General features: G+C 38.9%; 1 long non-coding RNA gene and 3 pseudogenes across 1 annotated transcript; all 4 read left to right on the top strand.

Moving 5' to 3' along the window:
- The first annotated feature begins 3,282 nt into the window (after positions 1-3,282).
- On the top strand, positions 3,283-4,933 carry LOC120560910 (annotated as a pseudogene).
- An 18,567-nt stretch (positions 4,934-23,500) lies between these two features.
- Positions 23,501-25,135, top strand: LOC120566877 (annotated as a pseudogene).
- Positions 25,136-25,375: 240 nt separating this feature from the next.
- On the top strand, positions 25,376-46,988 carry LOC120566920. The gene is made up of 3 exons (XR_005640491.1): positions 25,376-25,741; positions 36,003-36,019; positions 46,825-46,988. It is a non-coding gene; the product is annotated as an uncharacterized LOC120566920 (long non-coding RNA).
- Positions 46,989-60,993: 14,005 nt separating this feature from the next.
- On the top strand, positions 60,994-62,043 carry LOC120560880 (annotated as a pseudogene).
- The last annotated feature ends 10,046 nt before the right edge of the window (positions 62,044-72,089 follow it).

Genomic DNA, 72,089 nt, shown 5'->3' with positions numbered 1-72,089 from the left:
TGTGTGTGTGTGTGTGTGTGTGTGTGTGTGTGTGTGTGTGTGTGTGTGTGTGTGTGTGTGTGTGTGTGTGTGTGTGTGTGTGTGTGTGTGTGTGTGTGTGTGTGTGTGTGTGTGTGTGTGTGTGTGTGTGTGTGTGTGTGTGTGTGTGTGTGAGTTTGCGTGAACCTGTAAGCAAGCAATGATCATTTTGGGGCTTAAAAAGGCATCTTTTAAGGATGCATTTCATGTGTCTTTGAAGACGTGCTTGAATAAAAACATTGTCTCCTGCATGTGCTGTAAACTGGCGCTTATTATTTCAAATGGTTTGTGGGACATGGTGGCCCTGAAGACTGGTCTCCCACTATGGACATTCCCCTTTGGACCGGTACACACCAGCCAAGTGTGAAGTCCCATGTATGTTCGACTCTCTTGAGCATCCACATCACTCCATCCTGAGATTGAACACCTCCCGTGTAGGTTTGTCATTTCCTGAATCAGCTGGATCAAGTCAAGAGTGAAGAAAAGGTTGAAGGGGATGCCACATCATGGATTCTTGATATGGCATATCTCGTGGGCTCTGGCATCATGCCGTCGGTGCTTGAATATATTAGGCGTCTCAGTATTAGATGGAGACCAGACTTGCCAAATTCTTCACTGTCCATTCAATGTTAGGATGGACAGGATCTTCAGTGTCCTCTCCACTTTCAGAGGAAGGGTTAGAGGCACTCACAGAGTTGGAGGACACCAGTGACCATTTTGTCAGACTCCAGAAACTTGTGTCATCTTCAGATATATATAACTGATGACCTGTCTGATGATAGGGACATTCATAGACAATATTGCATGTTGTATGCACAAGCTAATATGCTGAATCGCAAATTTAGCATGTGTTCACTGTCTGTAAGAAGAGACCACCCAGCTTTTAAAGGCTTTTTGTACTCCAATGTATACTGCCCATTTGTGGCGCGTATAAAAAAGCAGTATGCAGAAACTCAATGTGGCATATAATGATGGCATGAGGCTGCTGCGTAAAATGCCACGATGGAGCAGTGCAAGCCAAATGTTTGTAAGTGTTAATGTATTCACCTGTCCTGCTGTACTCCGGGAATCTCATGTTCAGATGTATTTGTAGACTAACGGAGTCATACAACAGCATCATTGCAACACTAGTGAACCCTGCATTGAGTGCAGTTAGGTTCACTTCAAGATTGTGGAACCACTGGCGTTTTTAATCTATATGCTAATATCTGAACACTTTTTGTGTATTGTGGAATTTTGACTGTTGTAGACATTTCTTATTGTATGTGTTTTATCTTGTATCTGTTTGTATTTTGCTATGTTTTTGTATTGTGCTATGGACCATTTTGTGTGTGTCCTGAATAAAGAATATGATGATGATGATGAGTCCTGCAGTTGGCTGGAAGATAAAGGCTCCTTCTCTTTGCTCCAGGTCTTTCTCCTTCTCTAGAGCCAGGTGCATAAACACACTAATAGTTGTTTCTGTTTACAACAAATGCAGGAGGCAATGTTTTTATTCAAGCACGTCTTCAAAGACACATGAAATGCATCCTTCAAAAGAAGCCCTTTTTCACCCAGATTTACACAAACACACAGACACGCATGCATGCACACAGACACACACACACACACACACACTCACATGGCTCCATAATATAACTGGCAAAAGTAAGGTGCGCTTTTTTGACCACTAAAATTATCATTGTTTGTTTACAGATTTTCACAAACTCTCTCTCACACACAGACATGCATACATGCATGCACACACACACACACACACACACACACACACACACACATGCATACATACACACACACCACGCATTCATAAAACACACACACACACACACACACACACACACAAACAAATATACACATATACACAGACACACATACACACACACATATACACACACACACACACACACCGCACCGCGTATCACACACACACACACTCACACACAAACACACAGAGCTCCATAATATAACTATAATTTCATGCAAAATGGTTGAATCTGGTGAAATATTGTAAAAATGTCAAATATGACTAGTTTTCTTCCAAATGAAATGCTGACATTACAGAATGCATGGTTTTATACTGTAAAGGCAGTGAGATCAAAACATGTGGTTATAATGGAAGTCAATGGGGCCATTTTTGCCTCAAAGGTGTCCAGAGGGAGTATCTGGAATTACATAAAAAATACTAATGCAATCAAATCAGTTTTGTTGCTTATCTTTGACATATCAAAGCCTCTAATCCCCACCAAAGCCCCATCTACATATTATTCATTATATGGGAAAAAAAATAATTTTTGTGTTTTTTTGTAATAAAAAATGAAATACTTCAAATACATAAACTGGCATTTAAAGGGTTAAAATCCTGAAAATGATTGAATGTTTGGTGGTTTTGATTAGGTTAGAAGTTGTGTAAGTTATTCATGAAAAAAGCAGAAAGAAATATTGATATATGATGATTTAATAACAGTTTTTGTTGTGCGTGGACATTTTTGCCTCGAAGGTGTCCAGAGGGTACAAAATGAATCATTTAAGTATAAAAGACATGTAAGAGTAAAAAACACTGGATTTAAAAAATTTGACTGAAAAGAAGGATTCCTTCAAAATGTCATGCCATAAGAAGTAACACAGCAAAAATGATCACAAAATGAAAAAAAACCTTAGGAGAAAATGTACAAAAATGACTGAAGAGGGCATGAGGGTCTATTTACATGTATACATAGAGTCTATTTATTTCTATTTCTCACCGTTAATCACCGCTAGCATCAACAAGGGTCACCACTGTTGTTTATGTGTGTGTGACGTTAAAACCTGTAACTGGGAGTACAACGATCTGCCACGAGGTCCACGGGTAGTAACTTATGGGTTTACGGGTAACGGTTTGACAGCCGTTCAGGGCACTTTCGCGAGTAGAAGGTTATGTAAACACGGGTTACGGGTTGCCTGGAACACAGCATATGTTTGAACTTACACATACGTCTTGCAACTACCACGCACCACCAACCACAACAACAACCCAGTGCAGATAGTTAGGCATTGTATTATCTCAAATGTCTTAAAATATATAGTGTGTTTAGCCGCTGTAAACCGGGCCGAGCCCCAAATTTGTACAATGTCTGGCTCTGCCCCGTGTGTGGATATATTCAGTGCTGTTTTGTCAGAGTAGCGAGCTTCACTGTGTTCCTTGTTGCTCACATTTTGGTGCAAGTCAAAACACCTTTTTAAATAATTAAAACTCTATTTTAATATGTTTTTCTTTTTATTCACACTATGTGTAGATATGGCGCTGCAAACTATCTGCCATCTGAAGATCAGTTTCTGTGCTCCATCTGTCTGGATGTGTTCACTGATCCTGTCAGCACACCATGTGGACACAACTTCTGCAAGAACTGCATCAATGAACACTGGAATACTAATGACCAGTACCTGTGTCCGATGTGTAAAAAGGTTTTCAACACAAAACCTGAGCTGCACGTCAACACTTTCATCTCTGAGATGGTTGCTCAGTTCAGACAGTCAGCTCAACAGAAAGCCAGCAGCAGCAGCTCAGAGCAACAAGTGTCCAAACCAGGAGAAGTTCCCTGTGACGTCTGCACTGGAACCAAACTGAAGGCCCTGAAGTCCTGCCTGGTGTGTCTGGTCTCCTACTGTGAGACTCACCTGGAGCCTCATCTGACCATGTCAGGTCTGAAAAGACATCAGCTGATCGACCCTGTGGAGAACCTGGAAGACAGGATGTGTAGGCAGCACGATAAACCTCTGGAGCTGTTCTGTAAGACCGACCAGACATGTGTCTGCATGCTCTGCACTGTTTTTAGATCACAAGATGCATGATGTTGTTCCTCTGAAGGAAGGATATGAAGGAAAGAAGGTAGAGCTGGGGAAGACAGAGGCTGAAATTCAGCAGATGATCCAGAAGAGACGACTGAAGATTCAGGAGATCAAACACTCAGTCGACCTCAGTGAGGAAGATGCAGACAGAGAGATAGCAGAAGGTGTTCAGGTCTTCACTTCTCTGAAGGAGTCTGTTGAGAGAGGCCTGAATGAGCTCATCGACACGATCAAAGAGAAGCAGAAAACAACAGAAAAACAGGCCAAGCTTTCATCAAAGAGCTGGAACAGGAAATCTCTGAGCTGATGAAGAGAAGCACTGAGGTGGAGCAGGTGTTACGCTCTGAAGACCACCTCCATCTTCTCCAGAGTGTCCAGTCCCTAAACATCCAACAACCTCCACCCACCAAGGACTGGACAGAGGTCTGTGTCCATCCATCATCATATGAGGGGACTGTGGTGAAAGCTGTGGTTCAGCTGGAGGAGACACTCAGTAAAGAGATGAAGAAGCTGCTTGAGTCTGAGCTGAAGAGGGTCCAGCAGTATGCAGTGGATGTGACTCTTGATCCTGATACAGCACATCCTAATCTCATCTTGTCTGATGATGGCAAACAAGTGAATCACGGTGGTGTGAGGAAGAATCTCCCAGACAACCCAGAGAGATTTTCTTATTGTGTTTGTGTTTTAGGAAAGCAGAGTTTTTCTTCAGGCAGATTTTACTTTGAGGTTCAAGTGAAAGAAAAGACTGAATGGACTTTAGGGGTGGCCAGAGAGTCGATCAACAGGAAGGCAGACATCACAGCGAGCCCTCAGAATGGTTACTGGATTATAGTGTTGAGAAATGGAAATGGTTAAAGCTAAGCTGCTGGCCCTTCAGTCCTTCTCTCTACGAAGTCTCCTCCTCAGAAGGTGGGGGTGTTTGTGGATTATGAGGAGGGTCTGGTCTCCTTTTTATGACGTAGATGCTGCAGCTCTTATCTACTCCTTTACTGGCTGCTCCTTCACTGAGAAACTCTTCCCAGTCTTCAGTCCCAGTCTTAATTATGGTGGTAAAAACTCTGCCCCTCTGATCATCTCTCCTGTCAGAGTAACTAATCACTTAACTTTGATTTATTTATTTTCATTCAGGGAAAGAAATGTTAATAATTAGTTTAGATATTATTTTCTATCTTTTTAATGCGGTGATGGATTTATACTTAATTGTTAAGACTTGTTTAATTATATGTATTCCATTTCATAGTCAACAAATTAATTTAATGCATTCATCTCTTCAACACTGCATCAGAATATCTATTTTTAAAAAACCTCTGTTAAATCCACAGACATTTATTTTAACTTCCAGAAGAAATCAGTTTTAAAAAACACTTCATTTAAGAGTAAGTCTGCATCCACAATAAATGCAGGTCTTTCCATACATATTAATTGGGGGTAGTGGTTGCGGTTGCCACGGGGGAAGATGGAAAAAACACAGCGGTGAAAATTTTGATAGAGCAGACACCTTGTCTTGCTGCAGTGGCCAATCATGTAACAGAGATCAGAGTTGTCAGAGTGTTTTGAGGCGGTGTGAGAGTCCCGTACAGGAAACAGGAAACATCACTGCCTCTATCTCTGCCACGAGAACGTTTTAAAACTCCAAACACAGGCTCTATCAGCCCGGGAGTTTGGGGAACAGCTGACTGTTTCCTCAGTCCCTCCATCAGTCCCGCTGAATGTTTCCTGTAACAACAAAGCACTCGCTATATCTCACTCATCTCTTTTCTTTCTCTCTTTCTCCGGGAAATAAAGCTGCCTTCAAGTTCAGTCAGAAATGTGGAGATCTATAGACCATCTGACAGATAACAGTAAGTGTGAAATATAAAGTGTACTTGTGCTACATTGAGAAGTCACAAAAACAGGCTGTTTCAGTGACACTCCCCCGCGCGCACAACTCTACCAAAAATCTGTGGATCACTTTCTTTGGTCTGAACTCAGCTTAAGGTCTATTACATGTCTATAGTGTCTACAGAACACAATATGTGTCATTATTATACCAGGTATAAAAGGTTAATGAATGTTTCTATTTTGTCTGAAAAGTGTTTTGGTTCATTATTAGTCACTTTGGTTATTTTTGGTTTGTTTTGTGGGTGAGATGGTTTATAAGTCAAAGAAATCTGTAAATATGTGATTGTAGAATAAAAACTGTAAAATAAAGCAGTTGTTGAACACAAGGCCTGAGTAAACAGTGACTTGAACACCAAACACTGAACAGAAAAGCTGGTTTACACAGAAGTTGTATTTCATTACGAGTACATTGTGTTTCCTGTGGCTGCTTCACAATAAAAGCTCCCTGTGTGTTTCACCTGTTGGATGCTTTTAATGTGAAGGAGCGGCAGGAGGAAATGTTGGTTTCACCAGCAGTGATTGTGGAGGATGAATCGGTTTTCACCCTTTTTTTTTAGCTCCCGTTTTCAAAATTTCTTTATATATCATACAGAAATCTGGGTTTTTTTTATTTAATTTTTTAATTTTAACGTGAAACAATTCAAGAAACCACAAGTGATACAAGACAAACAGTCACATAAAGAAATAAAAATATAATAAATAAATAAGAGTAAAGTGGTTTCTTTTAAACTACATAATTGTATTTACCCAAAAATAACACGGATGGATGATTCAATACAACGCGCGCCTCGCGAGAACGACAGAAGATCGGATCTCTACTTTCATAGAATTTGGGGTGTTTTATTAAATATTTTAGCATTTGAGAAAAAAACTTTAAATGTTTCTAAACAGTATCCTCGCTTGAACGTTGACATATACCAGTGTGTGATTATCCTTCCTTTTATATTTAGTCTAAATAATTCATAATTTTTCACTTTTTTTTAACTCAAGGATTAGGTATAGTTTCCTATAAATGAGGTTTATTGACCATGCAATTCAAAAATAAGTGTAAAACTAGTGGTGATAAGTTGGTGTTAGTGGTGTTTATACATGGTGGTGAAAAGACAAGCGTAAAACGAAAAAAACAAATTGTGATTGTGGAGGATTTTCAAACTGGACACAAACCCTGTTCTCTTGGGTGAAAGTCCTGTTTGACCCATCCACCCCCCAAACCTGCCTCATTACCGGGACATTTGGCCGCTCTTTACTGCTGTTTTCCTACTACGTGTCCAACTACTACTTCCACTAGAGGATGCCGCCACTAGAAACATTAATATTATTATTATTATTTTTTTTTTGTAGTTTATTTAAATAGGGACAGATACAAAAACATAGATTATTACATAAATAACAATCCAATGCCTGTATCAAGGTGTTTATAGCCATGGCTAATTCGCAACACCTGTCCCTAGGAGGGCTTTTAACAGTTCAAATAATAAAAGGAGTCAGATTTTTACAGTAAACAATAAAATGTCCACAAAAAAAACAATAAAAATAAGTGTAGTAAATAAACAGATTAACTTCGGACTCACAGATGCACACCTCACATACACACAGCTATACATTTCATATGGCATGATCACACTGCTGCTGCTGTATTAACCATGCTTTTACTAGTTTTTTTAAAGGTGGACAATTTAGTTAGAGTCTTTATATTTGTAGGAAGCCAATTCCACAGTTTGGCTCCTTTCACAGAAATATATAAATATATAAATATGAGTCTTAATTGCTGCTTGAACAAAGATTTGTGAGGGCCAGTCACACAGTCTCAAAGGTTCCTAGTTCCCGGGGAAAGTTCCTGCCGTTGGAAAGCATCGTATATTGTTTGGAACTATTTTCGCGCGCGGATTAATCCACATTTCGTGCTCTGGTGAGTATTTGTGTCAGATGAGGATGGTGTGTGTGTGTGTAATGTGTGTGTGTTTTTTTTTTTTTTTTTTTTTTGTTTTTTTTTTTTTTTGTGTTTTGGTTTGTGTTGTTTTGTGGGGGGGTGTGGGTGTGTGTGTGTTGTTTGGGAAAAAAAAAAACACACACACACACACACACACACACACACACACACACACACACACAAACACACACACACAAACACACACACACAAACACACTAAAAAACACAAACACACATACACACAAATACACACAGTCTTACACACAAAAACACACACACACATAAACACACACACAAACACACAAACACACACACACGCACACATACAAAACAAAAGACACACAAACACACACACAAACACATACACACACACACACACTCACATACACACGCACACAAACACACACAAAAACACCACACAAACACACACACACACACAAACACACACAACCAGGGGAAAAGCACTTATTTTTATACTATGAACATTTTTTCAATACTTTTAACAACTTTCCTAAACTCTTAACGGCACCAACACACCTACAACACACGATTGGCCAAACAGTTAATTTCATGCTCAAAATCACACATTGTAAACTAAACTCCAAAACTGATTTTCAAAAATACAATAATTCACTAACACAATACACTATGTTTACCAAAACAATGCAATCATGTCTCAAAATCAAATACTTCTTCCACAACACTAACACATGTTCTCTCCCAACAGGAACATTTAGTCAATCATAGAACAATGTCATAAAAACACTAACATCAGATGGAATTACAGAAACTGCATTATTTTATATGTGTCAGTCAGGTCTGCTCCCTTATACAACAGACAACAGTGATTGTATTGATCATATTGCACTGCAGTTTCTGTTGAAGCCTCTCTACATTTTTGTTTTGTTGTTTTTAGTACTTTTTTTTGAAGATTCTTTTTGGGCTTTTCCGCTTTTATTTGACAGGACAGCTAGTTGAGAAAGGGGAGAGGGGGAGACATGCAGGAAATCGTCACAAGTCAGATTTGAACCCTGGACCGGCGGCCAGAGGTCGGGCACAAAACCTCCAAGTATATGCGCCTGCTCTACCCGCCCACCAATTTGTTTCTTTTGCTGCAGAGATTCAATACAAAAAATGATTGACCCATCTCAGAGTAGCTTTATAGATTTCAACGGTTTATGAAAAAAAGGAGACAGAGACAGAATTGTCCTGGTACTCCTCTTCCTCTCCCCCATGAAGGCATTTTTCTTATTTTCTGTGTTCATCTACAGTATATTGTTCAAATAGGTCCTCTTTTACTGTACTACCATATGATCATGTGATTGGAAGAACCTCAACACCTGAGTGTGTTTCCTAGAAGGGAATCAGCTGTGATTGATCTATAACTTCAATCAGCTGTTTCTTAATAAATGCATGTATAAAATGCAGGGGATATATTTGTGTTTCAATTTACAATATGATCAGCTGTTCACTTTGACTTTAGCCTATAAGTTAGGTTTAGAACATGATGTTATCTGTTCTGACATACAGTGTGAAAGCATTTGTAAATTTGGCAGTAAAGATCCATTGTTTTGGTTTTGGTGGAGCTTGTGTGAAAAAGAAGTTCAAGCATTTTAAATTTGTGTTAACTGTATGCATTTTGTGTCAAAGCAACAACAAATGTGTTAATTGTATAGCCTACACAGACGGATGTTGTGCTAACTGTGTTAAGAGTTTAGGAAAGTTGTTAAAAGTATTGAAAAAAGTGTCATAGTGATCGGAAAAACTGTAAAACTTTTCATAGAACAAAAAATCATGATGATTTTATTTTATATAAGCAAGCAAGAAATAATACTCAGGATCTTATTAGAGATGCAAAATCAACTCACTCTAAGAATTATGTATTGAATAATAGGGATAACCCAAAAAGTTGTGGAAGACCTTAAAAGAATTGGGGGCCGCTAAGACAAATGCGCAAGAATCCAGGAAACACAGGACTAAAAATTAAGGGCTCCCTTAATTTTAATAAGAAAGAGGTTGCTAATTATTTTAATATTTATTTGCTATAGCAGAAAAGCTGGTTTCAAATCTTCATCCTTCCTCTGGGTTATTTAACATAGATAGGGTGAAATCTTTCTATAATAAACTTGGAGCACTGCCCAATTCATGTGTGTGTGTGTGTGTGTGTATGTGTTTTTCCTTACAGAAGGTTGAGGTAGGGGAGATGGAAAAAAAGCTCTTACAGCTAGACTGCTCTAAGGGCCCTTGTTTTTACGTGATGCTACTGCCCAAATATCTCCTTGCATCTCCCATATTGTTAACCTGTCTGTTGAATTCGGTGTTTTTTCCAATGACCTCAAGAGGGCTACAGGGTAGTTCCCCTTTTTAAAGGGAAACAGCCATGATCCTGGTAACTACAGACCAGTATCTATTTTGTGCACAGTGTCAAACATTTTTGAAAAGTTGGTTAATGAGCAATTTAATGAATACATGAATAAAAACAACTTCATGTTTAAATTCCAATCCGATTTAGGAAGTCACATTCCGCTGAATCATGACTATTGTATTTAACGGACATCATACAGCATGGAAGTAGACAATGGAAATCTCTGCGGAATGGTGTTATTGGATCTTCAAAAGCATTTGATATGGTCAATCATGACAGACTGATTGCCAAACTGGAGGCGTTGGGCGCGCAGACAGCTCCACCTGTAGGTGGTTTAGGTCTTACCTATCAGGGAGGGAACAATTGGTGTACTGTCTGACCCTAGTATAGTTGAATGTGGCCTTCCACAAAGGAAGCATCCTCGGGCCATCCTTATTTTTAACATACATTAATGATATGGCAGACTCCTGTTCATGTGAACTATTTTTGTTTACGTGACTCGGCACTTTTAATGTCTCGGCACTTTTAATGTCTCATAAACAACAATCCACACTAGAGAGTACCCTGAGCTCAGAGCTATCTTCTGTAAACAACTGGCTGATTGACAATATGCTGTCATTACATTTTCGTAGGACAGAGGCCATCTTGTTCGGTTCAAAATACAGATTGAACAGATGCCGGAATTTAGGGTCATTTTGAATAATGTTGTGGTCAGTGCAAAAATGTCAGTAAAATACCAGGTTGCGGCATCCTAGAAAAAAACTTGGATGGCAGGAATATGGCCAACAAGGTTTTGAGTAAAGTCATGGGGCTCACAAAGTTTTTAGCCAGAAATTCAAAATTTTTAGAACGGTCAACAATGATCATCTTAGCTAATGCCTTAATTTTAAATCACTTTGAATTTGCATGTACCTCCTGGTTTGAAGGCCTAACAAATAGACTCAAGGGGAGGCTGCAAACAGCACAGAATAAATTAATAAGAGTAATTCTGAATTTGGGCCATAGGTCTCACATTACGAAGGTCACAATTTGTTGAGCTCAACTGGCTCCCTGTGGAGTCTCGTGTTACTATGTTAAGACTGACCATGATTCAGAAAATATTGTTTGGTAGTGTCCCAATTTTTTGTTGTGTCTTATAAGGTAAAGGACACACACAATATTAATACTCGTGGCAGCATATCTGACCTGTTTCCTTATAAATTTAAGATAGTGTTAGGGAAAGGAACAATTGCCTAAATGGGGGCAGTTCAGTGGAACAAGTTAGATCGTCATATTAAAGTCATTTCCAGCCTGAACTCTTTTAAAAAGAGCATCAAGGTCTGGTTACTAGAGAAGGTTGGGGAATAGATTAAAGGGCAAGTTACTATTTTTATTTATTTGAAAAAATTTTTTTATGATATGTCATTGAGTATCTTGTCTTGTCTTGATGTGTTAAGGACCACAATGGAAATAAGTCTTGGACTTTATTGTGTTTTTATCCTCGATTGTATTTGATGTCCTTTTATCATGTGTAAAGGCACTCACTTACAATTAAATAAATCAAATCAAATCAAATCAAAAATCATACACATACACACACAAAAACACACATACACAAACACACATACACAAACACACATACACACACATGCAAACACACACACACACACAGACACACAAACACACACACATACACATATACACACTAACACATACACATACACACAAACACACATACACAAACACAAACACACATACACACACACACACACACACATCAGTGACACTCCCACCGCTGCACAACTCTGCCAAAATTCTGCAGATCTCTTTCTCTGGTCTGACTGCAGCTGAAGGTTATTACATGTTTATAGTGTCTACAGAACATAATATGAGTCATTATTACACCGGGTATAAAAGGTTATTACATGTCTATAGTGTCTACAGAACACAATATGAGTCATTATTACACCGGGTATAAAAGGTTATTACATGTTTATAGTGTCTACAGAACACAATATGAGTCATTATTACACCGGGTATAAAAGGTTATTACATGTCTATAGTGTCTACAGAACACAATATGAGTCGTTATTACACCGGGTATAAAAGGTTATTACATGTCTATAGTGTCTACAGAACATAATATGAGTCATTATTACACCGGGTATAACATTTTCATTTATTTTTTTATTTTTTTATTTAGAATCTAATAGGTACAACAAATTAAGAATTACAAAGACAAAACAAGCTTCAAACCCCCCACCCACCCCTACCAATCCCTCTTGCATTCATACCACAATCAACCCCACATTCATAGTGTTTTAACAAGAAAGCAAACTATAAATAAAAGAAGCACAAAGCAAACAAAATTAATAACAAAGAGAGTGACAAATTAACATAAATCAATCCTCTAATTCAAGTAAACAGACATTCCATTTCTTTTCATGCTCAGTTATTCTGTTATTTGTTGCTACAATTGTTTCTAGCATATGCTGATGATAAACTCTATTCTTAAAGTGTTTTATACATAAATGTGATATAGTTTTAGCTTTAAAATAAACATTTTACCTATCAAAATAATCATATTCAAAAGTGTTTGCATTTACCCTCAAATACACATAACAAAATATTCTGAGGTGTGATTCGCAAAACAATATCCATAGACCTTAACCATATCTGTATATTGGCCCCAAAATTTTAGCCACATGCGGGCAAAAATAAAACAAATGCATCAGGTCTTCCTCCTCATCCCCACAGAACCTGCAGAAGGGTCTGCCATTTAATCAGAGACTTTTTGTTGCAATAATTTTATAAAAGATTTTAAGTTGAAATATTCTGGAATATGAATCAATTGTAGTTCTATAGATTGTTTTAAAGTAATCTTTCCACAAAATTGGTTCATTAAATTCGTCTTCCCAAAACAGGCAGGTTCTGTGTGGAAAAGTGCAGTGCCTGTGATACTTAATTTCCAAATATATATTATTTTATTTATCTTTGCACCAGATAACCATTTTAAACATCTTATTGGTGGGAGACAAACCATTCATTTATTCTTCTTACCATTTTGCAATTTTATTTTCCCCAAATTTGGGGAATTGCAGATATTAGCTGGTTAAATTGTAACCGATCGAGAGAAATGATAAGAATTAAAATCTCGAGATAAGTCTAAAAGGTCTTTGACAAAAATGAACCCATTTTTAACACATTCCTCCCACAACAATGGCTTGTCTCCAACCGTAATGTTTGAATTCATCCATAGCACCTGTGTCTGAATATCTTGAGTTGTATCTGGAGGGTAGTACTGGAAATTCAACCAAGCCTTCAGTGCATCCTTGAAGAATGGTGATAATTATTTTAAACTATTTTGAAATTCTTTATCAATATGTACTGTTTTTAATTGGTAAAAAATGAAATAGATTGTTCGAGAAGAAGGGAAAAGGCTGAATATAATCTCTGGCTCGTAATCCATTGTTTGTTGTGATACATTTTAGTCACCCAAGAGGCTTTCAAGGAACAGTCCATTTGAAGATTTTTTAACTTCAGTCCGCCGCTATATAAGAATTATATAAATACTGCCTTTTAATTTTATCTGGTTATCATTCCATATAAATTTGAAAAAAATTGTTCAAAATGTTTGAAGAATGTTATGCTAGGTGAAGGAAGAAGCATTAGTAAGTGGACAAATTGTGGAATTCCTAATGTATTAATCAGAGTTACTTTTCCTTGAATTGTCAGAGAGTTCCCCTCCAAGGTTGTAAAATTCTATCTGCCTTTTCCATCATTCTCTCATAATTGTATTTAACAATATCTTTAAAGTTGTCCGGTAAATAAATCCCTAATATATTAGCTTCTCCATTAATCCATTTAACAGGAGCTGAACTGTTTAAAATAAAATTTGTGTTTTTTAATGTCCCAATTCTCAAAATATTACATTTCTCAAAATTAGGTTTCAATCCAGATATTTTTGAAAAAGTATTTAATTCCTTTATTAATCCTTCCAAAGTGGATTGTCTTGGTTTTATTAAAAATGTTACATCATCAGCATACATTGTCAGCTTAATCTCTTGACTGTTTGGAAATAAACCTGGTATATCTGGATTGTTCCTAATTCTAATAGCCAGAATTTCAATACATAAAATAAAAAGATATGGCGACAAAGGACACCCCTGACAGACTCCTTGCGTAATACAAAAGTGTCTGATATATGACCGTTATTGATCACTCGACTAACAGGATGATTATGAAGAGTTTCAAACCACTGTATTAAATTATTCCCAAAATTAAAAAGCCAAGACATTGTTTTATGAACTTCCATTGTACTTTATCAAACGCCTTTTCAAAGTCAGCAACAAACAATAATCCTGGTTCCTGATGTTTCTCATAAAAATCTATAGTGTCCAGTATTTGTCTCAAGCCGTCTCCAATAAATCTTCCCTTAATAAAACTTATCTGATTGTTTTTTATAAGATCTCCAATTATTTATTCTTAAAGCAATACATTTAGTTAAAATACAAGTATCACAACAGAGCAGGGTCAATGGACGCCTATTTTTTAACCATTTGGGATCTTTAGATTTCCCATCAGGATTTTGTTTTAAGAGTATTGAGATAACTCCCTCTCTTTGTGAGTTAGATAGAATACCTTGTAGAAAAGAAAAATTGAAAGATTCTAATAGGGGATTTTTTAATATCTGTAAAGAAAATCTTATACATCTCGGTAGGGATTCCATCGATACCAGGAGATTTACCAAATGAAAATGAATTAATTGCTTCCAATAACTCCTGCTCTGTTATTTCGCTTCACAGCTTAATTGCGCGCAGTAGAAAGTACAGAGACATTGTTTAAAGGGAAATATTGCTCAGTCACACCATTTAGGGCCTCGAAATTGCATCGCTAAAGTATAGAGCTTTAAAATATTCTAATTCTTCCTGCAATATTTCTAGTGGATTTGTAACTAAGACATCATTTCTATATAAACTCATGATATTCTTTTTAACAGAGTTTCTTTGGTTTAACCGTAAAAATGTGCTGTACACTTCTCTCCCTTGTCCATCCAAGCAGCGGCGGACCTAACCATAACTCCGTTTACCCGTTCCTGATGAAGACTCTCCAATTTATCTTGTTTTCTTTTAATTAATATTTCTGTTTCAGTTGCATAACTTCTATCTAATAATTGTTGTAGTTCATTTATTTCATCAGTAAGTTCTTGTTCCTGTTTTAGGTTTCTTTTTCTCTTGATTGATCCCATCTTAATCGCATGTCCTCTAAAGGAACATTTAAAAGCCTCCCAGACAATGGCCCTCATTTATCAAAAGTGCGTACACCAAATTTCCAGCGTACACCTGGCATACACCCAAAACCACGGTGACTTTGAGATTTATCAATATGGACGTTGGCGTACGGCACGCTCAAATCCTACGCCAGTTCAGGAGGTGGTGTACATGTACGCGACTTTTTTGAGTTAGTGATGGAAGCACAGAAAAAACAATTCCTAACACCACAAAATGCACTGACAAACTAAAAGAAGACCTCTATGCGCCGGTCTGCAACATTGTTTTAGCCTGGGGGTTCTGTACAACATCGCGCGCAGGAAGACACGGTCCTCGCTTTTAAAAGGTAGCCTATAGTGTTATGTTTAGCAATGATATTCAATACAGGAAACATGACTATGCACAACATTTTTATTTATTCCTCAGGTTTTTGTTTCTCTTTCAAGTGAATGATTTATTTCTGCCATTGACCGAGTTATTTCGGCTTGTTTTTCCAGCCCCTCTGCTGTCAGGAGACAGGGTCCAGCACGGGGGCGGAGGACAAGCCTCTCCCTCAGCTGTTGCCTCGTTCCGACTCATGAAAAAAAACATGAGTAAAATAAAAGACACTGCATAAACTCTGCTACCTTGTGTTTATTTAAATATAAGACTACATGTAGGCCTAAGAGATTGCAATAGAAGCCTGTATATTACTATTAGGACTATAGAAAAATGTGTCAAGGATGTATAAATTAAATAGGCTAAACTTCAGCTGGAGTCCGATTTACCACGGCAACACTGTTGACCGCATCAGTGATCTCCTTCCATCTCACATTCTTTCTACAGTACTTTAATACCAGTTTTCAGGCTGCCAAATAGTACACACGTTAGTGCAAACCGGAGATATCAGGGTTTCAATCTCCACCTCTGAAAAGTGCCGCTTCTTAGCCGGATTACGTCTCACCATGTCGTGGAATTGTAGGGCGAGGCCTCAAAACCCGGAATATATTGGGGCGGTGTTATTCTAATGACGATTGTTTTCGCCGCGGCATTTACCAAGGGCGGGTATTGCGCGTAACACCTGGATTTCAAAGGTACGCACAGCTTAATAAATCAGGTGGTGAAAGGAGTATAAGCATAATCTTACGCCAACATATACGCCCGTTTTACGCTAAGAATGATAAATGAGGGCCACTATGTAGATTAGAGGAGTTTTCATTATCTTCAAAGAATTCCTTGATAAATCTCCTGGTAATGTCAACAAATGAATCATCATTTAAAAGCGATACATTGAACTTCCAGTAACCCCGTCCTCTGGAACATTGCAGATTATCAATCAGCAATGTAACCAGACTATGATCAGATCTCAAGCTGTCACCAATACAACAGTTTAATACTCTAGGAACCAATGCGAAGGGAATAAGAAAATAATCGATTCTACTGGCTTGTTTTCCTCTGCGCCATGTATACCTCATCGTATCTTTATTTAGTAAACGCAAGATATCAAGAAGATCTAATGATGCAACCATTTCTTGAATTTCCCTAAGTGCATGAGGATGATTGGTTTTGGTTCATTACTAGTATTATTGTTTTGTGATAAGATTCAGGGTTCGTACAGTTTTTCCAAGGTCAAAATCAAGCACTTTTTTTGGATACACCTGTGCTGTTCCTACTATGACATGTCAACATGTCTGCCGTGCGAAAGGCCTATAAAGGTACAAGCTACACCTTCTCACACACCTTCCTCCTCCCACCTGTTAGATAAGATAAAGCTCTATCTTTGCTCCATATTAACCAGACAACATCCTGGTATTTCACAATAACCGTGTAAATCAGAGTGAGGTTAAGTGAAGTTTGTCAGAGTGTCAGCCACGCTGCAGTCGAGACAAGTCTCTGTTTCTCTCTGAAAGAAAACTCAAACTGACTTCATCAGGTCTTTCTCAACAACACAGCAGAGTCTCTGCCAAACACTGGTGAGTACAGCTGATCACATTTACACTTTCTACAACCAGGATTAACACTAAACTTCAGCTCTACTCAGGCAGCAAGTTCCTCTCTTTTCATTTCTTGTGAAATTGGTAACAATATAACTATGGCTGTTTGTCCGCAGGCCCACTATACAGTAGCCCACTTTAACAGCTTTAAACAGTCTCTCTGTGTCAGGTCTCAGTACTGGAGTTTAGATTACTTCCTACTTTACTGCTATTATAGCGCGTTTACCGATCGCTTCATGAATACAGCTTCCTCTATCTTCTCTGGCTGTTTCACAATAAAAGCTTTCAAACAGAGAACCAGTGGGAGGCTTTTAATGTGAAGCAGCTGGAGGAAATGTAATGTGTTCAAGTAGCTAGTAGTAGGGGACAAAAATCAGCTCTCAAGTTGGACAGTTTCAGCCATTTCCAGCCTATATATACACTGTCTATGATTCCAGCAGCCTTCAGACTGAACAGGAAGTGACAGAAACACTGTGGTCCGATTGTGATTTAAAATAATGTTATCACACCCATATATCAGATTGTACACAGTCTCCAGTTGTTTTTATTATGACAGAGTAGCTGTCAGAATGCTTCTACATGTGATCTGTTGCTGATTTTAATTACCAACAGACTGTAGATGATCTGTAATCTGAACAGATTTAGTCTCTCTGACTTCTAAACATCACTATCAGCCTCACAACATGTGTTCTGTTCACAATAAAAGTTTTCCACAAGAAAACTAGTGGGAGGCTTTTATTGTGAAGCAGCTAGAGAATATGAACTGTTTGACAGTATATATATATATATATATATATATATATATATATATATATATATATATATATATATATTGACAATGCTTTGCTGAAGCTAAATAGTTGGTCACTCCTCTTAATTCTTCAAGTTAAAACGATACACTATGAGAACCTCTATCTTACAGAGGACTTTACATACACCAAGGTGATGTGTAAGATTTAAGTTTTAACTTGTGCCTTAGAACTTTTTCAGCTGGTGCAACCCTTAAAAGGTTAGTAGTACGTAAACTCCAACCTAATTACAGATAGTTTCAGACTAGTCTATCGTGCGTTCCAAACACAATTTTAACCCGTAGTTACTTTTCAAGTCACAACTCACTCGGTAGTGTTTCAGGCAAAGTCACAACAAACCCTTCTAGCTAGCATTAGCTAGCGGGTACGCGGATACCTAATGCTGAGGTTAGCTAGCTCTAGCTGATACTAGCGATTTCCAATCGGCGACATAATTTGTGCTTCATTTAATAAACATAACCTGTAGTAGTTCTAAGGGTGTCACGATTTCGATTGAAATTAAGTCCCAATCTTGAATATCGAATAAAAATTGAATCGTCGATACTGCCACGCCCCATGTCACGCCCGGGTCGGCTTGTCAAGCGGGAAAAAAAACGTGGTTGAAGTGCTGCGAGTCAGTCAACCTCCTGTAACTTAGTTACCAGCCAATCAGAAGACAGCACGGCAAGTGTGGAAGTATTTTGGATTTCCAGTGAGTTATGTTGACAACGTTTGCGTTGTCAACAAAACAGCCACAGTATGCAAGCTCTGCTATGTGTGTGCCATATTCTGTGTGTTTACCATTGCACATTAGCCTAGCAGTTAGCGGATATTCCTTCTGCTTATAGCTTTATCCCAACAAAACCGCGCACGGTTGAATTTTAGCCTGCATGCACGTTTTGTATCCTAAACAGAGCAGCTTATATTGGTTATATTAGAGAGAAAGACAATTTAGCGGACTGCCCGAGTCGCCCTATTTGCTATCGTTCTGCTCAGCTGCTGTGCTGGCTCGATGGTGTTTTAAGCCCCCAACCAAGCCTTCAAGGTAGCGCTACTACCGTCGTCTTCAACCATAACCATAGTCTAAAAATAGCATAGCAACCTATGCTTAAAAAAAGAAGAAGTAAAAATCGGGAATGTAATCGAATCGAGGATTTGGAGAATCGTGACACCCCTAAGTAGTACACAATCGTATGTGTATTGTTTTGATTACAATGTGCGCTGAATTACTTTACGTTGCTTATTTATCCCTCATGCCCTCCTTAAAAAACGTTACTCTCGACACCTTCGAGGCAAAAATGTCCTCGACACAAAAAACTGTTATTAAATCATCATATATCAATATGCTTTTCTGCTTTTTTTCATAAATCACTTAAACAACTTCTACCTAATCAAAACTACCAAACATTCAATCATTTTCAGGATTTTAACCCTTTAAATGCCAGTTTATGTATTTGAAGTATTTCATTTTTTATTACAAAAAAACAAAAAATATTTTTTTCCATATAATGAATAATATCCAGATGGGGCTTTGGTGGGGATTAGAGGCTTGGATATGTCAAAGATAAGCAACAAAACTGATTTGATTGCATTAGTATTTTTTATGTAATTCCAGATACTCCCTCTGGACACCTTCCAGGCAAAAATGTCCCCATTGACTTCCATTATAACCACATGTTTTGATCTCACTGCCTTTACAGTATAAAACCATGCATTCTGTAATGTCAGCATTTCATTTGGAAGAAAACTAGTCATATTTGACATTTTTACAATATTTCACCAGATTCAACCATTTTGCATGAAATTATAGTTATATTATGGAGCTGTGTGTGTGTGTGTTTGTGTGTGTGTGTGTGTGTGTGTGTGTGTGTGTGTGTGTGTGTGTGTGTGTGTGTGTGTGTGTGTGTGTTTGTGTGTGTGTGTGTGTGTGTGTGTGTGTGTGTGTGTGTGTGTGTGTGTGTGTGTGTGTGTGTGTGTGTGTGTGTGAGTTTGCGTGAACCTGTAAGCAAGCAATGATCATTTTAGGGCTTAAAAAGGCATCTTTTTAAGGATGCATTTCATGTGTCTTTGAAGACGTGCTTGAATAAAAACATTGTCTCCTGCATGTGCTGTAAACTGGCGCATTATTTCAAATGGTTTGTGGGACATGGTGGCCCTGAAGACTGGTCTCCCACTATGGACATTCCCCTTTGGACCGGTACACACCAGCCAAGTGTGAAGTCCCATGTATGTTCGACTCTCTTGAGCATCCACATCACTCCATCCTGAGATTGAACACCCCCCGCGTAGGTTTGTCATTTCCTGAATCAGCTGGATCAAGTCAAGAGTGAAGAAAAGGTCGAAAGAGGATGCCACATCATGGATTCTTGATATGGCATATCTCGTGGGCTCTGGCATCATGCCGGTCGGTGCTTGAATATTGCGCAGCGTCTCAGTATTAGATGGAGACCAGACTTGCCGAATTCTTCACTGTCCATTCAATGTTAGGATGGACAGGATCTTCAGTGTCCTCTCCACTTTCAGAGGAAGGGTTAGAGGCACTCACAGAGTTGGAGGACACCAGTGACCATTTTGTCAGACTCCAGAAACTTGTGTCATCTTCAGATATATATAACTGATGACCTGTCTGATGATAGGGACATTCATAGACAATATTGCATGTTGTATGCACAAGCTAATATGCTGAATCGCGAAATTTAGCATGTGTTCACTGTCTGTGAAGACCACGCTTTTAAAGCTTTTGTACTCCAATGTATACTGCCCATTTGTGGCGGCGCTATAAAAAAGCAGTATGCAGAAACTCAATGTGGCATATAATGATGGCATGAGGCTGCTGCGTAAAATGCCACGATGGAGCAGTGCAAGCCAAATGTTTGTAAGTGTTAATGTATTCACCTGTCCTGCTGTACTCAGGAATCTCATGTTCAGATGTATGTGTAGACTAACGGAGTCATACAACAGCATCATTGTAACACTAGTGAACCCTGCATTGAGTGCAGTTAGGTTCACTTCAAGATTGTGGAACCACTCTGCTTTTAATCTATATGCTAATATCTGAACACTTTTTGTGTATTGTGAATTTTGACTGTTGTAGACATTTCTTATTGTATGTGTTTTATCTTGTATTGTTTGTATTTTGCTATGTTTTGTATTGTGCTATGGACCATTTGTGTGTTAATAAAGAATATGATGATGTGATGAGTCCTGCAGTTGGCTGGAAGATAAAGGCTCCTTCTCTTTGCTCCAGGTCTTTCTCCTTCTCTAGAGCCAGGTGCATAAACACACTAATAGTTGTTTCTGTTTACAACAAATGCAGGAGGCAATGTTTTTATTCAAGCACGTCTTCAAAGACACATGAAATGCATCCTTCAAAAGAAGCCCTTTTTTCACCCAGATTTACACAAACACACAGACACGCATGCATGCACACAGACACACACACACACACACACACTCACAACACACACACACACACACACACACATGGCTCCATAATATAACTGGCAAAAGTAAGGTGCGCTTTTTGACCACTAAAATTATCATTGTTTGTTTACAGATTTTCACAAACTCTCTCTCACACACAGACATGCATACATGCATGCACACACACACACACACACACACACACACACACACACACATGCATACATACACACACACACACCCCCCCCGCATTCATAAAACACACACACACACACACACACCCACACACAAACAAATATACACATATACACAGACACACATACACACACACATATACACACACACACACACACGCACGCTCACACACACACACACACTCACACACAAACACACAGAGCTCCATAATATAACTATAATTTCATGCAAAATGGTTGAATCTGGTGAAATATTGTAAAAATGTCAAATATGACTAGTTTTCTTCCAAATGAAATGCTGATATTACAGAATGCATGGTTTTATACTGTAAAGGCAGTGAGATCAAAACATGTGGTTATAATGGAAGTCAATGGGGCCATTTTTGCCTCAAAGGTGTCCAGAGGGAGTATCTGGAATTACATAAAAAATACTAATGCAATCAAATCAGTTTTGTTGCTTATCTTTGACATATCCAAGCCTCTAATCCCCACCAAAGCCCCCATCTACATATTATTCATTATATGGGAAAAAAATAATTTTTGTGTTTTTTGTAAATAAAAATGAAATACTTCAAATACATAAACTGGCATTTAAAGGGTTAAAATCCTGAAAATGATTGAATGTTTGGTGGTTTTGATTAGGTTAGAAGTTGTGTAAGTGATTCATGAAAAAAGCAGAAAGAAATATTGATATATGATGATTTAATAACAGTTTTTGTGTGCGGGACATTTTTGCCTCGAAGGTGTCCAGAGGGTACAAAATGAATCATTTAAGTATAAAAGACATGTAAGAGTAAAAACACTGGATTTTAAAAATTTGACTGAAAAGAAGGATTCCTTCAAAATGTCATGCCATAAGAAGTAACACAGCAAAAATGATCACAAAATGAAAAAAAACCTTCAGAAAAATGTACAAAAATGACCGAAGAGGGCATGAGGGTCTATTTACATGTATACATAGAGTCTATTTATTTCTATTTCTCACCGTTAATCACCGCAGAGCATCAACAGGGGTCACCACTGTTGTTTATGTGTGTGTGACGTTAAAACCTGTAACTGGGAGTACAACGATCTGCCACGAGGTCACGGGTAGTAACTTATGGGTTTAACGGTAACGGTTTGACAGCCGTTCCAGGGCACTTTCGCGGAGTAGAAGGTTATGTAAACACGGTTACGGGTTGCCTGGAACACAGCATATGTTTGAACTTACACATACGTCTTGCAACTACCACGCACCACCAACCACAACAACAACCCAGTGCAGATAGTTAGGCATTGTATTATCTCAAATGTCTTAAAATATATAGTGTGTTTAGCCATTGTAAACCGGGCCGAGCCCCAAATTTGTACAATGTCTCGGGCCCCCTGTGTGGATATATTCAGTGCTGTTTTGTCAGAGTAGCGAGCTTCACTGTGTTCCTTGTTGCTCACATTTTGGTGCAAGTCAAAACACCTTTTTAAAATAATTAAAACTCTATTTTAATATGTTTTTCTTTTATTCACACTATGTGTAGATATGGCTGCTGCAAACTATCTGCCATCTGAAGATCAGTTTCTGTGCTCCATCTGTCTGGATGTGTTTTTACTGATCCTGTAACCATACTATGTGGACACAACTTCTGCAAAAACTGCATCAATGAACACTGGAATACTAATGACCAGTACCTGTGTCCGATGTAACAAGGTTTTCAACACAAAACCTGAGCTGCATGTCAACACTTTCATCTCTGAGATGGTTGCTCAGTTCAGACAGTCAGCTCAACAGAAAGCCAGCAGCAGCAGCTCAGAGCAACAAGTGTCCAAACCAGGAGAAGTTCCCTGTACGTCTGCACTGGAACCAAACTGAAGGCCCTGAAGTCCTGCCTGGTGTGTCTGGTCTCCTACTGTGAGACTCACCTGGAGCCTCATCTGACCATGTCACGCCTAAAAAAGACATCAGCTGATCGACCCTGTGGAGAACCTGGAAGGCAGGATGTGTACGAAGCACGCATAAACCTCTGGAGCTGTTCTGTAAGACCGACCAGACATGTGTCTGCATGCTCTGCACTGTTTTAGATCACAAGATGCATGATGTTGTTCCTCTGAAAGAAGGATATGAAGGAAAGAAGGTCGAGCTGGGAAGACAGAGGCTGAAATTCAGCAGATGATCCAGAAGAGACGACTGAAGATTCAGGAGATCAAACACTCAGTCGACCTCAGTGAGGAAGATGCAGACAGAGAGATAGCAGAAGGTGTTCAGGTCTTCACTTCTCTGAAGGAGTCTGTTAGAGAGGCCTGAATGAGCTCATCAACACGAACAAAGAGAAGCAGAAAACAACAGAAAAACAGGCCGAAGCTTTCATCAAAGAGCTGGAACAGGAAATCTCTGAGCTGATGAAGAGGAGCACTGAGGTGGAGCAGGTGTTACGCTCTGAAGACCACCTCCATCTTCTCCAGAGTGTCCAGTCCCTAAACATCCAACAACCTCCACCCACCAAGGACTGGACAGAGGTCTGCGTCCATCCATCATCATATGAGGGGACTGTGGTGAAAGCTGTGGTTCAGCTGGAGGAGACACTCAGTAAAGAGATGAAGAAGCTGCTTGAAGCCGAGCTGAAGAGGGTCCAGCAGTATGCAGTGGATGTGACTCTTGATCCTGATACAGCATATCCTAATCTCATCTTGTCTGATGATGGGAAACAAGTGAATCACGGTGATGTGAAGAAGAATCTCCCAGACAACCCAGAGAGATTTTCTAAGTGTGCTTGTGTTTTAGGAAAGCAGAGTTTCTCTTCAGGCAGATTTTACTTTGAGGTTCAAGTGAAAGGAAAAGACTGAATGGGATTTAGGAGTGGCCAGAGAGTCCATCAACAGGAATGACATCACACTGAGCCCTGAGGATGGTTACTGGACTATATGGTTGAGAAATGGAAATGAGTATGAAGCTCTTGATGCCCCTTCAGTCCTTCTCTCTCTGAAGTCTCCTCCTCAGAAGGTGGGGGTGTTTGTGGATTATGAGGAGGGTCTGGTCTCCTTTTATGACGTAGATGCTGCAGCTCTTATCTACTCCTTTACTGGCTGCTCCTTCACTGAGAAACTCTTCCCATTCTTCAGTCCCAGTCTTAATGCTGGTGGTAAAAACTCTGCCCCTCTGATCATCTCTCCTGTCAGAGTAAACTAATCACTTAACTTTGATTAATTTATTTTCATTCAGGGAAACAAATATTAATAATTAGTTTAGATATTATTTTCTATCTTTTTAATGCGGTGATTGATTTATACTTAATTGTTAAGACTTGTTTAATTATATGTATTCCATTACATAGTCAACAAATTCATTTAATGCATTCATCTCTTCAACACTGCATCAGAATATCTATTTTTAAAAAACCTCTGTTAGATCCCTCAGACATTTATTTTAACTTCCAGAAGAAATCAGTTTCAAAAGACACCTTCATTTAAGAGTCAGTCTGCATCCACAATAAATGCAGGTCTTTCCATACATATTAATTGGGGGTAGTGGGTTGCCACAGGGGGAAGATGGAAAAAACGCACCGGTGAAAATTTTGAGACCGATTCAACTTTTGGAGAAACGCAACCCTGCATCACGCTGCAGTGGCCAATCATGTAACAGAGATCAGAGTTGTCAGAGTGTTTTGAGGCGGTGTGAGAGTCCCGGTACAGGAAACAGGAAACATCACTGCCTCTATCTCTGCCACGACGAAAGTTTTAAAACTCCAAACACAGGCTCTATCAGCCCGGGAGTTTGGGGAACAGCCGACTGTTTTCCTGTAACAACAAAGCACTCGCTATATCTCGCTCATCTCTTTTCTTTCTCTCTTTCTCCGGGAAATAAAGCTGCCTTCAAGTTCAGTCGGAAATGTCGAGATCTATAAACCATCTGACAGAAAACAGTGAGTGTGAAATATAAAGTGTACTTGTGCTACATTGGGAAGTCACACAAACAGGCTGTTTCAGTGACACTCCCACCGCTGCACAAACTCTGCCAAAAATGTGCAGATCACTTTCTTTGGTCTGAACTCAGCTTAAGGTCTATTACATGTCTATAGTGTCTACAGAACACAATATGAGTCATTATTATACCGGGTATAAAAGGTTAATGAATGTTTCTATTTTGTCTGAAAAGTGTTTTGGTTCATTATTATTAGTCACTTTGGTTATTTTTTGGTTTGTTTTGTGGGTAAGATGGTTTATAAGTCAAAGAAATCTGTAAATATGTGATTGTAAAAATAAAAACTGTAGAATGAACAAGTTGATGAAAACAAGGCCTGAGTAAACAGTGACTTAAAGGGAAATTTCACCGCTGGAAAGCTGAATATATCTTTAAATTGGGTCACTTATGTAGTAGAAATGTGAAAAGAAAATTGAACTTGGTGCCTTCTAGGCCGAGATAAGCCAGAAAATGTGTTTTTGGCTCATATGGATGAAAGACACCAAATCCCAGAATGCACTTGCTTTGCTGCTGTATGAGGCCACCTCCCAAGCCACGCCTACCCTTTACAGACAGACAGTGAGACAATCAACTCAACAAGTGTGTTTTATTGTCATTTCAACAATATACACGAAAAACGTTTCACCGTGGCTCAAGTGGTGTTACACATTTAAAACAAGCTTTTTTGGCCACAGCTGATACATTATCCGGACTTCTTTCAGCGGATTGATTGATAGCTCCAGAGTGAACAGAACTGTGTCCATGGCAACGCTCTGCTATGCATGGCAACGGTGTGTTGTCCTTAGCAACGGTCTGTTATCAAGAAATAACAGACCGCATTCTACATTATAATTCAACCAAGCCATGTAATAAAAGAAGGCTAACACATAGCTACTAGCATTAGCTCTTGGTGGGCTGTGGTATAAACATTGAGTATAAACACAGCCCGTTACAATTGCGTGGGATGTAGCTAGAATTGTCGGCATTTTACAGTCACAAACTCCACCATCAGTTAGTTGGATACAAATCACCCCATTTCTGCAACAGGCAGTCCGTGTTAACACAGCCCACCTCCACTAGTAGTCTTACCCGGTGACCGAGCAGCAGGCTGGATTGTCCACAGCAATATTTCCACAACAACAAAAACACAGCACAGCAGTCTCTGAACTCGCGTTGGGAGTTTCGTTGAAGTTGGATGTAGTCCAGTTTGTTTAATGAGCGGACACTTGCAAGCAGGATTGGTGAACAGATGGCTGGCTAGCGTTAGCTTTCCACCGGCACACTCGTTCAACGCTCCCCGCTGATGAGGTCACTTTACCGGCCAGAGGCATCGAGCACCACCGCTGGTCTCCGTGCAGGCGAAGTTTGCGTAGTGTGTCGAAGTATTGCATCCGTAATAAAGTGTCCTGCATATTCTCCGATGTGTTCCAATGTATCCCGGTGGTACACGTGTGTGGTAGTTTGAATGCACATAATTGTTGTTCTAAAATTTCCAAGACTGTTTGGCTGTAGCCTGGGCGGTCCCATATCATGCCGTCCCATCTACTTTTCAAAATAAAAGCTCGCGTCACAAAATTTCCGTCGGGATGAACAGTTTCTGCTCCTGCTGAAAGCTAAGCGAGGATTCAAGATGGCTGACACTCGTTTTTCCTCGGCAATCTCCGAGAAAAAGCCGACAGTCCAACCCCCTTTGGGCTATGCGGAAGTGGCTCCTAATACAGGCTGTAGTCTTTTGCCTCTGGGCAAAAAAGCCGACGTAACGCGAAAAATCGTCATTTGCGTCATCTGAGGCTTTTTCCGAACCCACAATACAGAGATCTCCCCTCTCCAGGGGGACATGAGGGAGGGAAGCACGGTCATTCAAAAAATACTACCGGGTTTCTACTGATACAAAGCTTAATGCTAATCGGTGAAGTTTCCCTTTAAGGAAAGAACGACACCAGCGCGCGCAGCTGCACTTAGAGGGCATTACCGCAAAGTGTTTGCCACTGCTGAAAAGTGTTGAGAATTAAAATGACTCAGTTAAAACAAAGTGGCATAACCTGAGCTATTTGTGTCTGATTAATAAGTGAAAATAGGAAACTCATACTTTGTGTTTTTTTTCATGTATTATATCTGAAGGAATATTTTAACTTCAGTTCAAATTAGCTTGGATGAATGTACAAAATGTCCTATTATGGTGACAAATATTGATCACATAATCATATCATCCCGGATGAAATTTTTAAACACAACCAGCCAATTTGGGGTGGGTTACATCGCTAAATAAACACATTAACTCGGACTCACACTGATGCACACCTCACATACACACAGCTATACATTTCATATGGCATGATCACACTGCTGCTGCTGTATGAACCATGCTTTTAGTAGTTTTTAAAGGTGGACAATTTAGTTAGTCTTTATATTTGTAGGAAGCCAGTTCCACAGTTTGGCTCCTTTCACAGAAATATATAAATATATAAATATATACAGTACAGGCCAAAAGTTTGGACACACCTTCTCATTCAATGCGTTTCCTTTTTATTTTCATGACTATTTACATTGTAGATTCTCACTGAAGGCATCCAAAACTATGAATGAACACATATGGAATTATGAACTTAACAAAAAGTGTGAAATAACTGAAAACATGTCTTATATTTTAGATTCTTCAAAGTAGCCACCCTTTGCTTTTTGATAGCGCTGCAAACCCTTGGTGTTCTCTCAATGAGCTTCATGAGGTAGTCACCTGAAATGGTTTTACCTTCACAGGTGTGCTTTGTCAGGGTTAATTAGTGGAAGTTTTTCCCTTATTAATAAAAAATATGTGTGACAACTTCAACCTGTTCTGGGAGATGCCCAACCTGCTGAAGCGTGATGGTCTACACCCAAACCGACACGGAGCCAGGATGCTATCTGACAACATAACGACCACGCGAAAGGCAAGTATTGACATACTGTTGAAAATATCACAGATTCATGTCCCCCAGGCATTGATCCTGATAGCACTATACAAGTGGATGAATCTGAAAATGTTTTCTGCAGGATAACATGTAGTACTAGTGTTATTCCAGTAACGTGTAGTACTAGTACTATTCCAGTAACATGTAGTACTAGTACTATTCCAATTATAATCAACAACAGACCATACAAAGTGGTGAATCACCTAAGTAATAAGAAGTTGACTGCAAACATAGTCAATTTAGCATCCAGTTCACGTCAGCCACAGCCTGTCCTAAAAAATGAGACGGTGTCTGTTCCTCGACTCAGATCAGTTAGATCAAAGGTAACCAAGAGAGGGGCAATACTTAACAACCTACTTGGAATTACAACTACCACTGCAATGATAGAAAAGGATAGGAAAATTAGATGTGGACTACTAAATATCAGATCTCTGTCTTCTAAAACAGTACTAGTAAATGAATTGATATCTGATAATCAAATTGATCTATTCTGTCTTACTGAAACCTGGCTGGACCATGACGAATATATTAGTTTAATTGAAGCCACTCCTCCCAGTCATATTAATACTCAAATTCCTAGAGGCTCAGGCCGAGGAGGGGAGTTGCAGCCATATTTGATTCAAGCCTGTTAATTAACCCTAAACCTAAACTAAATTAGAACTCTTTTGAAAGCCTTGTTCTTAATCTTCAACATCCAACACGGAAATCAGTACAGCCAATTATATTTGTTGTTGTCTACCGAGCTCCAGGTCCATATTCTGAATTTTTATCTGAATTCTCAGAGTTTTTATCATGTGTAGTCCTTAAATCAGACAAAGTACTTATTGTAGGTGATTTTAATATCCATGTGGACGTTGACAGCAATAGCCTTACTAATGCTTTCAACTCACTACTAGATTCTATTGGTTTCAGTCAGAGTGTGCATGAGGCGACGCACTGTTTTAACCACACCCTTGACCTCGTGCTGGCATATGGTATCAAAATTGAAGATGTATTAGTATTCCCCGCCAAAATCCTTTATTATCAGACCACTTCTTAATTACTTTCGAATTCTTAATACCCGATTATACGAAATTAGATAAAAGCTTCTATACTAGATGCCTATCTGACAGTGTTATAGCTAAATTTAAGGAAGACATTCCAACCACTGCATGAAAAGTGGGATTTTCGTCAGTATGCGGCACTGTAGATTGTCGTGGAACTTCAGGTTACGGCTGTATACGGCAATTTACAGGCAACACCGAAAACTGCCGTGAATTGCCGGAAATTGACGTGGGCCTTGCTTGGCAGTTGTCCCCCATGACCCCCCTCCCTCTAGTTCTAGGGGAGGCTTTTACATGTAAATTAAAATGCTGTGAGCTATACAAATGCAAATCAGGGTAGCAGGGGAGTTTTACCCCAGGTGACATTTTTCTAAAAGGTATTAACTTAATTTTGAGAGATTTTCTTAAAATTAAGTTTAAGAAAATCTCTTAAAATAGATCAGATTCAGTATAGCCTAATTGTAGACTCTTTAGTAGATTTATTTGATGAAAGTATGCTAGATTAATTACTGTGTATGTCATTAGTAATGACTAATTAGATGTAAAAAAAGATACACAAAATAATTTATTTCAACAATTAGTTTTAATCAGGCTTTGCCACAAAAGGTAAAATGTGCAATCCATGATTCATTCACAGTCTCAACCCCTGTACATAGTGACATGACTACAGTGACCTTTCTTTGGTCTTGCTCATCCAACATTGTCTGGTGGAATGGAGACAGAGGCTCCACTGTACAGTTTTCTAAGAGAAGTCTTTCTGCTGACACCAGAATGTGCTTTATAAAGCATATCAGCTTTGTCATTGCATGACAAGGTCCCAACCATTTGTGTTCTTAAAATACTGGCAAATTCAGCACCATATTCACATGTCCATGACATATGAAGCTGTTGGCTCTGCTCAAATGGCCTCATAATCTAGACATCAATTGTCCTATTGTTATTAAACTTTCCCAGTATTCCATTAAATCTCACTGTAATTCACCTCCACACCAGTGTGTGCGCTGTTCGCGCCCTGCTGGTTAATCTGCTCCTCTTTGTCTCTCTCTATCACTCTACCCCCGTCCTCACTGCTACCATTTGAAAATAGCGGCGGGAGATTGCGGGAGATGAGTCCGAGAGTTACAGCAAAAGCTTCCGAAATATGGGAATATTTCAGGCCAACTGGTAAAAGAGTTATCTGTACACTCTGTCAAACTTCACTTGGAAACACACGAAGTTGTTCAAGACATTTGGGGCGATTTTTTTCTCCTCCATGTCACCTCCGCAGTCTTCACAACTCGGAGACAAACTGTAGCGCGCCTACTGGAACAAGGGTAAGATTTAAAGAATATGCTTTCATTGAATGAACTTCATTAATTTTTCTGTATAAGGACAGGGATACCGATCTTAACCGTATTTTTTTTTTTTTTAACATTTACTAACCTATATGACCTATATGCTTGCTCGAGCTGTCTGCCGGTCCAGATTTACATGATAAATACTGCAATACGCATTGTGTGTAAGTATTTTTTACTTTTCAACTTTCCTTGTTTAATTTTACTGTAACTTATGTTTTTTATTTAATACACATCCACTCTCATTTAATTGTTTTCCAGCTGCCTGTAAGACATATTACGAGACAGCACGCAGGAGCTTCAGCTAGAAACAACCAGATGTGGCATCACGGGAATTTTTTTCAGGTGCATTCATAGATGTGTTGTGTCCGTAAGCAGTGCTCGCCAGCAGTAACTGATTGTGTTTATTGATTGATTTTACAGCTGCTGGAAGCGAGACAGAGTGTGCGGCTGGGCGGGTGAGGTGGACATTTGGAAGTCGCCACCATAGACTTCCAGGACAACGCACCACAGACGTCCCTGCTAAATGGACAGAATTTAGACCGAATGCTGCCGGTTACCAACAGCTCCGGGCCGGCGCGGGTTAGATGTGGACGGTGCTGCCTCGTGAGCGAGGGATGTTTGTGTGTCTGTGTGCTGTGTGTATCCCTCTGCTTGTACATTTTTTCTGGATTGCGTTTGTGTTTTGTGTCAATAAACCTTCTTATCTTTGAATATACGCAACCCCCGCATACGTGCCGGCAAATCTTTTTCACTATGATAATCATGACATGAATATACAACATAGCATATATGAAATAAATATAATAAATATATATAATATAATACAATATAATATAATATAATATAATATAATAACCCGTGACAGACCTGCCAACCAATCACGAGAGTTTTTTTTTTTTCTTTTTTAAAAGTAGTGGTTTCAGCCAATAGTGAGTGAGGAATTTCAGCCAGGCCAGACGTTCTCTGGCCAGGCGTCTATTCTTCATATTACCCATAACCCATTAACACCTCCGGGACTATCCACATACGTCATGGTTCGTTTCCGACAATATGTGGCACAGACGAACCGTGGCGTTGCAGCCTGTAAATTGTCGATATCTGCCGAAAATTAGGGGAGTTTCGGCGCTTACAGGCATTACGACGGGACGGAAAAATCCCATTTCTTTTCATGCAGTGAACAGCACTAAACTCATTACCTTGTTTTAATAAAACAGAGGGACCTTTATGTAAACTTTAGTCCCTCTCAAACACAATTGTGTAATTGTGTGCTACGGTGCTCGCCTGCCTACGGACTACTTTAGACTCTGTTGCTCCACTCAAAAGAAGAAGATGAAGCAAAGGAAACTAGCACCTTGGTATAACTCCCAAACTCGTAAATTAAAGACCAAAACTTCGCGAAAACTTGAAAGTAAATGGCGCTCCACCAAAATGGAATCGTTGTTTGAGGGGCAAGACGTCTGAAAACCTATAGGACGGCCCTCAGACATGCCAGATCAGACTATTACTCATCATTAATAGAAGAAAACAAGAACAACCCAAGGTTTCTTTTCGCACTGTAGCCAGGCTGACAGATCGTCACAACTCTACTGAGCCATCTATTCCTCTAGCTCTGAGTAGTGATGACTTCATGAGCTTCTTCAATGATAAAATTATAACAATTAGAGATAAAATTCATCACCTTTTGCCCCTCTACTTCTGATGGTTCACCTTTCAACGCCAGGACTGCTAGAAAGAACGACTAGATCTGACATATACTTAGACTGCTTTTATCCTATAGACCTTCAACAACTAATGGCAAAGATATCTTCAGCTAAGCCATCTACCTGTCTCTTAGACCCCATCCCAACGAGGCTACTCAAAGAAGCATTACCCGTGGTTAACACCGCGCTACTAGATATGATCAATATGTCTCTATTAACAGGTTATGTACCGCAGTCATTTAAAGTAGCTGTGATAAAAACACTTCTGAAAAAACCTACCCTCGATCCTGAGGTCTTAGCAAACTATAGACCTATATCTAACCTTCCCTTTCTCTCCAAGATCCTTGAGAAAGTAGTTGCTAATCAGTTATGTGATTTTCTCGATAGCAACAGTTTATTTGAAGACTTTCAATCAGGATTTAGAAAGCACCATAGCACAGAGACGGCACTGGTGAAAATTACTAATGACGTTCTAACTGCTGCAGACAAAGGACTTGTCTCCATCCTTGCTTTATTAGATCTTAGTGCTGCATTTGACAATATTGACCATACCATCCTGTTACAGAGACTGGAACACTTAGTTGGCATTAAAGGAATCGCACTAAGCTGGTTTAAGTCTTATTTCTCTGATCGATCTCAATTTGTTAATGTTAATGATAAATCCTCTAAGTACGCGAAAGTTAAACATGGCGTTCCACAAGGCTCAGTGCTTGGACCAATTCTATTCTCCTTATATATGCTTCCTCTTGGTAATATCATTAGGAAACACTCAATTAACTATCACTGCTATGCGGACGACACCCAATTATACTTATCAATCAAACCAGACGAAACCAGTCAGTTAGCTAAACTTCAAGCATGTATTAAAGATATAAAATCCTGGATGACCTACAATTTTCTGATGCTAAACTGTAACAAAACTGAAGTTATTGTGCTGGGCCCTAAACACCTCCGAACTTCATTATCTAAAGATATAGCTACTCTGGATGGTGTTGTCCTGGCCTCCAGCACTACTGTCAGAAATCTAGGAGTTAGTTTTGATCAGGATATATCCTTTAACGCCCATCTAAAACAAACATCGAGAACAGCTTTTTTTTCATCTTCGTAAAAATTAGGAATATCCTGTCTCAAAACGATGCTGAAAAACTAGTACATGCATTCGTTACTTCTAGGCTGGACTATTGTAATTCCCTACTGTCAGGTTGCTCAAATAAGTCCCTTAAGTCTCTCCAGCTGATCCAGAATGCTGCAGCATGTGTTTGACGAGAACTAAGAACCAGAGATCATATTTCTCCTGTATTAGCTTCTCTGCATTGGCTTCCTGTAAAATTCAGGATTGACTTTAAAGTCCTTCTCCTGACCTACAAAGCCCTAAATGGTCTAGCACCATCATATCTAGAACAGCTCTTGGTACCTTATTGTCCCACTAGAACACTGGCGCCCCCAAAATGCAGAGTTACTTGTGGTTCCTAGAGTCTCTAAAAGTAGACTGGGGGCCAGAGCCTTCAGCTACCAGGCTTTCCTGTGGAACCAGCTCCCAGTCTGGGTTAGGGGGCAGACACCGTCACCACATTTAAGAGTAAACTGAAAACTCTTCTCTTTGATAAAGCTTATAGTTAGGGGAGTGAGGAGTTGCGCCCGCCTAACCCGGCCCACCTGTTTCTCTTCGTAGTCATCAGATTTATTGATCATATAATCAATAATATAGTGAGATTAGAGGGAGGCAGGCCAGTACAGCCTCTCATCAATGTTTTCATTTGTTTCCTTTTGTATGCATCCTGTTCCAGAACTGCTTGTTACTAACCTAGCTCTGGGGAGTTTACTACCCGGAGTCCTTATGTTTCTTCTTGCAGAGCTATGCTCTGCGATTCCCTGCAACACCGGCGGGCTCTCCGCGTCCGCGCGCCATCCACCCATGCTCTGCAGCGCCACGTTTCATCCCGCAACGCCCTGCTGTGACATGAACTACAACGACTACCTTCAAAGTCACTGTTCCACTATCTTTAATGTGACTATTATCGCCACTGTTCATCACACCCCCAACCGGCCCATCAGACACCGCCTACCAAGAGTCTGGGTCTGCCGAGGTTTCTTCCTAAAAGGGAGTTTTTCTTCGCCACTGTCGCAATAGCCACTGCTAATGCTTGCTCTTGAGGGAATTACTGTAATTGTTGGGGCTTTGTAATTTATATTGTGGTCTGGACCTACTCTATCTGTAAAGTGTCTCGAGATAACTCTGTTATGATTTGATACTATAAATAAAATTGAATTGAATTGAACACACACATCAGTGACACTTCCACTGCTGCACAACTCTGCCAAAAATCTGCAGATCTCTTTCTCTGGTCTGACTGCAGCTTAAGGTCTATTACATGTAGGGCTGCCGAATTATGGCCAAAATGATAATCATGATTATTTTGATCAATATTGAGATCACGATTAATTATCACGATTATTTGTTGATTTTAGCCAAAACTAATTTTATTGTCACATAATTATATAATTATAACTGCTTTTACATCCATATTGTGCTACATTCCTCCTTTATTGAAGGATACTGTGAAGGAGTATGCCATTTCAGCTGTTGTGCGACCGCTTTCAACACATACGTTTTGCCGTGAAAGATACAGGCAACGCAATTTTCTGTTCACGTTAACGGGGCATGTGGTGCCTGGTATCTACCTGACGAAATAGCTACACGCATTTCTGTGGCTCATTACGCGGCCCACTTACATGTCTGCGTTGTGCTCTGATGCTCCGAAACCAACGTTAGAGGCAACATAAACATCGCTGAATGTCAAGCTAGTAAACACTAATAACACGTTACACTGCAGGTAACGTTAGCCTACCGTTATCCACAGTAGCTGACTGCTAAACAGTGTAGTGTGTCTGTATTTCACTGTAGGATTCCAACAGCGGGACGTCCAACAGTCTGCTGCTAAAGCTATGAGCTAAAAGACACAAACTAGCACTATGGTCACTGCTGTTGTCTGAAAAACAACACAGACGGGAAAACAAAAAACGTTGCGTTTACTGGTAAACATTGTGACTGGCTTATGATGACCGACTGTTACCTGTTGTGGAATTTTCCTCACGTTACTCTGTCCTCTGTGACTGTCTACATCTAGAAACTAAGCTGCGCGGTGCAGGCAGGGAACAGCTCTGATTGGCTCATGGAGACATGTGATCAGACAGTGGTTTATGGAGCTAGATTGGCTTTGCAAAAACTGTTCTATGAAGGGAATGACGCATTTTAAATATCGCTCGATCACGCAAATTTGATCGTGGAAACCAAAATCGTGTCGTGATTAAAATTCGATTAATTGTGCAGCCCTAATTACATGTCTATAGTGTCTACAGAACACAATATCAGTCGTTATTACACCGGGTATAAAAGGTTATTACATGTCTATAGTGTCTACAGAACACAATATGAGTCGTTATTATACCGGGTATAAAAGGTTATTACATGTTTATAGTGTCTACAGAACACAATATGAGTCGTTATTATACCGGGTATAAAAGGTTATTACATGTCTATAGTGTCTACAGAACATAATATGAGTCGTTATTACACCGGGTATAAAAGGTTATTACATGTCTATAGTGTCTACAGAACATAATATGAGTCGTTATTACACCGGGTATAAAAGGTTATTACATGTCTATAGTGTCTACAGAACACAATATGAGTCGTTATTACACCGGGTATAAAAGGTTATTACATGTCTATAGTGTCTACAGAACACAATATGAGTCCTTATTACACCGGGTATAAAAGGTTATTACATGTCTATAGTGTCTACAGAACATAATATGAGTCCTTATTACACCGGGTATGAAAGGTTATTACATGTCTATAGTGTCTACAGAACATAATATGAGTCATTATTACACCGGGTATAAAAGGTTATTACATGTCTATAGTGTCTACAGAACACAATATCAGTCGTTATTACACCGGGTATAAAAGGTTATTACATGTCTATAGTGTCTACAGAACACAATATGAGTCGTTATTACACCGGGTATAAAAGGTTAATACATGCTTCTATTTGGTCTGAAAAGGGTTTTGGTTCATTATTATTATTTCTTTTTATGTATATTTTTTTTTTATTTAGAATCTAATAGGTACAACAAATTAGGAATTACAAAGACAAAACAAGCTTCAAACCCCCCCACCCATCCCCCATGCATTCATACCACAATCACCACCATAATCAACCCCAAATTCATAGTTTTAACAAGCAAGCAAACTATAAATAAAAAGAAGCACAAAGCAAACAAAATTAATAACAAAGAGAGTAAAAAATTTTATATAAATCAATCCTCTAATTCAAGACATTCCATTTCTTTTCATGCTCAGTTATTCTGTTATTTGTTGCCATAATTGTTTCTAGCATATGCTGATGATAAACTCTATTCTTAAAGTGTTTTATACATACATTTGATATAGCTTTAGCTTTAAAAATAAACATTTTACCTATCAAAATAATCATATTCAAAAAGTGTTTGCATTTACCCTCAAATACACATAACAATATATTCTGAGGTGTGATTCGCAAAACAATATCCATAGACCTTAACCATATCTGTGTATTGAACCAAAATTTAGCCACATGCGGGCAAAAATAAAACAAATGCATCAGGTCCTCCTCCTCATCCCCACAGAACCTGCAGAAGGGTCTTTTTCTATCTGCCATTTAATCAGAGACTTTTTTGTTGCAATCATTTTATAAAAGATTTTAAGTTGAAATATTCTGGAATATAAATCAATTGTAGTTCTATAGATTGTTTTAAAGTAATCTTTCCACAAAATTGGTTCATTAAATTCGTCTTCCCAAAACAGGCAGGTTCTGTGTGGAAAAAGTGCAGTGCTTGTGATATTTAATTTCCAAATATATATTATTTTATTTATCTTTGCACCAGATAACCATTTTAAACATCTTATTGGTGGGAGACAAACCATTAATTTATTCTTCTTACCATTTTGCAATTTCTTTTCTCCAAATTTTGGGAATTGCAGAAATTAGCTGATTAAATTGTAACCGATCGAGAGAAATTATAAGAAATAAAATCTCCAGATAAGTCTAAAAGGTCATTGACAAAAATGAACCCATTTTTAACACATTCCTCCCACAACAATGGCTTGTCTCCAACCGTAATGTTTGAATTCATCCATAGCACCTGTGTCTGAATATCTTGAGTTGTATCTGGAGGGTGGTACTGGAAATTCAACCAAGCCTTCAGTGCATCCTTGAAGAATGGTGATAATTATTTTAAACTATTTTGAAATTCTTTATCAATATGTACTGTTTTTAATTGGTAAAAAAAGAAATAGATTGTTGCGAGAAGAAAGAAAAGGCTGAATATAATCTCTGGCTCGTAATCCATTGTTTGTTGTGATAAATTTTAGTCACCCAAGAGGCTTTCAAGGAACAGTCCATCATTTGAAGATTTTTTAACTTCAGTCCGTACGTTATCATAAGAATTATATAAATACGCCTTTTAATTTTATCTGGTTTATCATTCCATATAAATTTGAAAAAAATTGTTCAAAATGTTTGAAGAATTTTATGCTAGGTGAAGGAAGAAGCATTAGTAAGTGGACAAATTGTGGAATTACTAATGTATTAATCAGAGTTACTTTTCCTTCAATTGTCAGAGAGTTCCCCCTCCAAGGTTGTAAAATTCTATCTGCCTTTTCCATCATTCTCTCATAATTATATTTAACAATATCTTTAAAGTTGTCCGGTAAATAAATCCCTAATATATTAGCTTCTCCATTAATCCATTTAACAGGAGCTGAACTGTTTAAAATAAAATTTGTGTTTTTAATGTCCCAATTCTCAAAATATTACATTTCTCAAAATTAGGTTTCAATCCAGATATTTTTGAAAAAGTATTTAATTCCTTTATTAATCCTTCCAAAGTGGATTGTGTTGGTTTTATTAAAAAAGGTTACATCATCAGCATACATTGTCAGCTTAATCTCTTGACTGTTTGGAAATAAACCTGGTATATCTGGATTGTTCCTAATTCTAATTTTTAGAATTTCAATACATAAAAATAAAAGATATGGCGACAAAGGACAACCCTGATGGACTCCTTTGCATTAATAAAAAGTGTCTGACATATGACCGTTATTGATCACTTCGACTAACAGGATGATTTTAAAGAGTTTCAAACCACTGTATTAAATTATTCCCAAAATTAAAAAGCCAAGACATTGTTTTATGAACTTCCATTGTACTTTATCAAACGCCTTTTCAAAGTCAGCAACAAACAATAATCCTGGTTCCTGATGTTTCTCATAAAAATCTATAGTGTCCAGTATTTGTCTCAAGCCGCCGTCTAATAAATCTTCCCTTAATAAAACTTATCTGATTGTTTTTATAAGATCTCCAATTATTTATTCTTAAAGCAATACATTTAGTTAAAATACAAGTATCACAACAGAGCAGGGTCAATGGACGCCTATTTTTAACCATTTGGGATCTTTATATTTCCCATCAGGATTTTGTTTTAAGAGTATTGAGATAACTCCCTCTCTTTGTGAGTTAGATAGAATACCTTGTAGAAAAGAAAAATTGAAAGATTCTAATAGGGGATTTTTTAATATCTGTAAAGAAAATCTTATACATCTCGGTAGGGATTCCATCGATACCAGGAGATTTACCAAATGAAAATGAATTAATTGCTTCCAATAACTCCTGCTCTGTTATTTCACCTTCACAGCTTAATTGCTCGAAGTAGAAAGTACAGAGACATTGTTTAAAGGGAAATATTGCTCAGTCACGCCATTTAGGGGCTCGAAATTGCATCGTTAAAGTATAGAGCTTTAAAATATTCTAATTCTTCCTGCAATATTTCTAGTGGATTTGTAACTAAGTCATCATTTCTATATAAACTCATGATATTCTTTTTAACAGAGTTTCTTTGGTTTAACCGAAAAAAAATGTGCTGTACACTTCTCTCCCTTGTCCATCCAAGCAGCGTGTGACCTAACCATAACTCCGTTTACCCGTTCCTGATAAAGACTCTCCAATTTATCTTGTTTTCTTTTAATTAATATTTCTGTTTCAGTTGCATAACTTTTATCTAATCATTGTTGTAGTTCATTTATTTCATCAGTAAGTTCTTGTTCCTGTTTTTAGGTTTCTTTTTCTCTTGATTGATCCCATCTTAATCGCATGTCCTCTAAAGGAACATTTAAAAGCCCCCAGACAATGGCCGTCCATTTATCAAAAGTGCGCGTACACCAAATTTCCAGCGTACACCTGGCATACATACACCCAAAAACCACGGTGACTTTGAGATTTATCAATATGGACGTTAGCGGCATGGACGCGGCTCAAATCCTTACGCCACAGGAGGTGGTGTACATGTACGCGACGTTTTGAGTTAGTGTGGAAATGCACAGAAAAACAATTCCTAACACCACAAAATGCACTGACAAACTAAAAGAAGACTCTATGCCGCGTTCTGCAACATTGTTTTAGCCCGGGTGGGTTCTGTACAACATCGCGCAGGAAGACACGGTCCTCGCTTTTAAAAGGTAGCCTATAGTGTTATGTTTAGCAATGATATTCAATACAGGAAACATGACTATGCACCAACATTTTTATTTATTCCGCAGGTTTTGTTTCTCTTTCAAGTGAATGATTTATTTCTGCCATTGACCGAAGTTATTTCGGCTTGTTTTTCCAGCCCCTCTGCTGTCAGGAGACAGGGTCCAGCACGGGGCGGAGGACAACGCTTTCCCTCAGCTGTTGCCTCGTTCCGACTCATGAAAAAACATGAGTAAAATAAAAGACACTGCATAAACTCTGCTACCTTGTGTTTATTTAAATATAAGTACACCTACATGTAGGCCTAAGAGATTGCAATAGAAGCCTGTATATTACTATTAGGACTATAGAAAAATGTGTCAAGGATGTATAAATTAAATAGGCTAAACTTCAGCTGGAGTCCGATTTACCACGGCAACACTGTTTACGCGCGTCAGTGATCTCCTTCCATCTCACATTCTTTCTACAGTACCTTTAATACCAGTTTTCAGGCTGCCAAATAGTACAACGTTAGTGCGTAAACCCGGAGATATCAGGGTTTCAATCTCCACCTCTGAAAAGTGCCGCTTCTTAGCCGGATTACGTCTCACCATGTCGTGAATTGTAGAGGCGAGGCCTCAAAACCCAGAATATATTGGCGGTGTTATTCTAATGACGATCGTTTTCGTTCAGCCGGCATTTACCAAGGGCGTATGCGTATGCACCTGGATTTCAAAGGTACGCACAGCTTAATAAATCAGGTGGTGAAAGGAGTATAAGCATAATCTTACGCCAACATATACCGCGTTCACGCAAGAATGATAAATGAGGGCCACTATGTAGATTAGAGGAGTTTTCATTATCTTCAAAGAATTCCTTGTTAAATCTCCTGGTAATGTCAACAAATGAATCATCATTTAAAAGCGATACATTGAACTTCCAGTAACCCCGTCCTCTGGAACATTGCAGATTATCAATCAGCAATGTAACCAGACTATGATCAGATCTCAAGCTGTCACCAATACAACAGTTTAATACTCTAGGAACCAAATGGAAGGGAATCAGAAAATAATCGATTCTACTGCCCTGTTTTCCTCTTGCGCCATGTATACCTCATCATATCTTTATTTAGTAAACGCCAGATATCAAGAAGATCTAATGATGCAACCATTTCTTGAATTTCCCTAAGTGCATGAGGATGATTGGCTTTGGTTCATTACTAGTATTATTGTTTTGTGATAAGATTCAGGGTTCGTACACTTTTTCCAAGGTCAAAATCAAGCACTTTTTTGGGATACACCTGTGCTGTTCCTACTATGACATGTCAACATGTCTGCGCGGCGAAGCGCCTTTAAAGGTATAAGCTACACCTTCTCACACACCTTCCTCCTCCCACCTGTTAGATAAGATAAAGCTCTATCTTTGCTCCATATTAACCAGACAACATCCTGGTATTTCACAATAACCGTGTAAATCAGAGTGAGGTTAAGTTAAGTTTGTCAGAGTGTCAGCCACGCTGCAGTCGAGACAAGTCTCTGTTTCTCTCTGAAAGAAAACTCAAACTGACTTCATCAGGTCTTTCTCAACAACACAGCAGAGTCTCTGCCAAACACTGTGAGCAAGCTGATCACATTTACACTTTCACAACCAGGATTAACACTAAACTTCAGCTCTTACTCAGGCAGCAAGTTCTCTTTTCATTTTGTGAAATTAGTAACAATATAACTATATTGCTTTGTCTGCAGCCCACTATACAGTAGCCCACTCTTTAACAGTTTTAAACAGTCTCTCTGTGTCAGGTCTCAGTACTGAGTTTAGATTACTTCCTACTTACTGCTATTATAGCCGTTTACTGATCGCTTCATGAATACAGCTTCCTTCATCTTTCTGGTTGTTTCACAATAAAGCCAAAACAGAGAACCAGTGGGAGGCTTTAATGCAGTTGCAGCTGGAGGAAATGTAATGTGTTCAAGTAGCTAGTAGTAGGGGACAAAATCAGCTCAAGTTGGGACAAGTTTCCAGCCATTTCCAGCCCTATATATACACTGTCTATGATTCCAGCAGCCTTCAGACTGAACAGAAGTGACAGAAACACTGTGGTCCGATTGTGATTTAAAATAATGTTATCACACCCATACATATCAGATTGTACACAGTCTCCAGTTGTTTTTATTATGACAGAGTAGTTGTCAGAATGCTCTACATGTGATCTGCTGATTTTAATTACCAACACTGTAGATGATCTGTAATCTGAACAGATTTAGTCTCTGACTTAAACATCACTATCAGCCTCAATAACATGGTTCTTGTTTCCACACAAAAGTTTTCCACAAGAAAACTAGTGGGAGGCTTTTTATTAAGACTGACTGGGATTTAGGAAGTGGCCAGAGAGTCGATCAACAGGAAGGGAATCATACACTGAGCCCTGAGGATGGTTACTGGACTATATGGTTGAGAAATGGAAATAAGTACAAAGCTCTAGCTGGCCCTGGGTGTCCTTCTCTCTCTGAAGTCTCCTCCTCAGAAGGTGGGGTGTTTGTGGATTATGAGGAGGGTCTGGTCTCCTTTTATGACATAGATGCTGCAGCTCTTATCTACTCTTTTACTGGCTGCTCCTTCACTGAGAAACTCTTCCCATTTCTTCAGTCCCTGTTTTAATGAAAGTGGTAAAAACTCTGCCCCCTCTGATCATCTCTCCTGTCAGAGTCAACTAATCACTTAACTTTGATTCATTTATTTTCATTCAGGGAAACAAATGTTAATAATTTGTTTAGATCTGATTTTTCTATCTTTTTAATGTGGTTATTGATGTTCACTTTATTGTTAAGATTTTTTAAATTATATGTTTTCCATTACATAGTCAACAAATTAATTTAATGCATTCATCTCTTCAACACTGCATCAGAATATCTATTTTTTTAAAAACCTCTGTTAAATCCACAGACATTTATTTTAACTTCCAGAAGAAATCAGTTTCAAAAGACACCTTCATTTAAGTATAAATCCACAATATATGCAGATCTTTCCAAACATATTAATTGGGGGGTAGTGGTTTGCCACAGGGGAAGATGGAAAAAACACAGCGGTAAAAGTTTAAGACCGACTCAACTTTTGGAGAAACGCAACCCTTTGTCACGCTCGCGGTGGCGCCAATCATGTAACAGAGATCAGAGTTGTCAGAGTGTTTTGAGCAGAAGGGGGCGCTAGGAAGGGGGCGTGCTTTAGCTACCCCTAAGATTGCCATAACACCCCTTAGCACCCCAAGAAATTGCTGTGGTTTATTTATAAATAAATTTAAAATCGCTAATGTGTAAATAGTATAATTTACATTTGGAAAATGAATAAATACATTAATATAACAAACCGATTATTTTAGGCTATAAAAACACAGGTGATCGTATTCCCGCCAAAGGGTGCAGCACAGTGCAGCACCGCAGCACACATTGAACTTTTGACCTTACTTCGCAGTAATGTATTCACACAGAAGAAGAAGAGCTCAATATTTGGAGCCGTTAGGATTAGTGGAGTGAGTCTACGCTCGCTCAATGGATACATTTTACCGGCTCCAACGTCAAGGTGTGGAGACTTTATCAAAACCTGTAAATGAGACTGAGAGATATGGTGAACCTGTCACCGGGAAAGGCGGGCAGAGGAAGAGAGCTGACCCAGCGGCCTTGATAGGCTACTGCTGAGGATGCTTAACGTCCCCTGATGTACATGACATTAGACCAGGTTCCCCCTGCTGTACATGACATTAGACCAGGGTCACCCTGCTGTACATGACATTAGACCAGGGTCACCCTGCTGTACATGACATTAGACCAGGGTCACCCTGCTGTACATGACATTAGACCAGGGTCCCCCTGCTGTACATGACATTAGACCAGGGTCACCCTGCTGTACATGACATTAGACCAGGGTCACCCTGCTGTACATGACATTAGACCAGGGACCCGCTATAGCCGGGCCACAGTGGGTGAGTCAGCTGATAGGGGTCCATATAAGAACTTTACTCTTGTCTCGTAGAAGAGCATTACAGTAATAAACATGTGTTTTACAGAAATGTTACTAAATGGATAACGAATCTAAAGTTATACAGCGCGCACGGACATCCGGTTTATTTTTAGTCCAGAAAACGTGTTCGCACTCGGTGCTTATTTAGATATATTAAGATATGACTACGGTATTATGACCATACGTGCAAATGTGAAAACTATGAGGATACATGCGCGTGTGTGTTTATGTGTGTGCTTGGCTATGGGTGGTGTATTTGGCCTGCTGCATTACTCATGAGAGCTGCAGTAATGATCGTTTGAACCCGGCTTGTTGGCTGGTATTTGGAATATGTTTGGTGGGCTAATCAGAGTTCTATGGTGCTGTTGTATCAGCAACTTTAAGTCAATTCTCTCGTTCGCTCGTTTAGTAAACTCCGCGGAGGTGGGTGGGCATCTGCTGTGATAGTGTAGTAACGTTAGCCTATTTGTGTCAAGGGAAACTCAAAATTTCAGAGCACCCTCACTGAAACGTCCAGCAACCCCAAAGCACCAGCAAAGAAAATCTCTGGCGCCGCCACTGGTTTTGGGGCGGTGTTGAGAGTCCCCGTACAGGAAACAGGAAACATCACTGCCTCTATCTCTGCCACAAGAACATTTTTAAAAGACCAAACACAGGCTCTGAACTGCCCGGGAGTTTGGGGAACAGCTGACTGATTCCTCCAGTCCCTCCATCAGTAGCTAAGTTTCCATCCACTTGTCAATCGAATTATCTGAAGTTCGGTAAAAAAACTCATGCGAATAAAGCTGTTGGAAGTGTGTTTCCATCAAACAGCTTTAAAGCGAATAAAACCTCAATGCGTAATGACGTCACATGCTGTTTTCGCGATTAAATTGGTATATCGAATTGATTTGAGACATTTTCTGGTGTTTCCATTCATTTTTGCACTGAATCGCACAAGATTCAAGCGAACTTTGCGAACAAAGTTTTGCTAGAAAAGTAGTTGTTATTAGAAGCCAAGCTATAACCTAAGCTCCGATGGACCTTTGGCTGAGGATCTGATCCAGCTCATCAAAAAGGTGGAACTTGCCTTTTATTTTCCCTCCGGCACCGCTCGCGAGACAACTCTCTTTTGAGCTGTGTATCGCTGTTTTGGCGCCTTCCATTCACTCCGCAGGACGTCCACGGCTTGTCGTAAGGAACATTCTAAAGCGCAACATGAAAAAGCTTAACATGGTTTAATATCTAAACAACGATCAGTCATCACCAGTATCATGGTCATATCTTGTCATGAACACTTAAGCCTTTCAAAAAAAACTAAATCGAAATCCAACGATTATAAGTTATCTCCGCGTTAATGCTTCCGAATAACGTCCATAATATTTGGACATTGGGTTAGATTTGACCGTTTTAAGTGGTTATGATGAGCAATATAGGAGAGGATTTTTTGGTGATGATTGATCGGTTTGTATATTAAACATGTAAGCTTTTTCACATTAATACTAGAACTTTAAAGCCAATGAGAACCGTGGAGAGTCAACCCCAGCCGCTCCGCTGCCCTGAAGCAGAAACGCTTTATGTCAGATTACGCGTCCATAATAATTGGACTTTGGGTTTAGATTATTTGACAGTTTTCCGTGGTTATGATGGGTAATATGAGAGAGAAATTTGGTGATGATTGATCATTGTTTAGGTCCATTAAACCACGTTAAGCTTTCCCCGCCATATTAATAATATTATAGCCCACTGATGAAGAAAATATTAACGTGAGATAACTTCTATAATCGTTGGATTTCGATTTAGTTTTTTGACAGGCTTAAGTGTTCATGACAAGATATGACCATGATAAATCTGGTGATGATTGTTCGTTGTTTAGATACATTAAACCACGTTAAGCTTTCACGTTAAGAATGTCCCTGTCGTAACCTTTGTTGGTCATTTCCTTAGCGAGCTCCTGATGAATGATGGCGTTTCTTAGATTTTTGCTATCTAAAATAGCTGTTATATTTTTCTGGTAAATTAAATTAAAAAGTATCGCATCTCCTCGTTTGTCCACTTACATCTGTTTTTGTTTTACAAACAGAGCGGAAATACTAGAACAAATGAAATGAAACTTCTTCTTCTTCGTTTTATTGCGGGTTGCAACCATAAAATGACCTAAAACTTAATCGCCAATTCATTATTTATTGGCCAAATAACGTTTCCATCAGCGTTTATTGCAGAAGCCGTATATCGATCAAAAGAAAATCCGATGAGACCGAGCAGTATTTCATTTGAGTCGATATTCATGAATTCAGTCCGGATTTTACTGTTTCCATAAGGCATTTTTCATTCGATATCACTAATTCGGATAAAAACGGGTTGATGGAAACATAGCTAGTCACTCTGATTGTTTCGTGCAACAACAAAGCACTCGCTATATCTCACTCATCTCTTTTCTTTCTCTCTTTCTCCGGGAAATAAAGATGCCTTCAAGTTCAGTCAGAAATGTCGAGATCTATAAACCATCTGACAGAAAACAGTAAGTGTGAAATATAAAAGTGTACTTGTGCTACATTGGGAAGTCACACAAACAGGCTGTTTCAGAGACACTCAACCGCTGCACAACTCTGCCAAAAATCTGCAGATCACTTTCTTTGGTCTGAACGCAGCTTAAGGTCTATTACATGTCTATAGGTGTCTACAGAACACAATATGTGTTGTTATTATACCAGGTATAAAAGGTTAATGAATGTTTCACTTTTTGTCTGAAAAGTGTTTTTGTTCATTATTAGTCACTTTGGTTATTTTTTAGGTTGTTTTGTGGGTAAGATGGTTTATAAGTCAAAGACATCTGTAAATATGTGATTGTAAACTAAAAGCGTAAAATAAAGCAGTTGTTGAACACAAGGCCTGAGTGAACAGTGACTTGAACCCAAACACTGAACAGAAAAGCCTGGTTTACACAGAAGTTGTATTTCATTACGAGTACATTGTGTTTCCTGTGGCTGCTTCACAATAAAAGCCCCTGGTGTGTATCACCAGTTGGATGCTTTTAATGTGAAGGAGCGGCAGGAGGAAATGATTGTTTCCAACAGCAGTGATTGTGGAGGATGAATCGGTTTCCTCATTTTTTTTGGGCGTTTTGTTAAAAATTTTTTTTTTATATATATCAGAAATCTGGGTTTCTTTCTATTTAATTTTTTGATTTTAATGTGAGACAATTCATGAAACCACAAGTGATACAAGACAAACAACATAAAAAAAAAAAATAACATAATTAAAGTGGGTTTCTTTTTAACTACATAATTGTATTTACCCAAAAATAACACGGATGGATGATTCCATACAACGTGGCTCACAAGTACAACAGAAGATCGGATCTCTACTTTCATTGAATTTGGGGTGTTTTATTAAATATTTTATCATTTGAAAAAAAAATGTAAATGTTTCTAAACAGTATCCTCGCTGAACGTTGACATATACCAGTCTGTGATTATCCTTCCTTTAATATTAGTCTAAATAATTCATAATTTCATCTTTTTTTAACTCAAGGATTAGGTATAGTTTCCTATAAATGAGGTTGATTGACCATGCATTTCAAAAATAAGTGTAAAACTAGTGGTGATAAGTTGGTGTTAGTGGTGTTCATACATGGTGGTGAAAAGAACCGTTAAACGTAAAAACAAATAGTGATTGTGGAGGATTTTCAAACTGGACACAAACCCTGTTCTCTTGGGTGAAAGTCCTGTTTGACCCATCCACCCCAACCTGCCTCATTACGGGACATTTGAGGCTCTTATACTTCATCACCTTACTTCCTGCTTTACAACGTCATCACTACTACTTCCACTAGAGGATGCCGCCACTAGAAACATTAATATTAATTTTTTTTTTATTTTTTTGTAGATTATTTAAATAAGGGGCAGATACAAAAACATAGATTATTACATGAATAACAATCCGATGCCTGTATCACAGTGTTTATAGCCATGGCTAATTCGCAACACCTGTCCCTAGGAGGGCTTTTAACAGTTCAAATAATAAAAGGAGTCAGATTTTTACAGTGAATACAATAAAATGTCCAAAATAAAACAGTTAACAACAATAAAAATAAGTGTAGTAAATAAACACATTAACTCTGACTCACACAGATGCACACCTCACATACACACAGTTATACATTTCATATGATCACACTGCTGCTGCTGTATTAACCATGCTTTTACTAGTTTTTTGAAAGGTTGACAGTTTAGTTAGAGTCTTTATATTTGTAGGAAGCCAATTCCACAGTTTGGCTCCTTTCACAGAAATATATAAATATATAAATATGAGTCTTAATTGCTGCTTGAACAAAGATTTGTGTGGGCCAGTCACACAGTCTCAAAGGTTCCTAGTTCCCGGGGAAAGTTCCTGCCGTTGAAAAGCATCGTGTATTAGTTTGGAACTATTTTCAGCGGGGATTAATCCACATTTGGTGCTCCGGTGAGTATTTGTGTCAGCGGGATGGTGTGTGTGTGTGTCTGTGTGTTTGTGTGTGTGTGTGTGTGTGTGTGTGTGTGTTTTCATGGTGATGATGGAACAATGAACGCACACAAACACACACACACATACACATAAACACACACATACAAAAACACACACACAACACACACACGCCCGACACAATCCCACACACACAAACACACACACACACACACAGACACACAAACACACACTCACACACACACAAACACAAACAACACACACACACACACACAGACAAACACATACACACAGACACACAAACACACACATATAACACAAACCACACAAACGCACTCACACACACAAACACACACAGACACAGACACACACAAACACATACAAACAACACACACACACACAAACACATACACACACATACACACACACATATGCACACAAACACACACACACAAACACAAACACAAACAGATAAACACACACATACACACAATACACACACACGCACAAAACACACATACACATACACACGCCACAACACACATAACACACACAAACACAAACACACATAACACACACAAACACACATACACACACACAAACACACATACACACACACACACACTCCCACACACACACATACACACACACACACACACACACACACACACACACACACACACACATCAGTGACACTCCCACTGCTGCACAACCCAGCCAAAATCTACAGATCTCTTTCTCTGGTCTGACTGCAGCTGAAGGTCTATTACATGTCTATAGTGTCTACAGAACACAATATGAGTCATTATTACACCGGGTATAAAGGTTATTACATGTCTATAGTGTCTACAGAACACAATATGAGTCATTATTACACACAGGTATAAAAGGTTATTACATGTTTATAGTGTCTACAGAACACAATATGAGTTGTTATTACACCGGGTATAAAAGGTTATTACATGTCTATAGTGTCTACAGAACACAATATGAGTTATTATTACACCGGGTATAAAAGGTTATTACATGTCTATAGTGTCTACAGAACACAATATGAGTTGTTATTACACCGGGTATAAAAGGTTATTACATGTCTATAGTGTCTACAGAACACAATATGAGTTGTTATTACACCGGGTATGAAAGGTTATTACATGTCTATAGTGTCTACAGAACATAATATGAGTGGATTATTACACCGGGTATGAAAGGTTATTACATGTTTATAGTGTCTACAGAACACAATATGAGTCGTTATTACACCGGGTATAAAAGGTTATTACATGTCTATAGTGTCTACAGAACACAATATGAGTCGTTATTACACGGGTTATAAAAAGGTTATTACATGTCTATAGTGTCTACAGAACACAATATGAGTCATTATTACACCGGGTATAACATTTTCATTTATTTTTTTATTTTTTTATTTAGAATCTAATACGTACAACAAATTAAGAATTACAAAGACAAAACAAGCTTCAAACCCCCCACCCACCCCTACCAATCCCTCTTGCATTCATACCACAATCAACCCCACATTCATAGTGTTTTAACAAGAAAGCAAACTATAAATAAAAAGAAGCACAAAGCAAACAAAATTAATAACAAAGAGAGTGACAAATTAACATAAATCAATCCTCTAATTCAAGTAAACAGACATTCCATTTCTTTTCATGCTCAGTTATTCTGTTATTTGTTGCTATAATTGTTTCTAGCATATGCTGATGATAAACTCTATTCTTAAAGTTTTTATACATAAATTTGATGTAGTTTTAGCTTAAAAATAAACATTTTACCTATCAAAATAATCATATTCAAAAAGTGTTTGCATTTACCCTCAAATACACATAACAAAATATTCTGAGGTGTGATTCGCAAAACAATATCCATAGACCTTAACCATATCTGTATATTGGCCCAAAATTTAGCCACATGCGGGCAAAAATAAAACAAATGCATCAGGTCTTCCTCCTCATCCCCACAGAACCTGCAGAAGGGTTTTTTTTTCTGCCATTTAATCAGAGACTTTTTGTTGCAATCATTTTATATAAAAGATTTGAAGTTGAAAATATTCTGGAATATGAATCAATTGTAGTTCTATAGATTGTTTTTAAAGTAATCTTTCCACAAAATTGGTTCATTAAATTCGTCTTCCCAAAACAGGCAGGTTCTGTGTGGAAAAGTGCAGTGCCTGTGATATTTAATTTCAAAATATGTATTATTTTATTTATCTTTGCACCAGATAACCATTTTAAACATCTTATTGGTGGGAGACAAACCATTCATTTATTCTTCTTACCATTTTGCAATTTTATTTTCCCCAAATTTGGGGAATTGCAGAAATTAGCTGGTTAAAATGTAACCGATCGAGAGAAATGATAAGAATTAAAATCTCGAGATAAGTCTAAAAGGTCTTTGACAAAAATGAACCCAGTTTTAACACATTCCTCCCACAACAATGGCTTGTCTCCAACCGTAATGTTTGAATTCATCCATAGCAACTGTGTCTGAATATCTTGAGTTGTATCTGGAGGGTAGTACTGGAAATTCAACCAAGCCTTCAGTGCATCCTTGAAGAATGGTGATAATTATTATAAACTATTTTGAAATTCTTTATCAATATGTACTGTTTTTAATTGGTAAAAAAAATAAATAGATTGTTCGAGAAGAAGGAAAAGACTGAATATAATCTCTGGCTTGTTATCCATTGTTTGTTGTGATAAATTTTAGTCACCCAAGAGGCTTTCAAGGAACAGTCCATCATTTGAAGATTTTTTAACTTCAGTCCGCTGTTATCATAAGAATTATATAAATACTGCCTTTTAATTAGAAAAAAAATTGTTCAAAATGTTTGAAGAATGTCATGCTAGGTGAAGGAAGAAGCATTAGTAAGTGGACAAATTGTGGAATTACTAATGTATTAATCAGAGTTACCTTTCCTTGAATTGTCAGAGAGTTCCCCCTCCAAGGTTGTAAAACTCTATCTGCCTTTTCCATCCTTCTCTCATAATTATATTTAACAATTTCTTTAAAGCTGTCCGGTAATAAATCCCTAATATATTAGCTTCTCCATTAATCCATTTAACAGGAGCTGAACTGTTTAAAATAAAATTGGTGTTTTTTAATGTCCCAATTCTCAAAATATTACATTTCTCAAAATTAGGTTTCAATCCAGATATTTTTGAAAAAGTATTTAATTCCTTTATTAATCCTTCCAAAGTGGATTGTGTTGGTTTTATTAAAAAGGTTACATCATCAGCATACATTGTCAGCTTAATCTCTTGACTGTTTGGAAATAAACCTGGTATATCTGGATTGTTCCTAATTCTAATAGCCAGAATTTCAATACATAAAATAAAAGATATGGCGACAAAGGACAACCCTGATGGTCTCCTTGCGTTAATACAAAAGTGCTGTGACATATGACCGTTATTGATCACTCGACTAACAGGATGATTTTAAAGAGTTTCAAACCACTGTATTAAATTATTCCCAAAATTAAAAAAGCCAAGACATTGTTTTATGAACTTCCATTGTACTTTATCAAACGCCTTTTCAAAGTCAGCAACAAACAATAATCCTGGTTCCTGATGTTTCTCATAAAAATCTATAGTGTCCAGTATTTGTCTCAAGCCGTCTCCAATAAATCTTCCCTTAATAAAACTTATCTGATTGTTTTTTATAAGATCTCCAATTATTTATTCTTAAAGCAATACATTTAGTTAAAATACAAGTATCACAACAGAGCAGGGTCAATGGACGCCTATTTTTTTAACCATTTGGGATCTTTATATTTCCCATCAGGATTTTGTTTTAAGAGTATTGAGATAACTCCCTCTCTTTGTGAGTTAGATAGAATACCTTGTAGAAAGAAAAATTGAAAGATTCTAATAGGGTTTTTTAATATCTGTAAAAAAAATCTTATACATCTCCGGTAGGGATTCCATCGATACCAGGAGATTTACCAAATGAAAATGAATTAATTGCTTCCAATAACACCTGCTCTGTTATTTCACCTTCACAGCTTAATTGCTGCGAAGTAGAAAGTACAGAGACATTGTTTAAAGGGAAATATTGCTCAGTCACGCCATTTAGGGGCTCCGAAATTGCATCGTTAAAGTATAGAGCTTTAAAATATTCTAATTCTTCCTGCAATATTTCTAGTGGATTTGTAACTAAGTCATCATTTCTATATAAACTCATGATATTCTTTTTAACAGAGTTTCTTTGGTTTAACCGTAAAAAATGTGCTGTACACTTCTCTCCCTTGTCCATCCAAGCAGCGTGTGACCTAACCATAACTCCGTTTACCCGTTCCTGATGAAGACTCTCCAATTTATCTTGTTTTCTTTTAATTAATATTTCTGTTTCAATTGCATAACTTCTATCTAATAATTGTTGTAGTTCATTTATTTCATCAGTAAGTTCTTGTTCCTGTTTTAGGTTTCTTTTTTTCTCTTGATTGATCCCATCTTAATCGCATGTCCTCTAAAGGAACATTTAAAAGCCTCCCAGACAATGGCCGTCATTTATCAAATGTGCGTACACCAAATTTCCAGCGTACACCTGGCATACACCCAAAACCACGGTGACTTTGAGATTTATCAATATGGACGGTGGCGGGCATGCGGCGACGCTCAAATCCTACGCCAGTTCAGGAGGTGGTGTACATGTACGCACGTTTTGAGTTAGTGTGGAAATGCACAGAAAAACAATTCCTAACACCACAAAATGCACTGACAAACTAAAAGAAGACCTCTATGCGCCGGTCTGCAACATTGTTTTAGCCTTAAAAGGTAGCCTATAGTGTTATGTTTAGCAATGATATTAAATACAGGAAACATGACTATGCACAACATTTTTATTTATTCCGCAGGTTTTTGTTTCTCTTTCAAGTGAATGATTTATTTCTGCCATTGACCGAGGTTATTTCGGCTTGTTTTTCCAGCCCCTCTGCTGTCAGGAGACAGGGTCCAGCACGGGGGGGCGGAGGACAAGCGCTCTCCCTCAGCTGTTGCCTCGTTCCGACTCATGAAAAAAAAACATGAGTAAAATAAAAGACACTGCATAAACTCTGCTACCTTGTGTTTATTTAAATATAAGTACACCTACATGTAGGCCTAAGAGATTGCAATAGAAGCCTGTATATTACTATTAGGACTATAGAGAAAATGTGTCAAGGATGTATAAATTAAATAGGCTAAACTTCAGCTGGAGTCCGATACCACGGCAACACTGTTGACCGCATCAGTGATCTCCTTCCATCTCACATTCTTTCTACAGTACCTTTAATACCAGTTTTCAGGCTGCCAAATAGTACACACTCAAGTAGTGCAAACCGGAGATATCAGGGTTTCAATCTCCACCTCTGAAAAGTGGCTTCTTAGCCGGATTACGTCTCACCATGTCGTGAATTGTAGGGCGAGGCCTCAAAACCCAGAATATATTGGGGCGTGTTATTCTAATGACGATTGTTTTCAGCAGCGGCATTTACCGGGGCAGGTATTGTGCATACACCTGGATTTCAAAGGTACGCACAGCTTAATAAATCAGGTGGTGAAAGGAGTATAAGCATAAACTTTACGGCAACATATAGCCGTTTACTCAAGAATGATAAATGAGGGCCACTATGTAGATTAGAGGAGTTTTCATTATCTTCAAAGAATTCCTTGTTAAATCTCCTGGTAATGTCAACAAATGAATCATCATTTAAAAGCGATACATTGAACTTCCAGTAACCCCGTCCTCTGGAACATTGCAGATTATCAATCAGCAATGTAACCAGACTATGATCAGATCTCAAGCTGTCACCAATACAACAGTTTAATACTCTAGGAACCAATGCGAAGGGAATCAGAAAATAATCGATTCTACTGGCCTGTTTTCCTCTGCGCCATGTCTACCTCATCGTATCTTTATTTAGTAAACGCCAGATATCAAGAAGATCTAATGATGCAACCATTTCTTGAATTTCCCTAAGTGCATGAGGATGATTGGTTTTGGTTCATTATTAGTATTATTGTTTTGTGATAAGATTCAGGGTTTGCGTACCCTTTTCCAAGGTCAAAATCAAGCACTTTTTTTGGATACACCTGTGCTGTTCCTACTATGACATGTCAACATGTGTGCGTGCGCGAAAGGCCTATAAAGGTATAAGCTACACCTTCTCACACACCTTCCTCCTCCCACCTGTTAGATAAGATAAAGCTCTATCTTTGCTCCATATTAACCAGACAACATCCTGGTATTTCACAATAACCGTGTAAATGCAGAGTGAGGTTAAGTTAAGTTTGTCAGAGTGTCAGCCACGCTGCAGTCGAGACAAGTCTCGGTTTCTCTCTGAAAGAAAACTCAAACTGACTTCATCAGGTCTTTCTCAACAACACAGCAGAGTCTCTGCCAAACACTGGTGAGTACAGTTGATCACATTTACACTTTCTACAACCAGGATTAACACTAAACTTCAGATCTACTCAGGCAGCAAGTTCCTCTCTTTTAATTTCTTGTGAAATTGGTAACAATATAACTATGGCTGTTTGTCTGCAGGCCCACTATACAGTAGCCCACTTTAACAGCTTTAATCAGTCTCTCTGTGTCAGTTCTCAGGACTGGAGTTTAGATTACTTCCTACTTTACTGCTATTGTTACTGTTTACGGATCACTTCATAAATACAGCTGCCTCTATCTTCTCTGGCTGTTTCACAATAAAAGCTTTCAAACAGAGAGCCAGTGGGAGGCTTTTAATGTGAAGCAGCTGGAGGAAATGTAATGTGTTCAAGTAGCTAGTAGTAGGGGACAAAAATCAGCTCTCTAGTTGGACAGTTTCAGCCGTTTCCAGCCTATATATACACTGTCTATGATTCCAGCAGCCTTCAGACTGAACAGGAAGTGACAGAAACACTGGTGGTCTGATTGTGATTTAAAATAATGTTATCACACCCATATATCAGATTGTACACAGTCTCCAGTTGTTTTATTATGACAGAGTAGCTGTCAGAATGCTCTCACATGTGATTTGTTGCTGATTTTAATTACCAACAGACTGTAGATGATCTGTAATCTGAACAGATTTAGTCTCTCTGACTTCTAAACATCACTATCAACCCACACAACATGTGTTCTGTTCACATAAAAGTTTTCCACAAGAAAACTAGTGGGAGGCTTTATTGTGAAGCAGCTAGATAATATGAACTGTTTGACAGTATATATATATATATATATTTTTTTTTTTTTTTTTGACAATGCTTTGCTGAAGCTAAATAGTTGGTCACTCCTCTTAATTCTTCAAGTTAAAATGATACACCTAAACCCTATCTTACAGAGGACTTTACATACACCAAGGTGATGTGTAAGATTTAAGTTTTAACTCATGCCTTAGAACTTTTCAGCTGGTGCAACCCTTAAAAAGTTAGTATGCGTAAACTCCAACCTAATTATAGATAGTTTCAGACTAGTCTATTGCTGCGTTCCAAACACAATTTTAACCCGACTTCAAGTCACAACTCATCGGTAGTGTTTCAGGCAAAGTCACAACAAACCCTTCTAGCTAGCATTAGCTAGCGCTAGATTGCGGCTACCTAATGCTGAGGTTAGCTAGCCTAGCTGATACTAGCGATTTCCAGTCGCGACATAATTTTTGCTTCATTTAATAAACATAACTTGTAGTAGTTCTAAGGGTGTCGATTTAATTGAAATTAAGTCACAATCTTCAATACCGAATAAAAAAAATCGTCGATACTGCCGCCCCCATGTCACGTCCGGTTCGGCTTGTCAAGCGGGGAAAAAACCGTGTTGAAGTGCTGCGAGTCAGTCAACCTCCTGTAACTTAGTTACCAGCCAATCAGAAGACAGCCACGGCAAATTTTTTTTTGGGAAGTGTGGAAGTATTTTGGATTTCCAGTGAGTTTTGTTGACAACGTTCGCGTTGTCACACAAACCACAGTATGCAAGCTCTGCTATGTGCGTGTGCCATATTCTGGGTGTTTACCATTGCACATTAGCCTAGCAGCTAGCGGATATTCCTTCTGATTATAGCTTTATCCCAACAATAACCGCCACGGTTGAATTTTAGCCTGCATGCACGTTTTGTAGCCTAAACAGAGCAGCTTATATTGGTTATATTAGAGAACAACAATTTAGCGGACTGCCCGAGTTACCCCTATTTGCTATCGTTCTGCTCAGCTGCTGTGCTGGCTCGATGGTGTTTTAAGCCCCCAACCAAGCCTTCAAGGTAGGCGCTACTCCGTCGTCTTCAACCATAACCATAGTCTAAAAATAGCATAGCAACCTATGCTTAAAAAGAAGAAGTAAAATCGAGAATGTAATCGAGATCAGGTTTGGAGAATCGTGACACCCCTAAGTAAGTACACAATCGTATGTGTATTGTATTGATTACAATGTGCGGAATTACTTTACGTTGCTTATTTATCCCTCATGCCCTCCTTAAAAAACGTACTCTCGACACCTTCGAGGCAAAAATGTCCTCGCACACAAAAACTGTTATTAAATCATCATATATCAATATGCTTTTCTGCTTTTTTTCATAAATCACTTAAACAACTTCTACCTAATCAAAACTACCAAACATTCAATCATTTTCAGGATTTTAACCCTTTAAATGCCAGTTTATGTATTTGAAGTATTTCATTTTTTATTACAAAAAAAAAAAAATATTTTTTTCCATATAATGAATAATATGTAGATGGGGCTTTGGTGGGGATTAGAGGCTTGGATATGTCAAAGATAAGCAACAAAACTGATTTGATTGCATTAGTATTTTTTATGTAATTCCAGATACTCCCTCTGGACACCTTCGAGGCAAAAATGTCCCCATTGACTTCCATTATAACCACATGTTTTGATCTCACTGCCTTTACAGTATAAAACCATGCATTCTGTAATGTCAGCATTTCATTTGGAAGAAAACTAGTCATATTTGACATTTTTACAATATTTCACCAGATTCAACCATTTTGCCTTGAGGCCGTGCATGAAATTATAGTTATATTATGGAGCCGTGTGTTGTGTGTTTGTGTGTGTGTTGTGTGTGTGTTGTGTGTTGTGTGTTTGTGTGTGTGTGTGTTTGTGTGTGTGTGTGTGTGTTTGTGAGTGTGTGTGTGTGAGAGAGGATGTGCGTGTGTGTGTGTGTGTGTGTGTGTGTGTGTGTGTGTGTGTGTGTGTGTGTGTGAGTTTGCGTGGAACCTGTAAGCAAGCAATGATCATTTTAGGGCTTAAAAAGGCTCTTTTAAGGATGCATTTTATGTGTCTTTGAAGACGCGTCTTGAATGAAAACATTGTCTGCTGCATTTGCTGTAAACTGGCGCTTATCATTTCAAATGGTTTGTGGGACATGGTGGCCCTGAAGACTGGTCTCCCACTATGGACATACAGGCTCGGATTCCCTTTGGACCGGTACACACCAGCCAAGTGAGAAGTCCCAGTATGTTAAAATCTCTTGAGCATCCACATCACTCCATCCTGAGATTGAACACCTCCCGTGTAGGTTTGTCATTTCCTGAATCAGCTGGATCAAGTCAAGAGTGAAGAAAAGGTGTGGAAAGAGGATGCCACATCATGGATTCTTGATATGGCATATCTCCTGGGCTCTGACATCATGCCGGTCGGTGCTTGAATGTTGCGCAGCGCGTCTCAGTATTAGATGGAGACCAGACTTGCCGATTCTTCACTGTCCATTCAATGTTAGGATGGACAGGATCTTCAGCGTCCTTCTCCACTTTCAGAGGAAGGGTTAGAGGCACTCACAGAGTTGGAGGACACCAGTGACCATTTTGTCAGACTCCAGAAACTTGTGTCATCTTCAGATGAGTCCTGCAGTTGGCGGAAGATAAAGGCTCCTTCTCTTTGCTCCAGGTCTTTCTCCTTCTCTAGAGCCAGGTGCATAAACACACTAATAGTTGGTTTTGTTTACAACAAATGCAGGAGACAATGTTTTTATTCAAGCACGTCTTCAAAGACACATGAAATGCATCCTTCAAAAGAAGCCCCCTTTTTTCACCCAGATTTACACAAACACACAGAGCACGCACACACACACACACACACACACACACACACACACACACACACACACACACACACACACATGGCTCCATAATATAACTGGCAAAAGTAAGGTGCGCTTTTTGACCACTAAAATTATCATTGTTTGTTTTTCAGATTTTCACAAACTCTCTCTCACACACAGACATGCACACATGACATGCACACACACACACACACACACACACACACACACACACATGCATACATACACACACACACACACACGCATTCATAAAACACACACACACACACACACACACACACAAACAAATATACACATATACACAGACACACATACACACACACATATACACACACACACACACCCCCGAACACACACACACTCTCACACACAAACACACAGAGCTCCATAATATAACTATAATTTCATGCAAAATGGTTGAATCTGGTGAAATATTGTAAAAATGTCAAATATGACTAGTTTTCTTCCAAATGAAATGCTGATATTACAGAATGCATGGTTTTATACTGTAAAGGCAGTGAGATCAAAACATGTGGTTATAATGGAAGTCAATGGGGACATTTTTGCCTCCGAAGGTGTCCAGAGGGAGTATCTGGAACTATGTAATTAATACTAATGCAATCAAACTAGTTTTGTTGCTTATCTTTGACATATCCAAGCCTCTAATCCCCACCAAAGCCCCATCTAGATATTATTCATTATATGGGGAAAAAAATATTTTTTGTGTTTTTTGTAAAAATGTAATAAAAATAAAATACTACAAATACATAAACTGGCATTTAAAGGGTTAAAATCCTGAAAATGATTGAATGTTTGGTGGTTTTGATTAGGTTAGAAGTTGTGTAAGTGATTCATGAAAAAAGCAGAAAGAAATATTGATATATGATGATTTAATAACAGTTTTTGTGCGTGGACATTTTTGCCTCGAAGGTGTCCAGAGGGTACAAAATGAATCATTTAAGTATAAAAGACATGTAAGAGTAAAAAACACTGGATTTAAAAAATTTGACTGAAAAGAAGGATTCCTTCAAAATGTCATGCCATAAGAAGTAACACAGCAAAAATGATCACAAAATGAAAAAAAACCTTCAGAAAAATGTACAAAAATGACCGAAGAGGGCATGAGGGTCTATTTACATGTATACATAGAGTCTATTTATTTCTATTTCTCACCGTTAATCACCGCAGAGCATCAACAGGGCTCACTGTGTTGTTTATGTGTGTGTGAGGTTAAAACCTGTAACTGGGAGTACAACGATCTGCCACGAGGTCACGGGTAGTAACTTACGGGTTTAACGGTAACGGTTTGACAGCCGTTCCAGGGCACTTTCGAGTCGAAAGTAATGTTGTAACACGGTGTTACGGGTTGCCTGGAACACAGCATATGTTTGAACTTACACATACGTCTTGCAACTACCACGCACCACCAACCACAACAACAACCCAGTGCAGATAGTTAGGCATTGTATTATCTCAAATGTCTTAAAATATGTAGTGTATTTAGCCGTGTAAACCGGGCGGAGCCCCAAATTTGTACAATGTCTGGCCTTCGCCCTGTGTGGATATATTCAGTGCTGTTTTGTCAGAGTAGCGAGCTTCACTGTGTTCCCTTGTTGCTCACATTTTGGTGCAAGTCAAAACACCTTTTTAAATAATTAAAACTCTATTTTAATATGTTTTTCTTTTTATTCACACTATGTGTAGATATGGCTGCTGCAAACTATCTGCCATCTGAAGATCAGTTTCTGTGCTCCATCTGTCTGGATGTGTTTACTGATCCTGTAACCATACTATGTGGACACAACTTCTGCAAAAACTGCATCAATGAACACTGGAATACTAATGACCAGTACCTGTGTCCGATGTGTAACAAGTTTTTCAACACAAGACCTGAGCTGCATGTCAACACTTTCATCTCTGAGATGGTTGCTCAGTTCAGACAGTCAGCTCAACAGAAAGCCAGCAGCAGCAGCTCAGAGCAACAAGTGTCCAAACCAGGAGAAGTTCCTGTGACGTCTGTACTGGAACCAAACTGAAGGCCCTGAAGTCCTGCCTGGTGTGTCTGGTCTCCTACTGTGAGACTCACCTGGAGCCTCATCTGACAGTTTCACGTCTGAAAAGACATCAGCTGATCGACCCTGTGGAGAACCTGGAAGGCAGGATGTGTACCGAGCGAACGATAAACCTCTGGAGCTGTTCTGTAAAACCGACCAGACATGTGTCTGCATGCTCTGCACTGTTTTAGACCACAAGAAGCATGATGTTGTTCCTCTGAAAGAAGGATATGAAGGAAAGAAGGCCGAGCGGGGAAGACAGAGGCTGAAATTCAGCAGATGATCCAGAAGAGGCGAGACTGAAGATTCAGGAGATCAAACACTTAGTCGACCTCAGTGAGGAAGATGCAGACAGAGATAGCAGAAGGTGTTCAGGCCTTCACTTCTCTGAAGGAGTCTGTTGAGAGAGGCCTGAATGAGCTCATCAACACGATCAAAGAGAAGCAGAAAACAACAGAAAAACAGGCCGAAGCTTTCATCAAAGAGCTGGAACAGGAAATCTCTGAGCTGATGAAGAGGAGCACTGAGGTGGAGCAGGTGTTACGCTTCTGAAGACCACCTCCATCTTCTCCAGAGTGTCCAGTCCCTAAACATCCAACAACCTCCACCCACCAAGGACTGGACAGGGTCGTGTCCATCCATCATCATATGAGGGGACTGTGGTGAAAGCTGTGGTTCAGCTGGAGGAGACACTCAGTAAAGAGATGAAGAAGCTGCTCGGTGAGTCTGAGCTGAAGAGGGTCCAGCAGTATGCAGTAGATGTGACTCTTGATCCTGATACAGCACATCCTGAACTCATCCTGTCTGATGATGGCAAACAAGTGAATCACGGTGGTGTGAGGAAGAATCTCCCAGACAACCCAGAGAGATTTTCTGAGTGTGTTAATGTTTTAGGAAAGCAGAGTTTCTTTTCAGGCAGATTTTACTTTGAGGTTCAAGTTAAAGGAAAGACTAAATGGGCTTTAGGAGTGGCCAGAGAGTCGATCAACAGGAAGGAAGCATCACACTGAGCCCTCAGTATGGTTACTGGACTATATGGTTGAGAAATGGAAATGAGTACAAAGCTAATGCTGGCCCCTCCAGTCCTTCTCTCTCTGAAGTCTCCTCCCTCAGAAGGTGGGGTGTTTGTGGATTATGAGGAGGGTCTGGTCTCCTTTATGACGTAGATGCTGCAGCTCTTATCTACTCCTTTACTGGCTGCTCCTTCACTGAGAAACTCTTCCCATACTTCGGTCCCTGTTTTAATGCTGGTGGTAAAAACTCTGCCCCTCTGATCATCTCTCCTGTCAGAGTAAACTAATCACTTAACTTTGATTTATTTAAATTCATTCAGGGAAAAAAAGTCAATGTTATAATTAGTTTAGATTTTTCTATCTTTTTAATGTGGGGTGATTGATTTATACTTAATTGTTAAGACTTGTTTAATTATATGTATTCCATTACATAGTCAACTAACTCATTTAATTCATTCATCTCTTCAACACTGCATCAGAATATCTATTTTTAAAAAACCTCTGTTAAATCCACGACATTTATTTTAACTTCCAGAAGAAATCAGTTTCAAAAGACACCTTCATTTATAGCAGTAAGTCTGCATCCACAATAAATGCGGTCTTTCCATACATATTAATTGGGGGTAGTGGGTTGCCACAGGGGGGAAGATGGAATAAAACACAGCGGTGAAAAGTTTGAGACCGACTCAACTTTTGGAGAAACGCAACCCTGCGTCACGCTGCAGTGGCCAATCATGTAACAGAGATCAGAGTTGTCAGAGTGTTTTGAGGCGGTGTGAGAGTCCCGCATGCGGAAACAGGAAACATCACTGCCTCTATCTCTGCCACGAGAACGTTTTTAAAACTCCAAACACGAGCTCTGAACTGCCCGGGAGTTTGGGGAACAGCTGACTGTTTCCTTCTCTCCGTCAGTCCTTCCGAATGTTTCCTGCAACAACAAAGCACTGCCGCTATATCCCCACTCATCTCTTTCTTTTCTTTCTCTTTCTCTCTTTCTCCGGGAAATAAAGCTGCCTTCAAGTTCAGTCAGAAATGTCGAGATCTATAAACCATCTGACAGAAAACAGTAAGTGTGAAATATAAAGTGTACTTGTGCTACATTGGGAAGTCACACAAACAGGCTGTTTCAGTGACACTCCCAAGCTGAACAACTCTGCCAAAAATCTGCAGATCACTTTCTTTGGTCTGAACGCAGCTTAAATTCTATTACATGTCTATAGTGTCTACAGAACACAATATAATATATATATTATACGGGTATAAAAAGGTTAATGAATGTTTCTATTTTGTCTGAAAAAAGTGTTTTGGTTCATTATTAGTACCTTTGGTTAGTTTTGTTTTGTTTTGTGGGTAAGATGGTCAAAGAAATCTGTAGGGAAGTTAGATATTGTCCACATAACGTGTGTCATGATGCATCAAATTAATGTGTTGATGAATTATGATTAGAAACAAAGCAATTACAAATATCCACAAATGGAGATAAAAAATGTTTTTTTTTCTCATTTTAAATATCTAAAATTAAAATTAAAGGTTAAGTGCAAATCTGATGGAACAATTAGGATCTAACAGGTATATGCGGTAAATTGGTTGTCTGATATTTTATTTGTTATATTCCTCATTAATGAGACAGGAAAGAAAAAGTCTGAATTATTGTGGCATAATTGCAGAATTAAAGAATGTTAATGGTGTTATTCCTAAATCAGTTCTTCTGATATCACTTTAAACTGCTGGTTTTGGTCTTTCTACCACAACAGTTGCACCTTTACTTTTAAATGTAAGCCACATTCCTATTTGGAGAACCTGCTGTTGAACTTATGATGAAATTGATAATTTCAAGTGTTTAGACATAATGGTTAACCCTCATGTTGTCCTCGGGTCCATTTTCTAAAAGTAAGTTATATAAGAAATTTGGGTTTCTATCAACCAAAATGTCCAAAATAATAACAATGACAGTTCCATTCAACGCTCTCCACAAGTGAAATAAATGACCAGTTCACTACTTTCATTGAAGTTTGGTGTTTTATTTAATCTTATAGCATTTGAACAAAAATTGATAAAAAAAGTACGGCGAAAAAGATGACAAAATAGCCGAAAAAAGGTTAAATAACGTCGGGGAAAAAACAACAAAAACGTCAAAGTGACGGGGAAGTGACAAAAACATCGGAAAAAGCAGCAGAAAAAGTTGTATCGTTGGAGGGTTGTCCTCGGGTCAAATTTAACCCGTTTATAAAAGAAATTCTATTTCTAAAACCAATAACGTTATTAAATATGACAAATGTTGGAAAAACAACAAAAATGCAGAAAAAAAACAAAATAAAAAAATCTGAAAAAATTACAAAAAAACAAAACATCGCCAAAGGTGACAAAAATTGGAAAAAGTGAAATAAAATACATTGGAATACAAGCGACAAATTCATTTTTTAAAATCTATAAAAACGTCAGTGTAGTAAAAGAATAAACAAAAATGTTTAAATTTCGGCCCGCGAAAAACACAAAGTTGCAGGTCAACGGAAACCGTACTGCTGAAACTGAATGGGATTTTAACTTCCGGAGCCACACTGTTGCATTTTATTTTGAAAGAGCCGGAAGCTGTTGGACGGAGCCAAGTTTGACCGGTGTTTGTGATGCTGAGGAGAGAGCATCCTCCGCGGCAGGTCTCCACACAGGCAGGCCGTGTGTTTAGGGACATGTGATGTCTTTATTATTGGTATTACATGTTATTTTATCACCGGGAGTTTGAACCGTTTTCATCCTGACGCTCAGCGATGGGGGTTTCTCCGAGAGTGGTGCAGTGTCGCCCGGACACAGCAGACACGGACAGGGCTCTGGCTCCGGCAATAACGGCAAGAAAACGTCGAAAAAGTCGCGAACGAAAGAGGCAAACGAGGCAGGAAAAGGAGGAATAAAAAGAACAACAGGAAACAACACAACACAGCGACGTATTTCCCACCCGGAGGTAATTTAGCTGCCGTTCTTTAGCCCGGGGATTAACGGGGACCTCCAGCTAGCTAGTTGGGCTGCAGCAAACCGTAGCTTGTTTCAAGCTAATTACTGACACATTTAGTTCACACCGCATTAATAAAATGGATCTAACATGGCGCCAGAACACTGTAATTGTGAGCTAGGCTTTATACAGGAGTCCCTACAGCCGATATCACATCCACATTAAAGAAATGAAAATCTTTCTGATAGTGCTGTCAGTTAAGCAACGTTAACGGGCGTTAACGCAAACCCATTTTACGCGCCAACAATTTTTTATGGCGCGATTAACGCATAGACAGTTAAAGAAGGATTAATGTTTTTTCTGATCTAGCTAGGAAGCAAAGGACGGCAAGACCCGCCCTACGGGGTCGTTAGGATAACCCGATTGGTCAGGGGATAGGACCTGAACAAATGGGGGTTCACGTTACCTTGGACGCCTGGCCAATAGTAGTGATTGAAGGGCGGGTCCGTATGCCATAGCAGACCGGAAAAAAAAACAAAACACGCGGGCCGCTGCGCGCCGGCGCGCACACACGCCCAATGTTTGGGCTATAGCTACGCGGAGCCGCGTAGCTAGCTAACAGGCTCATCGGCGATTAGCCTCGAGCGATAGCGACTCTACAGTCAGGGAGAGAAACAAAGTGTCTCCTCTGTTCTTTCTGACCACGGTGGGAAACCTGCAGCAGGGAAAGTTAACCCTCTCCTTGAATTTACGTTGGTTATGGAGAAGGAGAACCAGGAAATGAGTCGAGGAAACCATAGTCGCTATGACAACCAGACAACGCTCACCTCAGCAATGGAAAATGGAGGTAACACAGGGCTCCAGACTGCGACCAAATGGTCTGCAGTTTTGTTGAAGTCCACCGGCGATGCAGATAAAATGGTTTCAAGTGTGGTTACAGTTTTCATAACTTCACGCAGACAGCGTTTGCTGCGATATGATATTAATGGCGAACCGCGATTCGCGGTGCTGTTGGTGTTACACTTCATCGGAGACGAGCTGCCAGGCACAATGGTTTCTGACCCTGGGGACTGACTGACAGGCTGAGGTTGTAAGGGCAGGCAACTTTACTTCTACAGCACCTTTCAGAAACAAGGCAATTCAAAGTGCTTTACATGAAACATTAATGAAAATAAAACAGGCTAAAAAATTTATACAAATACAATAATAAACAAAATCTATTTATATATGTTTTTACTGTCATGACAGCGATGGGGCTGTCAGTTTACCTTATATGTTGCATCTTCAAAATTGCCACTGAATTTGAAAGAGCACGCGTTGTAATTTCTGCATCTATTATCAAAGTATTTATTAGTAATACAGTGGAAATTAGTATAAATGTGAATATTTGGTAAGCATGTTGATTTACTGTGTGTGCCCTAAATTTTCAGTTGGGGGCCACTGTGCTCCTAGTGAAAAAAGTTAGTCTGGAGCCCTGTAACAGTGTTACATTATGTGACAGATTATTAGTTTCAAGTGAGAATGTTAGTGTGAAATTGAACACTACGTATTGCCAATGTTGTTTTCAATAAAAAAAACATTTGCACAAAGCAAGCCGATCCACCTTTCCATGTTGATAAGAGCATTAAAATGAAAAATATAATGGGACAAAAAGAAATCAAGGGACATTTAGAATAGATAAAAATGTGAGATTAATTGCGATTAATGCGTGAGTTAACTATGACATTAATTCGATTAATCGCGGTAAATATTTTAATCGTTTGACAGCACTACTTTCTGATCTATACTGATTTACAGGATACAATTAAAAACACACACACACACACACACACACACCGGCCCTGCTGTTCTCTCCTCCAAAGGTCGACCCACACAAACACCCCAGGTGTAACCTTCAGGTCCCTGCGCGCGGCTACGGAGAAAGCTCTGCGTGGAGCCACCCCCAACCAGAAATCAGACCTTACACACTGACACAACACCAGTGCTGATGGAGGATTAGTGCTACCAGCAGTGTCAGTCCAGAAAAGGTTGAGTTCTCCCAGAAAACACAAAAAACACACAAGAACACCCAAATTTCTTGACCAGACCAATCTAGCAACATTTCTGCAGCCTGTCGATTCAAATAGACCCAAAGTTTAATGAATGAGTTCAATTTAACCCTCATATTGTCTTTCAATTCGGCCATATTTTGACAATTATTGAAGCTATTTTGTCGCTTTTGACTTTTTCTACGGTGTTAACGCCTTTGAAGCTTTTATCTGACAATTTTAGCATTTTATTGGCCCCCTTTTTGGACGGTATTAACCCTTTGGAGGCTTTCTTTGACACTTTACGTACTCCCATGCTGTCCTCCTCTGGTTTGCCTGTTTGTAAAGCGCATAAAGTATAAATTATTACCCAATTCCGTGTTACATCTAGGCTTCTAGCCAACTTTACTGAGTTATTTTTGGGAAATTTGGTTGAAAGAAACCCAGGTTTTCTGAAAACAGGTCACCTTGCGCCCGAGGACAACAGCAGGGTTAAAGACCAGGATGTAGCCTCTGACAAAACAAGAATAACACTAAAATGAACATCTAACAACGTCTCATAAACGTGAATAAATATCACATAACTGAAAAGGAGTAGGAAGAAGTTTACTCTTATCTGCTCCTCCATAACTCAAACTATTGAATCATATTCATCATAAATATAACAGTCACAAACAGCTGTCCCAATGCTCTAATATACAACACAAATATCCAATCAGAAATGATTTGAACAACCTTAAATTCATCCCACCAACCAAGCCTTTCATCATCCTGTCCTGTCATCATGTCCAAGAAGCTGAACCAACTCAAATCAAGTTTATCCCACTTGCTAACCGCGGCGCAAATCAAACAGAGCCATCATCTAGAACTTGTTCCCTGTTGTATTCTAGTGTCTGCTGTTCCTGACATGGCCTTCAAATAAATACAGTCTTTCATTTTGGGGTCAGAAGGGGATGTAGAAAGATGTGTTTTTCTGCATAAAAGTAAATAAACATATTTCCAGTGCTGGAGTAATTAGGCTTGTGAGTGTTGTGTGTGTGTGTGTTGTATTTTCTGTGTTATTGTATTAAAATGAGATGATTCCCTGGTTATCCCTTTAATAAATGATTTAAAAGAAGAGGTTTGGTCTCAGTCTCTCAGTCAGTCTGCATGCTTTTAACAGATTTATAGAACAATATTTAGGCTCAATTATGAAGTGACAATAATTTATAATGTGGGTTTAAGTTCACAGAGCAGTTTATTAATTCATAATATCATTAGGGGAAATGCAGCTGAGTTATTGGTGTGTGTGGTCTTGTAGCGTGTGTGTCTTTGATTTCATAATTCTGTTCAGAAATGATTACCAAAAGCACTTTCTTTGTAATTCTGTGTGTGTGTTGTGTGTTTGTGTGTGTGTGTGTGTGTGTGTTGTGTGTGTGTGTGTGTGTGTGTGTGTGTGTGTGTGTGTGTGTGTGTGTGTGTTCCTAGGATGGCGACGTTATGTCCCGCCCTACTCTGCCTCTGATTGGCTAGTACACGTTGCCTTCCTTGGTCGGATTGGTTACGTTAAGGCATGAGGAGTGTGATTGGTTAGGGTTGTGGAAAGAATGCAATGATAAGCCAATCAGAGCGGGAGTAAGGCAGACTAGGGCGGGATATGCCGTCGCCGTCCTAGGAAACGTAAATACACGTGGAGCACCCCCGTCTTCTCTCCTCGTGCTAGGCGGGCTGTTGTTGTTGCTGTGGAGATTGAACGGGTCCGACAGAGTTTAGCTCGCTTTGGACTCCCAACAGGAACACAACGGTACCGTTTAAAGAGGACGGGGCAGCTGTCCAGCGTCTGGTTGTGTCCCGAACACCGCAGCCCCGGTGGGAAGTACCGTTCATCACCAGCTGATCATATTTACACTTTCAACGTTAGGATGGAGACTAAAGTTCAGCTCTACTCAGGCACCAAGTCCCTCTCTTCCTCTCATGGCATATAGAATATATATTCATCACCTTCTCATATGTTAGGCAAGCTACTGGGAAACTTTAGAGGAGCTAACCTACTGGTTATTCTCTTATATACTCTCTATGGTTATAATACATTAATGGAGCTAACATTAGCCCACAGAGAAACGGAGCAAGCTAAGCTACAGCAACATGTTAAAGTTAAAGAGTGTACCTGATAAAAGAGCTAAGCTACTCCAAAGCTGTTTAGTTCAGAAAACAGGCTTGTTATTAAGATAGTAGAAGTAAAACTAGTAACACTATTTCCTAATACTGCTGGTGATACAAGCTGGATTTATCAGCCCAGGCTGCTAATGGACTTTTATTTACCAGTTTAGATTAGATTTAACTTTATTGTCATTGTGCAGAGTACAAGTACAAAAACAACGAAATGCAGTTTCCGTCGCAAGAAGAAGTGAAAAGAGCAAAAAAGTGCTTTCTGACCAGAGAGGGTTTTTCGCAGTTCCTAGAACCCTTTTTGTTTCTAGTGTTATGACCCGACCAATTTGGGGATCTTTAAGTTCCTCTGACCACAGTTCCACTAACTCTTTCAGCTCCTACTTCAGCACTTTACCACATAGTGGTGGTTAGATGGCTGTGATTAAAATAACAAAAAGGTCAGTTCCTATGGCCACTGGGCCGGTGGGAATGCAAATGGCAAAAACTGGTTTTGGGGAGAGTAGTTAGTTTAGTTAGTTAGTTAGTTAGTTAGTTTAGAAGTGGACTGGTCTTTTAACTACTTAAAAAAGAGGCTAAGACAGGACAAGAAATATAGTGCACAGTAGTATACAGTTGGTTTTACAGATGGTGGTTTAGAGTAATATGAATTAAATATAAATGTGTATTATTATATTATGTATAAGTGTATTAGCAGTTACCTTATATGAGCAGATAAAATATGGCTATGTAATATGAACAATGTATGAACAACATGTACAGATATGTGCAATTTATCAGTAATGTTATAATAGTAGTGAGAATAATATAGATCCACACAGTGTATTAACAGAATATATTATAAGAAAAACAGAATAAAGATCATTATTCAGTATGAACCATATAGACAGATATGTACAGTATGTCCAGCTGTGTGGTAACAGTACCATTGTAGTGCAGAAACAGTATCATTATAAGAGTAGTAAGAATAAGTGTATGTGGTAGGCAAGAAATAAATGGTTATGTATAAGTGTAATTAAAGTATGTACATTTGTAAATAAATAGAACACAATGGGTGGGATAGGGTAGTGCACTTGTCTGGGAGGGGGCATTTTAACAAATGCCTGTTCAACTGGTTAGCATAAACACGATTCTCAATGCAGATCTCGGTTAAAAGTTAAGTATTTTCTAAGATTCCATGTACTTTAACTTGAAACATGAACTTCTTTATTAAAATATTTGAAAAATATCTAAATATCATAACAAGACATACAAAACATATGCAATAGAGCACAGAACAACATAATAAAGTGCAGTTAATGGTCATAGTGCAAAACTAGTGTCTCCAGACACATTCCAGACTTCGAGGCATCTTAGGCAGCTTAGAGCCCAAAAGACGTCCTTCTTCTGACTATATCGACTGGAGCTCTCTGAAGAGTATACTGCCCCCATCAGTTCTGGAAGAGGTGCAGCCCCGATGCTGCTAACGCTGGCATCGTCGCTAACGGTGCCTACAGCATCGTCTTTGTGTGGTCATTTTAGAACCCGGAAGGTGTCGGTAGTATCGGTTCTCGTGACATCCCTATAACAGCCTACATTTAAACAACATTAAAACCAGACTGATCTCAATAAGTGGCGTATGACACGCCAATTGTATGCCATTTTGGCGTGTTATCAAGACGCATAATCGCTTTTAGTAGGGCTGTGTATTGGCAAGAATATGGGATACGATAATGTATCAACGATACATGGGTCACGATTCGGTATATTGCAATATATTTCGATACTGTGCGTATAATAATTGGGATATTTTTTTAAGTATTTTAGGAAAACTAATATATTTAAAAAAAGACATGATGTGCATTAAAGTCAAACAAGTTTACTTTAGGTAAAACAATTCAGTACACAGAAAATCAAACTGCCAGTTTGGGGTTGTGGTTCACAGGTTCTTAGTGAGCTAATGTTGATATGTTAAAGTAGACCTAAGTTCAGCCATAGCTACGTTGTTAGCGTCTAGCAAAAAGTCAGGCACGGCTAGGCCCTGCTAGGTGAGGACACTAGTGGTGCGTCTCAGCATAGCCATCTAGTGGTAGGGGTTTAAACACAACATAAACGTGAACAACTGTCTTACATGAATATAAAAAAATATATATATTTTTTGAAAATATTTGCGATACTCAAGTGTATAGATTTTTTCTTACATCCCTACTTTTAGCGTGTTTATCAACGCCGTTTGGCCTCCATTGACTTACATTACCTTGCTTCATTGTGCGTCAATTAATGCCGTAGGAGTAGTATCAAGGGCCGAACACAGGAGGTTCTCCCAGGAGACCGGGGACCGTGTCCGCGTCACGTTTCCTAAAGCCAACCTCGCCGCTGTATACGGCCTAGATATACACGCGGACAGCTCAAAAATAACGATACAGATTACCCGCACCCCCTTGGCTTTAGAAAGTGCGTGGAATGTTCTCGCAAAGTCACGATGTCACGTTGTTAAAACACTAACGCTATGATCCGCAAAACTACAAATCTAGCTTCAAGTAAGTAATGCAACAATAGATCAGCCATTATTACAAAACATACAGTAGATCAGAACTGGACTTTTTCACTGTCAGCTCATGACCTGAGGACATGTTGCTAGGCTACGGTTCTGGCTTTACACCGGCGCGCAGCTTCATATATATATATACATACACACACACACACACACACACACACACACACACACACACACACACACACATATATATATATATATATATATATATATATGAAAGCTCCTTCACTTGTTTTCAACAACAATAACAGACTGATTAAAAGAAGAGGTTTGGTCTCAGTCTCTCAGTCAGTTTAGTTATAAGTTAGTTAGTTAGTGATTAAAAGAGGACCCGAATAGCTCAGTTGGTAAATATAGAGTTCCACCGACCCCGCGGCCCTTTACGCAGCCATGTCCCCTCTCCCTCCTCTCTCTCCCCATTGATGTCTTCAGCTTTCCTATCAAAATAAAGGCCGAAATCTTAAAAAAAAACCAACAGACCGAAAGACATATGGAGAAAGAGGAAGAGAGGGGGAGTGCGATGGACTGAAGTGTATGCTGCTCACAGAGTGGCGGCTGACTCATTATGAACGGGTCCAGCACGGGTTGAAAGCGCTTTGGCAGGTCAGCGGCGTTACACTTGTCTTGTGTAGGCTATGAAATGTCTGTATCGTCACTGCGCCTGAATTTTTATGAACTATGATCCAACAGGCTGCCAACTACTGCAG

This window comes from Perca fluviatilis, chromosome 1, assembly GCF_010015445.1.
Source record: "Perca fluviatilis chromosome 1, GENO_Pfluv_1.0, whole genome shotgun sequence".
Classification (NCBI taxonomy): domain Eukaryota; kingdom Metazoa; phylum Chordata; class Actinopteri; order Perciformes; family Percidae; genus Perca; species Perca fluviatilis.
The sequence above is the reverse complement of the archived record's forward strand: the minus strand, read 5'-3'. Positions and strand labels throughout refer to the sequence as shown.